Here is a 69005-nt window from a genome sequence, read left to right as displayed (position 1 = left end):
TTACTAATTTAATATATTATAAGTCTTAGTATATAGTATATAGTAAAAAAGGGTAGACTATAAATAAGCTAAGCCTTTATTAGCTATAGGAAATTTTTATTCCCTATACTTAGCTAGTATAGGCTAATTAAAAGTAGTTACTAGTCTTAAATAAATATAAGTCCTACCTAATAGATATTTTTTTTTTAATATATCTCTATAATAATATCTATATAGTTATAATCCCTATATATACCTTATATATCCTCTAACTACTTAATATTACTATTTATAGCCTACTAAAGAGGTAATATTAAGGTAGCCTATTAAAGCTTAAGTTTAGCTAAATAAGCTTTCTAAATAGGAAATAGCTCTTCTTAGCTATATATATATAAGTATATAACTAAGCTTTTAGTACTAATAATATCTAATTAGGGTAGGCTACTATAGGTCTCTAGCTAATTAATTATATAATACCCCTAGTAAGCTACTTTATTATATAGGAAAAAGATAAAATTAGCTTACTTTTATATAGTAATAATATATAAGCTTTACTAGTAGATATAGTCCTTATAAAGGACTAGCTAATTAAAATTTAAATACCTATAAAAAGTAGGGATATCTAGTAGTAAGTAGTATATAACCTTACTATCTAATTTCTAAATTTAGAGACTTAGTAGCTCTTTAAAAAGATATTTAAAGCCTTTAGCTAATTAGAAGGCTTAAATTAAGGGCTAACTAAGAAGGTTTCTACTTTATCTAGCTAATTAGAGAAGGTCTCTAAACCTACCCTATATAGGAAGATTTAATAGGATAGTAATATAAGGTTTAATATACTTAAATAGCTTTATAAGTAGTAAAATCTATTACTATAATAAGCTATATATTTAATAATAAGATTAATTATTTAGAAAAGAAAAAAAATTACTAATAGCTTATTTAGTATATAAAGAATTTATTTATATTTTTTTTTATTTTTAGTATTTTTACTTAATTAACTATAATTATTCTTATTATATTATTATTTTTATATAGGGTAGAGTAGCAGATGTGGCTCAACTGCCTCCTAGCCATACTGATAAGCTAGTTCCTGGACCAGGGTGGTGGTTCCTGGAGGGGGTGGTTGGGTTAGTGGGGACGACACCAACGGGTTCCCTTTGCATTTAAAATACAAATTACGAAGCTGCCAATTGTCGACTATTCTACACGCGGGACATGATGGTAGACGTGACTGAGTCTTGGCGGCAAGCTGCCAAGATTGCTTGGGGCAATGGCACCTCTGTTCGTGGCTCGACTGTCCCTGCAGATGGCCGCATAGGAGAGGAATGCGCTGTTGTGGCTGTATTTTTAAGTACATACGAGTCAAGTGGTTTCAGAGATGGCCTAAAACGTCTCCCACTCCCGTTCAAATGGAGAAAAGAGGTGCAGATTTTTATCGTCGTTTTGTACCTTCTCCACTGGACGCGGGAGTGCCGGCTTACCCAAGCTCTGGTTGATGCGCAGACCCCGTCGGAAAATTGATCATCGGAAAGCATTGTTGTATGCGTGATAGTTTGGGGGGGCTGATCACTGCCTACTCACACCAAAGCGGCATGAAAAGGAACGATGGGCTATCTCATTCGCATGATTGTGAGCACAGCCTGATACTGCCGTGAGGCGGCCTTAAATTGAGCGCTTCGCATATTTTGGTTACTCTGGTTTAATGAGCCTTTTGTCTCTTTAACGGCGTGTGAACATTTGCCTTCATTTTAGCATCTCCACGTTTACTTTCTGCTTTCACTCGTTTCAATACCGCATGGTACTAAGTCATATAACTGGAGGTTCTGCCATCTTGGGCGGCTATACTCTGTATTACAGTGGGTGTATGTTGTATTAGTTATGTGCCAGACACGGGTACAAAGGTGTTAATTAGCGCCAGGTTTCCAGGGTTACAAGGAATCAATTTAGGCCGGAACTCCCTCCACTGTCAGAGAGATGACTTAGGCTATGTCTAATTGAACCGAGTATTATGCCATGTACAAATTACTGTTTCCCACTCACTCTAACCCTTCCCGAGTGGAAATAAATTCTCTTTCTCTGCTATGACTTAACCCATGTCAGAAATAGGTGGTAACTGACACAACCCTGAACGTCGACCTTATCCGCCGTTATATTATGAGTACGAGTTCTACAACAATTAATTCTGCACTAATAATAGTGCAAATAAAGACCGTTCCTAGATAGGTATATAAAGAAGCACGAGGAACGTAATTTTGTTCCGAACCAGCAAACATTCCCGCATCAATACCAAACCACTCCCATTTTTTTATTCCGTCTTTGTCACAACCTTGCAAGATGCAGTTTCTCTCTGTGCTTCTTCTTACCTCCCTGAGCAGCGTTGCATCAGCCGCCCCTGCGGGTATCTTCGATGTGGGTAGCCAATAATTGATTCATCACAGAGATTGATTGTCACTAACTCATCCAGAAATTCTGCTCCGCAACAAACGATAGCCCCGATTGCCTGGATACCAACCAAAATTGGGGTTTCGTCATTAAACCCGAGACGGATGTGGACGAAGAAGGCGATGGGAGCAGACCTATCAGCTTTGAACCCATTCATGCACCTACTAAACCGACCCAACCAGCTAAGCCGTCGACTGACCCGGCAGAGGCATGTTTTGATAAGTCGGATGACTTTTACGTCAACTGTCTGAATGTGGAGAGGAAGACTAAAGATGAATGCGGTACGGCAAGCGACAAGATTCTGGATGACTGCTTGAAGGCATAGGCTGCGGCTGCGTCTCTATTAACCACTGGCTTACAAGCGCGCCGGTTCCACTAGAAGAAGTACCTTGCAGGCAAAATCGTTTCAGACTTGTTCTCAACAACAATGTGAAGGATTACACAGAATCGGGATGTATAGCTCTATTATACTACCAACAGAATTTCAAAATAAATGGTTGACCAAATTAGAAGCAGACGATTACGTGTGGTGCGGACAGCCAGTCAGTCATTATACTGATGTAGCATATTCGTCCCTGATAAGTACCTCTGTCCAAGCGGGTCACGATAATTCTTCGACAGATTCTTCGACAGAGCTACACAAACGCTTGAGCAAATGATCTAATAGGTTATAGTAATAGCGCTTTCCTTCAATACCTAGTTATTACAGAGCCTTGTGGGTGGAATGTCCCTGTAGTCCCTCCGATATTCTGTACTGTAATAACGCTTCAGGCCTACCGGTCCTAAGGTGTAAACCTGTTCACAACAAGACTACGAGGAAAAAGAAAGAAGAAAAGAAAAAAGAAAAAATGTCCCTGAGCTATTGACCATCACAGTTTCGTAAGGCTACCTTACCCCAGAGTCGGCAATCCAGGTCGTACTTGAACACCTGCTACCCGGAGGATGGCAATGATGCGGGGTACAAGTGGGTAGCTATCGAGGGGGTATCTCACCTAAGGGTACCTTAGTAAGTTCGGCTAAGGGTGGCAACCCTTAGCTAAGGTAGCCCTACTAATTCTTAATATATACTATATATCTTAGTATAATAATATTCCTATTATAAGAATATTTCTTCTATATAATATTCTATTAGATTTATAAACTATTTTAAAACTAATTATTAATTAGTTTTAAATTTATTTATAATTAATTCTTTTCTTTTTTATAATAATAATAATAAAATACTAAAATATTATTTTATAAAGACTTTATTAAATATTATACTTATTATAATAATAATATTTATTTACTAAATATACTAGGTTATATAATATATAATAATTAAATAATTATTTATTTAAATAAAATTTATTATTAATTTTAATTAACTAATTCTATACTTTATTTTTATTTATATTTTATAAATTTATAATTAAATTTATAATATTATATTTAATATTATAATTTATAAATTTATTAACTAATTATAAAGATATTAATAATATAATAGTAAGTTAAGGCTATTAAATAGTATAATTAATTTCTTAATATAGCTTAAATTAATTAAGCTTAAGTATACTAATTAATTTAAAATTAATTTAAAATTAATTTAAAACTAATTTATTTATTATATAGGATATTAGTTAATTTATAAAAGTAATAATAAAGAAATCTTAAGTATATAAGCTAATTAGTTTTTAATTAATTCTAAACTAGTTTTAAACTAATTTATTTATTATATAGGCTATTAGCTAATCTACTAAGGCTATAATAAAGTAATTAGAATAATAAGACTTTATTATAAGTAAAAGTTTTATACCTTTTACTTTAAAAAAGTCTTAAATATAAAAAAAGAATAAAATATCTTAAAAGATCTTAATTCTATTAATTTATTTAGAATAGGTTAATAGAAAATAGTTAAAACTAATTAGTAATTTATTAAATATCTAATATAAATATTATTTTATTAAAAAATAATACTACTTATTAATATTATATAATAAGAATTATAAAATATAATAGAAATTTAAAGAACTAACTAGTTAGTTTTTTAATTATTCTATTTTTCCTTTATCTTAATTATTTAATTATTTATTCTTTCTATACTATTTAATATCCTCTTAATAGTTTATAGTATTATTAAAAGTAGTTAAGAATCTACTTAAGAATATTTAATTAATATATAAGGTTTAGTAGTTTATCTAATTAGTTTTAAACTAATTAAAAACCTATTTAAAAAGATAATACTTAAACTTTTATTATCTTAACTTCTTATTATTAGTTTAAAGTAAACTTAGTAATAGTATTATAACTTATAGTATTACTACCTATAGTATTACTATTTATAGTATTATTATCTATAGTATTATTACTTATAGTATTACTAATTATAGTATTATTATTTATAGTATTATTATTTATAGTATTATTTATAATTATTTTAAAATAGGCTAATTATAACTAGTTAAGAACTACTTCTAAATTAGTTTATAATTTATTATAAAGAAGATTTATACTAAGTATTTTAATTATACCTAAATATCTTAAAAGAGTTAATATATTATAATAGTATAAAGCCTATATTTTATTATCTTTACCTTTAAATAGAATATAATTAATAACTTATATAAGCTTAAGTAATAGTATAGGTTACTTAAGCTTAAAGATTATTTATATAGTATTAAAATACTATATTATAATAAATACTTTAATATTATATAGTTACTAATTATTTATTAAATAGTTAAAAACTAATTCTAAATTAGTTAAAATAAATAAAGTTAAATAAAATAAATACCTTTTTAAAGCCTTAAATAAGCTTATATAGGTATTACCCTAAATATAGAACTAGTTATAATTTAATTTAATATTATTTATTATTTATAGAATATTATTCTATAAGTACTTTAAGATATTTATAAAGGTAAAGTTAAGGCTTATAGTAATAATAGGATTTACTTTATACTCTACCTAGTATTATATTAAAGAGATCCTTAAAAAAATTAATTAGTAACTAGTTCCTAAGTAGTTTAAGACTTATTTATATTAAAAAGTATAAAGGATTATATAATACTTATTTTAAGATAAAGTATTTAAAATTAATATTATTTAATTATATATTAAATAGCCTTTTTTAAAATATTATTTAACTCTAGCTATAAAATAATATTAATAAAGTTAAATTATATAAGTAAAGTATTATTCCTAAGGCTAATACTTTAAGTTAAGTTTAAAGAGGGTATAAGCTAATCCTATAATATAATAAGTTTAAAACTAATTCTAAACTAATTAAGAATATACCTTAATAATAAGTAGTTTCTATATTATAAATAAGACTATAAAGACCTTTATTATAAATACTTTATTATTTTATTAAGGTATAAAAATATTATTTAAATAATATAAATACTTTAAAGTATATATATTTATAAGTAAGGATATTATTCTTATTAAAGAAGATATAAAGTAGTAGTATAATTATAATATAGTTAGTAAAATAGTAAATATAATAGATTAATTTAGAATTAGTTTTAAATAGGTTTACTTTAATTATAAGTTTTTAAATAAAATACCTAGATTAGTTAGTAGTTATTATTACTAACTAGTTATTTATAATTAGTATCTACCTTAATAGCTATATAATAGCCTTAAAAGATATTCTCTAATTAGTTATAATAAAAGTATATAATAATATAATAATTATTTAAATACTCTAGGTATTAAATATACTAAAAGGAGTAGAACTAGTTAATAACTAGTTTATAATTAGTTAAAGGATATTATTAATATAAATAATATACCTATTACTTAGTATTTATCTTTTAATAATAAAGTATAATTAAGGTAATAAAATTCTATTTAGATAGAAATTATAAAGCTTAAGACTTCTTAATAATTATAAATAGTTTTATATTATAATATAATAGAACTAAGTAAATTAATAAAGGTATTATAGCCTAATAAGTATATATTATTTAAATATACTTATTAGAAAATAATAAAACTAAAGGAAGTAATTAGTAATTAGTTCTAAATTAGTTCTAGACTTAATAAAAAGAAAATAATACCTAAAGATATTATAGTATTCTTAAAAGTTATAGCTAGATATTAGAATTATATTATAATATCTAAAAATAGTTTTAATAAAGGAATTAGTATATAAGAATATAATCTATATAATATTAAAATAATTATATTTACCTAGGCTAATTATAAGATAAAGAATATAAAAACTACTTTATATAAAAGATAAAATAGTATACTATTACTTATTAAGTAGTTCTAAACTAATTTATAATTAATTAAAATATAAATAATTAAAGACTATATTTATTATAATATTAATAATAAATTATATTTAAATAAATAAAATAGTATTACTTTTACTTTTTAATAGAATCTCTATAGAGAATTATAGAAATCTTATTTTAATATAATTAATAGTTTAAGTTATAATATATATAAAAATAAGACTTTTTAGGTAATTATTAGAAATTTAAGTAAAAGAAATACTTATAAGTATTTAATTATATAAATAACTAAGAACTAATTAATAATTAATTTAAAGTAATAATATACTAAAATACCTAGATAGGAAGTTATCTATATTATAATATATATATTAAATTAAATAGATTATATTATATTCCTTAATTAAATACTATAATAATAGAATAGGTAAAACTAGAGTATTAAGAAGTAAAAAAGATATATCTAATTAATTTAGAACTAGTTCTAAATAGGTTAGGACTTTATTTACCTTATAATATCTTAATATACCTACTTAATTATAAAGGTACTTTATTATTACTTCTTTACTAAGTCTTTAAATAACTTAAGTAATATAGAGTAATATAAATATTCTATTTAATTATATAATAAATAGACTTTACCCCCTATATACTTAAAAATATATTATATATAAAGACTAAATAAATAGGAAAATATTAACTTAAGTAGTTATTTATAGTAAAGGTAGTATTAAACCTAGGAATTAGTTAGTAAGTAATTAAGAACTAATTACTCCCTTTATTATATATATCTTTCTAAGGGGTTTAAAACTACTATATAAATAAGCTATAAATAATATAAGTAGTTCTAAATTACCTAAAGGCTAGGTATTTAGGTAATAATAAAGTTAAAATAACTTAGTAAATAGATAATATACCTTTTAGTAATCTAGAAGTATTAGTAATTAATTTATAACTAATATTCCTAGTAAGAGTATATAAGGTATAAATAGTATCTTTTATTATAAAAAGAAAATAAATAAGAAGTAGTTTAGAAAGTATTTATTACTTATTAGAAAAACTCTAAAAATTAGTTAGAAATATATTATAAATAAATTATAAGAACTTTTAAAATTACTTTAAGGTTTATAACTAAGTAAGAATATACTACCTTAAAAAAATAGAGAATTCTAAATACTTATTAATCTTAATATAGATAAAATAAAATAAAATAAAAAATAAAATAAAAAAGTAGATTAAAGTCTATTCTAATAAATTCTAAATTAATTTAAAATTACTTTTTAATACTATTTATATTTAATAAGTATATAGTTAATAACTAATATATAGATAGTTAAAAACTAATATATAAATAGTATATATAGTAAAGAAAATCTTATAAAATTAGAAAATAAACTAATTTTATAAAGAAAAGAGGAGGATTCTATTAAATATAAAGAGAAGAAAGCTTATAGTACTTTAGTATCTTACTTCTTCTATATTCTATTCTCTTAATACTTAAATTTAATAATAAAGTCTTTTTTAATATATTTAGAACTAATTTAAAACTAATTCCTAATAACTTCTATATAGTATTAACTTTCTAATATATTAATTAGTTAAAAATCCTACTTTAGTAAATAAGTTACTATTTTAATAAATAGCTAGCCTTTAGTAATATATTTATAGGCTAGTTACTTACTAGTTTTCTTAGTTTTAGTTAAGAATTTATTAACCCTAGTAGGTTAATATATTCTAGGTATTTTAGTTAGTTTATAACTTAGTTACTCTTAATACTATAGGTATTAGTATTTCTTATACTTTTATTAGCTAAAAAAAATTTCTTAGTAAGGTAATTATATATATAAATAATTTCTAATTAGTTCTAAATTACTATATAACTAGTTTAGAATTAATTCCTTTAACTTATATAATAATAATTTAATAGTCTATTTCCTACTAAATAATTAATTATAAATTAATTTATAATAAATTCTAATACTTTTAAAGCCTACTTTAATAGTAGGAAGTAGCTATTAATAAGCTATTTCCTACTACTATAATAGAATAAGGTAAGTAATTCTTAATTAATTATAAAATAGTTTTAAAATATATTCTAAACTAATTATAAATAAATTATAAAGTAACTATATAATCCTTACCCTAGGTAAGGTTTATTATTACTAGTATAAAGATAATAACTTATACCTTATAGTAAGTAATTAAGAATTAATTTAATATTTATAATTAATTTATAATTAATTAGAATATACTATTTTTAAACTATTCTAACCTTTACTACTACTATATAGAGGTATATAAGATATAGGTAAAGAAGTAGTACCCTAATACTAATAATTTAGCTAAAAAGACTAAATTAGTTAGTAAGTATTTCCTAATTAATTTTTAACTAGTTATATTAATCCTAATTAATTCTTAACTATATTCCTAATTAATTAAAAATTAGTTATAATAATCCTAATTAATTCTTAACTATATTCTAAATTAATTAAGAATTAGTTATACTAATCCTAATTAATTCCTATTATATTCTAAATTAATTAAGAATTACTTATACTAATCTAAATTAATTAAGAATTACTTATATTAATCCTAATTAATTCCTACTATATTCTAAATTAATTAAGAATTACTCCTACTAATCCTAATTAATTCCTACTATATTCCTAATTAATTAAGAATTATTCTTACTAATCCTAATTAATTCTTATTATATTCTTAATTAATTAAGAATTACTTATACTAATCTTAATTAGTTTAAAATTACTTACTAACCTATTTAGCTTTTTTTTAATTAATTATTAATAAGTCCTTACTACTTAATACCCTATATAAAGCTAAGGTAGCTAACCTTAGCTTTATTTCTTTACTTTAAATACTAGTATTTACCCTAGTAAGTAATTAATAATTACTTTATAATTTAGAATTAATTTTTAATTAATTATAATAGGCTAATAATAATTAGGAGGAGAAAAAGAAGCCTTTAAAAAATAAGATATATAAGAAACTAATTTTAAATTAATTAATAACTTAATATTAACTAATTCTATAAGCTAAAGATATAATAGTATTAAAGTAAGAATAATATAAGGTATATAGGAAAATAATTAGGAATTAATTAATAACTAAATACTAACTAATTCTATAGCCTAACTCCTTTACTAGTAAGGATACTTTTAAGACTTCTAGTAATAATAATAGTAATAATAACTAGGTATATAGTAAAATAATTAAGAATTAATTAATAACTAAATACTAACTAATTCTATAGAATATTAATAATAATAATAGTAAGTAGTATAAGGTATATAGGAAAATAATTATAAATTAATTAATAACTAAATACTAACTAATTCTTTAGAGTAATAATAATAATAATAATAATAATAATAATAATAATAATAATAATAATAATAATAATAATAATAATAATAATATAAATAAACTAATTCTTAATTAATTTCTAAAATAATTACTAATTAATTTACTAATAAACTATTAACCTAACTCTATTTATTATAACTACTTACTATAATAAGATAAACCCTTTAGTATATAACTAATTCTAAACTAATTCCTAATTACCTATTAATTTATTTAATAGGCCTTTACTACTTCCTACCCCCCCCCCTTTTACTATAAAGTAAGAGTAATATATTAGAATATTAATCCCTTTTTAACTAATTTATAATTAATTTCCTATCCTACTTTAACTAGATAAGAACCTAAGTTAGGTATATATATATTAAAATACTAGGCTTTTATTAATAACTAGCCTATACCCTAGTTACTATAAGATTAACTATAATATAAATTAATTCTTTATTTATTTCTAATTAATTACTAATTAATTATAACTTATTTTAGCTAATAGTATTATCTTTATTACTATATTTAGGCTATTTATAATAATAATATTATAGCTATTTAAGAATTAGTTATAAACTAATTCTTAATTAATTAAAATATAATTAGTTAAGAATTAATTCCTATTTAATATAAAGAATTAATTTAAAAGTAGTTTATAAATAAAAAAGGTATTAATTAAATAAAATAAATAAATTAAGAATAAATTCCCTTTTAAATTTTATAAAATAATTTCTAATATAGTATAATTAATTATAAAGTAATTCTTACTATAATATAATTAATTATAAAGTAATTCCTACTAAGTATAATTAATTATAAATTAATTTCTAGTATAATATACCTATATAATTAATTATATAGTAATTCCTATTATAGTATAATTAATTATAAACTAGTTACTTTAATATAAATATAGAATATTATTATACTAAGATATATAGTATATATATTAAGAATTAGTAGGGCTACCTTACCTAAGGGTTGCTACCCTTAGCTGAACTTACTGAGGTACCCTCAGGTGAGGTGTATCCACGTAGCTATCACGCCGCTTTATAAGCTCTGACTGATCGTATAGTCACCAATTGCCACAGACTCGCCTTTCTAAGTCCTGACTGATGGTTACCAAGGGGATCGATGCCGGTCGCCGGAGTCACATTGCCGACCGTACGACTCCAGATATATAACTAATCATATACGTGCCCAGCGCAACTCTATTACCCCGCATCCTTCTTCAGCTTCAAGCTACTTCCAGAGAAACGCGACCTTCATGACCTTTATTAAAGAAAGCCACGTTGATGTTCTCATCATCGGTGCCGGCCCGGCCGGTCTGATGATGGCTGCTTGGATGGCCAAGTGCGGCATCAACAGTCGCATCATCGACAAGCGCAACACCAAGGTCTTCAATGGGCAGGCTGACGGCCTCCAGTGCCGTACGCTAGAGATCATGGACTCGCTCGGCTTCGGTCACCGCGCATGGCGTGAGTCCAACCACATGCTCGAGGTCTGCATGTGGAACCCGGACGAGGCGGGCATTCTACGACGCAGTGACCGCATGGCTGACACGACGCCCGGTCTGAGCCGGTTCCAGCAGGCGGTGCTGCATCAAGGGCGCATTGAGCGCTTCTTTTTGGATGCAATAGAAGAGTGCAGCGATATCCGGGTTGAACGTGGTGTTCTCCCGACCAGTCTAACGATTGACGAGGTAGCTGTCGAGGACCAGGCAGCATATCCGGTTGCGGTGGAATTACGGCATCTGACAGAAGAAGAAGCTACTCCCAAACAAAGTGCTTCGGCAAGGAATGGTGAATGCATTCGGGACGGTTTATTCAGGAGTAACTTGGCCAGAGATGACACGGACGACCTCCTCGCCGCGGGCAAGTTGAACGAAAAAGCCAACACGGAAGAAATTGTACACGCAAAGTATGTCCTGGGCGCCGACGGCGCACACTCTTGGACACGACAGCAGATTGGTTTGACGCTGGAAGGCGAATCGACAGACTACATCTGGGGCGTGCTTGACATCGTTCCCATTACCGACTTTCCCGATATTCGCATGCGTTGCGCCATTCACTCTGCCAACTCGGGCAGCGTTATGATCATCCCACGCGAGAATAAGCTGGTGCGCGTATACGTGCAGCTCACTACGACGGCCAAAGTGGGTGACGAGGCAGGCAGTCGCGCGGATCGCTCCAAAATAAACCCCGACGCCATCATCGCCGAGGCGCAGAAGATTATGGCGCCGTACAAGATTTCGTACCGAACGTTGGACTGGTGGACGGCGTATCAGATTGGCCAGCGGGTCGGCACACAGTTCTCGGTTCATGACCGAGTCTTCCTAGCTGGCGATGCTGTTCACACTCACAGGTAGGTTGACCATGTATTCTGCGTATAGCTAAATAGACTAACGAGGGGTAGCCCAAAAGCTGGTCAGGGAATGAATGTGAGCATGCAGGATAGTAAGTACGCTATTTACTTCCCAAGCGACACCAGTCTAACGCCGCCGCAGCATTCAATCTTGGATGGAAAATTGCGAGTGTGGTCAAGGGGCTGGCCAGTCGATCTATTCTGAAAACATATCAGTCCGAACGAAGAAAGGTGGCGCAAGATCTGATTGCATTCGACCACAAGTTTTCGCGTCTTTTCTCTGGCCGTCCCTCCTTAGGCGACACAGATACAGAGGGTGTAAAAATGGCGGATTTCAAGGACGCTTTTACAAAAGGTAATTTGTTCGTGAGCGGAACCAATGTCGACTACGGGGCTAGCACTATTGTTGCTAAAGTTGGCGATGGGTCGGTCGAGGGAGACGGTACAGATATCGTTGCGGGTGGTGACAAGAATAGACCGACTTCAAATCAGGACTTGGCGCCTGGACTTCCGATCGGCATGCGCATCCCAAGCGTCAAGGTTCTCCGACAAGCCGACGCTCGCCCGTGGCACCTTCAGGAGCTGCTTCCCAGCAACGGTCGCTGGCGCGTGCTCGTCTTCCCGGGCAACGTCCAGGACAAGGAGCAAGCCGCTCAGCTCGCCTCGGTCGCTAGCAACTTTGACGCGAGTGACTCCTTTGTGGCGCGCTTCACGCCTACAGGCGGCCCTGTCGACACCGTGTTTGACATTCTTCTGGTGCACAAGGCGCCGCGCACCGTCGTCACCATTTTCGACTTTCCTTCTGTTTTCAGGCGATTTTCCGAGACCGAAGGGTACGACTATGACAAAATCTATGTCGATGACGTCTCCTACCACGAGGGGCATGGCAATCTCTATAAGAGATTTGGCATTTCGGAGAAGGGTTGTATCGTGATCGTGCGCCCAGATCAACACGTGTCGTATGTTGGGCCGCTGGGGGAGCCGGCCGCCGTGACACAGTTCTTCTCAAACTTTATGGTGCCGCAGATTGAATAGCCCTTGACTACTGAAATTGAAAACACCGTTGCCAGAAGGGTTTTAGACACATATCAACATCAATCGGGATCCTTCTGAGCGAGAAGGCAACTGCCACTGCTCTTCGCAAGGATTCAGGATGATGGAGAAACTGTGAGGTGCAAACCTCATCCGTGAAATCTGGGTACAAGACCCCTAGCCCACCGACGAACTATGGGATTCCCTCCCTGGTGGTACAGGCATCTAAATGCGCCAACTCTAACTTGCGAGCGGTAAAACAGCGAGTTCAATGCTCACATTTGTACGGGATAGCAAGAGCAATATTCATGCCACTCAGCCCGCAACAAAGTCGATCATCGCACACACTTGTTCACAACTGAACAAGCGCAGATTATCGTCGGGCGCATCATCTGCCGCTTTGAGGTTGGGTTCAACAAATTCGATAACGTGCTCCCAACTGAGAGCTCACAGACCACTGGGAGACTTTGGAGGAAATCGACAACCTGTTTGCAAAGTCGGAGTTGGTAGGTCGCGAAAGACGCCCCCAAGACCACTAGTCCATGGCGGCTCTATTGATGAGGAAACGCCAGAACTGGATCATGTCGCATAGACGAGTCGCCCTTTAAGAGCGGAACAGCACTGCATGAGGATCTCGCAGGTGGAAATAAATAGCGCTTTGTGGACCAATTAATAGCACTTTTTATGTGCTAATCATTGGGTATCTTCCCTTGATATTTTACCTTTGGTTACGCGAGCGCCTGTGTCGAGGTGTCGAGCCGTCTGCATAGCGGACGAGTATCGACACAACGACAACGGCAACTTAGAATAAACTATAAGACACGTCGTATTTATATTTAAATTTTATAGAAACTGTTAATGACAACCTCTGTCAATTTTCTCATTCGCGAGGAACATCAACTTGGTAATGCGTGCGTCCGAAGAGTACCCGGATGGCCAGCGGCCATCCGGGTATCCTTCAAAGGTGTAACAATTGGGAACACATAGAGAATAAAGGCAACTTCGAACTGCCAGTATAGCCATCAGGGTTCTAAGACACCTATATTATATAAGAACGGTAGTTGCGCCAACAGTAGTCAGCCCTGCTGCAAGTGTGGAAAAACTGTGAGCCATTGCTCAACTCTACAGCCACCCAAGGCCGCACTTAACACTGCGAAATGACTGGTCAGGATATTTACGACGTCGTCGTCGTCGGTGGTGGCGTCTGCGGCCTCGCCATGGCCGCTCGTCTGCGTGAGCAGACACCATCAGCCCTCTTCACCGACGAGGAGCATCGCCGTTTCCGATGGATTGGAAAGCACGGCAGCAAAGTCTCGGTCAAACAGACGAAGAGCGGCAAGATCAAGACCCGCCGACCGAGAGAAGGGCCTGGTTACAACATGATGGTCCTGGATGCTACTGCGGACAAGTGGCTGGCGCGCTGGCACTACCTTTTCCACACCTATGAGATTTCGCATCTTCGAAGCCCGATGCTATGGCACGCCGATCCTTTTGATCGGGATTCTCTACTTGCCTATGCATACGAAAACGGGCGTGAGAGTGAACTGGTCGAGATCCGAAATTGCGTCGGCAAGGAAGTCAGCAAGCATGGGCATAAGAAAGCAGCCGGTCGCCACTGCGGCGGCAAGTATGTGACAACCCTCCTAATCTGCTAACAAAACGCTAATGCCAAACAGGCAAGCCGCTAGAGTGGCGATTAACGTACGAGAAAAGAACGACTACTTCACGCCGTCAAGAGGAGTGTTCAAAGACCATTGTGCTTCAGTAACGGAACGCTACGAGCTCGAAACCGGTGTATTACAACAAGAGACTCTTCGGAATCTGGACTTTGGATTTGTGGACGCCTTGCCCGATGAGCCAGGGCAGCTCTTTACCATAGAAACGGACAAGGGGCTTCACTACGCACGAACTGTCGTCATGGCGGTAGGTGCCGCCAACGTTCCCAAGGTGCCATCTATTCCATCCATGCCCAACGCGACCAATGGTCAATATCCGCAGGTCTGCCATAGTCTGCAAGTAAAGGAGTTCCCGGATCCCTATCTTAAGCGCCGAATTCATGCTAAGCAGCAGACAAACGTCGTTGTGGTCGGCGGTGGTCTGACGTCTGCCCAACTTAGCGACCTCGCCATCCGCCGCGGCGTCACCAAGGTCTGGCACTTGATGCGGGGGCCATGCCGGGTGAAGCTGTTTGACCTGAGTCTCGAGTGGATGGGAAAGTACAAGAATACCGAGCAGGCCCGCTTCTGGCTTGCCGACTCTGACGAGGAGCGACTGGACATGATCAAGACGGCGCGCGGTGGCGGCAGCCTTACGCCGACCTATCACAAGATCCTGAAGAAGCACATTGCCGCCGGCAAGGTCCATCTCAGTACCAGAACCAGCATTGTCGATGCTCGTTTTGAACAGCAGCGCGAGGGCAAGGAGGGCGGCCAGTGGCACATCACAACGGAACCCCCCACCGACCTTCCGCCGATGGATTTCATGTACTTTGCGACCGGAATTCAGACAGACTTTACGTCGCTGCCATACATGCAGACAATTCTGCAGAAATACCCTGTCCAGGGCTTTGGGGGATTTCCGTGCCTCAATGACGACTTGATGTGGAACGAGGATGTGCCACTCTTCATGGTGGGAAGGCTGGCCGCATTGCGGCTCGGCCCTGGAGCGGCGAATATTGGTGGCGCCATGATTGGCGCGGAGCGAGTCTCGTGGGCGATTGAGGATAAACTGCGCCGATCGCGCCCAGAGGCGGAGAGCGACAGCCCTACCATGGAGGAGTACCTCAAGGGCCACACCAACATGTACAGCACCCTGGCGTGTGAGTAGTCATAGTTTGAAGAATGATGTTTCTGGTCAGGGGATTGTATTTGCCCGTCTGTTCTTTCGACAAAGGCATGAAATGTATATGCAGTGTGGTATTGATTGAGCATTCCAACAACAAGTTCTGGATGGTCCCTGGGAGTCGTCATTTCGCCGACCTGAGAGTCGACGTCGTATTCAGCTTCGGTAATTGAAGCTGATGGTCGACATCGCGCATTCGTGGCTTGGCACAAAGGAGATCGCTAAGGGTCATCTTTCGATGCTTTTTTCGCGAAGCGAAGATCCGCCAGCGTTGCCAGGCGATCTGTCTGGCTTCCATGTCCTATTTAATCACGTTGCCTGTTCAAGCTTTTGCTGCAGCATAGTTACCATTGAAGGGCCAGGCTGATAGAATCCAGGGCCTGGGAGGGCCGAGACCACTAAAAAAGTACCCTTGCAGCCTGCTTGACATTGCTAGTAAGCGCATTGCAGAACCGTCGTCACGTAGGAAACCACCAGTTTCCGCCAAGATATTGGGCTCGGCTTGTTCCCCCCGTGATGGCAACTGAACCTTGGATATTTCCTTCAGTACGAGTAAATCGTACCTAGTTGAGAAATAGCTAACTAGTTTGATGGAGAGCCCAAATTTGTGAGTCGATTCACTCGCAACCTTTTACGTTTACGTACTAGTGTTGTGGCGTTGTGGCTGTTCCAGAGGGGCAGAGAAAGCCTTGTCTTTCCAATTGCTTTTTGATTAGTTAGCTGATTCAAGTTGGGCTGACGCTGAATATTTATAATGGTACTGGTTCCCTCGATTCTGTGGACTGTCACCAACCCCTTTTCCCAGATTCTCGCTAGTCATTGCCATGCATCTCAAGGCTGCCATAGCCCTCGCCGCCGGGCTTGCTTCCGTGGTTTCCGCTGGCCCTACGACGCCGGCGGACCTCCAGATGCGCCAGGCCAGGCATAACGACTTTTCGTGCAAGCCCAGCGCCAACCATCCCAACCCCGTGGTGCTGCTTCACGGCTTGGGCGCCACCTACTACGAGGACATTAACCTGATCGAGGCCTTCCTCCAGGCTAGGGGGTTCTGCACCTTTTCCCTGACGTACGGTGCCTATGACGGCTTCCCCTTTGTCGGGGGTCTCAAGCCCATCGACGAGTCGTCGCATGAAATCTCCGACCTGATACTTGACGTGCACGCCAAGACGGGTGCCAGCAAGATCGACATTGTCGGCCACTCCGAGGGCGGCTTCCAGGCGCTGTACGTGCCCAAGTTCCGCGAGGGCGTCGCTGCCGTCGTTGAGCACATTGTCGCCATTGCTCCGCCCACGCATGGCACAAGCTTTGCCAACTTATGGAAGCTCGCGCCGCTTTTCGGCCAGGACGCGCGCAAGGATATTGGCGCCATCTTGGAAAAGGTAGGCTGCGCACCATGCGACGAGATCTCGGTCAACGGACCCAGCATCGCCAAGCTCAACGCCGGCCCGATTGTCCAGCCCGGCAACAAGGTCACCATCATCATCTCCAAATACGACGAGCTCGTCACGCCCCCCACGACGGCTTTCGTCCATGAGGACGGCGTCAACAACATTTACGTCCAGGACTACTGCCCATACGATTTCGTCGGTCATATTGGCGAGGCGTATGACTGTAATGTCTGGAACCTGATTCTCAATTCGCTCGAGAACCAGGTGGGTCGCAAATTCGTCTGTCTTGCTGGTTCACCGGGGAAATAAGGAGCTGGTCCGCGCTCACATGTCACGTATAAATATATAACTCACAATAATAGCATAGGTACTGAATCTAATTCACATCCCACTTCCCCGGTTTTGATGCCAAGAAAGCATATTACCTGATTAGCTCCCTGCAGATGGGTGCTTTAATCCGTCATCTGCCACTGAGGGATGGCCGGCAAGGCGACGGGGAATATTTACATGAATCAGTGGGCAGCTTACTACTCAGTTATACGTTAGCTTCTTGGTGCATTGCTCGTCTTGTCCGTGGTAGCACGGCTCCCTCGGAAAAATCTGCCCATTATGCGTGTGGGATGACCTTGCGCATAGTTATTAGTTGCATTGTTTCTGGGTGCCTGCCCTTTGCAGCAAAGCTTCGCTGACAGGACTTATACGATCCAAGTGTATAAAACCTCTGCAGACGTCCCGTCTCAAAGGGGTCACTCAACCGTTCCTCTCTGTCTTTACTATTCTGTGTCTGTCCAGCTGTCTCTCAAACATCCATCATGAAGTTTTCTGGAGTAGCGTTGGCTGTCCTGGCCGCACTCGTGCCCGGCACGGAGAGCGCCGGCGGCGCCTGTGCTGGCAACAAGACGCTCACCGTCGAGACGGCGCCCGATTTTGTGCGTCCGTATGTACTGCCACGCTTCCACGGCAAGGCCATCATGCTCACCAAGACGCAAACCATTACCTTTTCCATCACCGCCAACTCCTCCGGCGGGGCCTTTTCCCTGGTGCAGCACAACGGCAAGGTGACCACGTGGCTGAATGCGCGTCCCCACGTGCACAAGACGTACCACGAGCACTTTTACTGCTCCCGCGGTCGCGTCGAGCTGTGGACCAAGCGAAACACGACGGCCGGTAACGAGGACGAGGCCCGCGTCGCGAGCTTCGGCGATTATGGCAATGTCCCGCCCGGCACTATCCACACCTTCCAGCTCGTCGACCCTGACTCGCAGCTCACGCACGCCTTTCACCCGGCCGGTTTCGAGAAGCTGTTCGACGACGTCTCGTCCGGACGCTTCTCGTCCGAGGCGCACGCACCGTACGTTCCGGACCCGGTCGATGAGCAGCCGTATGGGCCCATGACGCCCGAGCTGACGGCCCAGCTTGAGCCGCTGGACCTCTTTGCCGTGCCTGATGACGAGTATGTCCCACGTCGCGACTTTGTCAATGGCACGGCAAGCTCCGCGGGCTTGAACTGGCACAATGGTACCAACGAGCTGCCCACGGATCCTACTAAGCCGTACTTTATCGCCAACAACTACGGTCCCAAGTTCCTCAACTCAGATAACGGCTACAAAGTCATTCAGCCTATCTCGACAGTCGACAACTCGCACAACCACAACTTTACCATGGGCACCATTATCATGTCCAAGAGGTGAGCGACGAGACTGAGTCCCGCGTCACACTACCCAACCACCTGGGTATCCAGCTGGACGATGGCCAGCTCATGCTCTCGGTTGAAGGCTACAAGAAGACCTATCTTCTGCAGGGTGATGTTGCCTTTATTCCCGCCGGCACGCCGTTTAGCTATCAGGCGATGGTGCCACTTACCAAGTTCTTGTATCTCAATGCGGGCCCGCATGGTCTCGAGTACGAGCTACTGAAGCGCAGCGTGTCGTGGGGATTCCCGTCGTACCCTGTTGAGGCCGGGTTCAAGGCTGTGCCTTGAAGTTGGGTCGTGGGAAAAAGGAGGCTGCGCCTTAAAAGTTGGGTCATGGACCGAAGGAGGCTGGGCCTTGCAAGTTGGGTCCTAGACAAAAAGGCGAGTCAGAAAGCTGAAAGGAATGCTTCCGTACATATATGCACGCTGCCTTGAAGCACTTTGTAGTTTTATCGGGATAGAAATCAGTTCATAGGCGCCAAGCCTAGTTGGCAAATTGATTTTTAAATGTATGCCATGGATATACAACAAAGTAGGTATGCAACGCCTGCGCTGAATGTATGCACCGTCTAAAACAACCAGTTGAGCACCTTTTTGGTCCTCGATTGCCAGGCAGGTGCCAGATTTTCTTCCTCGGGTTCGTCGTGATACACGTCCGTCTCGAGGTCCATCTCCTCTGCTTTGACAAATTTGGTGCGCTTGTAAAACTTCCAACCCAAGAACATGATCAGCATGACGGGCAGCTCGACGTATAGACTGACAAAGTCGACAGCGTGGAACCCGTCTTTGAATGAGGTCCAACCCTGCACCAGAACCAGAAAGCTGTTCAGAATGACGGAGAACCAAGGCCCCCACGGGTATGTCCAATTCTTAAAAGTCAAGAGATGTGTTTTCCCTTGGGCTGCCAGACCGCTACGGAAACGGATGGAAGCGATGCCGATGGCGATCCAGCTGAGCTGGTTCGAGACACCCACAATGCTGTCCCTGTCAGTCGACGCTCTACAAATAAAGAATTCGTCACTTACTTTTGAAGCCACGCCCAGAGCTGACCGGCTCCGATAAAGCTGGAGGCAAAACACAATCCGGCGATGAAACTGGTGGCGAGGACGGCAACCCACGGGACTTGGCCTCTATTCAATCGCGCAAATACGCGTGGCGCATGGCCCTGCAACGCCAGCGTGTACAACAAGCGAGATCCGGCAAACAAGGCATGGTTTCCGGCCGACAGCACACTGGTCATGACGACGGCATTGATGATGCTGCCCGCCACTTCTGCGCCGGCCATCTGGAAGACGAGGGTAAAGGGCGACGTGCGCGAGTCCTTGTTCTTGAGGCCATCGCTAGTATACGGCACGTTGAGGCCGATGAGGAGGATGGACAGGATGTAGAAGAGCAGGATGCGCCAAAAGACATTCTTGACGACGCGCGGCATGTTGCGGCGCGGGTCCTTGGTCTCGCCCGCGGTAATGGCAATGGACTCTGTGCCACCGTAGGCAAAGCTCGCCGTCACGAAGACGGACGCGAAGCCGCCGATGCCGCCGACAAAGGGCGCGCCGGGGATGTGCCAGTTGGAGCCGCCAATGTACCGGTGCTCCGTGTTGCCGCCGGCGTTGACGGCGATGCCGACAAAGATGAAGGCGATGATGGTGAGGATCTTGAGCAGCGACAGCCAGTACTCGAGCTCGCCGTAGGCGCGCACCGTGATGATGTTGGCGGCGATGAGCACGACCCAGAAGATGAGGCTGAAGGCGACGCCAGGGAAGTTGGTGTGCCAGTAGTCGAGGAGCAGCTGCAGGGCGACGAGGTCGGTGGCCGTGGATACGGCGTCGTTGAACCAGTAGTTCCAGGTGAGGGCGAATCCGAAGGCGTCGTCGACAAAGCGGCTAAGACGTGTGTCAGTGCCGATTTCCCTTTTCTTTGCTTCTTCTATTCTTGGCGTGCCGTTCTTGCCAAGACGGGAGGCGCCGTGGCGCCCATTTGGTCACATACCTTGCAAAGGTGCAGAAACTGCCGGCGACGGGGATAAAGGCCGACATCTCGCCCAGAGACAGCATCGTCACAAAGACAATGGCGCCGACAATGGCGTAGCAGAGGAGCATCGAGGCCGGCCCGCCCGTCGCCAGCGACTTGCCGGTGCCCAGGAACAGCCCGGTGCCAATGGTGCCGCCAATGGCAATCATCTGCACCTGTCGCGCCGACAGGGCGCGCCGTAGGCGGTCCTGCTGGATGTGGCCCTCGGCGACGGAGCCCGCATCGCGAGGACTGAGGCCCTCGACGTCGGCGTCGGGGCTGAACTTGCCGCTGCTGTCCTTTTCGGTCACCGGATCGCCCAGCCCAGTAGTGGTGGAGGTGGCGTTGATGGGCTTCATCGTTTCGCCCGTGTTATATGTACTACGGCGCGGGGACGACGGCGGAGGCGGAGGCGTGGGGGTCAGCGAGGATGGATGCTCGCGTGCGTTAGCCCGGAGAGAAAGAAGACGCTGGCGCAAGCTGGGCGCGAGAGCTGGACGTCGGAGACTCAAGACTCAAGAAGCAGCAAAAGATATAAACAAGTCGAACTAAGGATCAGCACGCGACAGCTGAGAGGAAAGGTAGCGCCCGCTCGTCCAGCTGACGACGAATGACAGGCCCAGTCCGGCCAGGACCGATGCGGAGGGCATGGCCGGGGGGTTAAGCGGAGACGAGTGGACAAGCCAGTGATGGCGTGCTCGCAGAGATTTGCAACAGCAGAGTGCTCTGGCCCAGCAAATAGGGTTTCTGCGCCCATATCCTTTCTTCGTTCTAGAATAATGCCGCCAGTCCTGACTCGAGAGGCTGGACATGTCATTCGCTGCACTTATGGTAACATCAATGCAGTGGAACGCGCCGGCTTATCCTCTGACTTCGAATCCAAGTGCGCAACTACTGGCAATGGCGGTGGCTGACTGCCTAGTACATACATCATACATCTCGTGATAAATCCAAAGGCAACTTGATTCACTGTGCTGTATCAAATGGCCCAAGCTTGCCTCTGAAGTTCCTGAATTTGCCACCCGTGCCTAGCAGCGCGCCGAACCCCAAGCCCGAAATTCCGCCGCAGCGCCGTCAGCGCCGCTCTCCACTGTTACCCGCCCGTCGGTCCATGGCCTTGTAAGTGCAAATAGGACATTTCGGTGGCATATTCGGTCATGATGTGTTTCATCATTTGGGGACTAATTCACTGCTGGGGGCACAGTCTGTCGGTTCCTACAACTCTGTTCATGAATCACTCACTATTGGCCATCGGACCCATCTGCTATGTCATCTTCCAAAGGATAATAACTACAGACTTTTTTTGCACAACCTAGAAAAATGGGATTCCGGTCCAGGATACCGACACATATTCTTTCATGACGATTAATCCATCTTCGAAGAGCCCTTGGCTGACCTGCTGCATACAACACCCAAATGCACAGCAGTCATCGCTAGTAAGCCGCCGTGGTAAGCACAAGAGCTACCAGGAGAAGATTGATCCCATCTCATTAGTGCATCACAAAAGTACTGACGACTAAATGCTAGATCTTTCGGCTACTCGCGTAGCTAATTGTTCGTTTCTATCCGCTCATTCATGGATATAATGAGCAAAAGCGTTGCTTTGATCCGATAAAGAGGCGTGTTGGCTTGCTACCCTACAACCGACTATCCCCCCCAGGGCCATAAGGTTAGACAGTCTAACAAGACTCTTATGTCCCATTGACATGGCGATTCTCAGCGTCGGCTTTCAGACCATGACGATTCTCTGGCCTTTTATCATGACCGTTGGCAGAGAAGCCGGCGTGCAGAAAAAAATGCCGATGTCCGTCCCAAATTAAATCATTATGTGCACTCGGCCTACTCTAACGTGAGTCCCCTCTTGAAAGCGCGCTATCCATCTGCGATTCCGATTTTCCTCCTCTTTCAACCTCCCAGATCAAATTCTAGCAGAATGGCAAAAGTCGTCTTCCTCATGGCAGACTATGCACGACCCTTCTGGTGAGCTGTCTACAGGCAATTCCCTTGCTCGCCCGCTGATCTCCTCGTACAGAGGCGGCCGTGCCCTTTACCGCGTTCAAGGAAGCTGGATTTCGCATTACATTCGCCACCGAAACTGGAAACGTTCCACAATGCGACACCAAGATGCTCGAGGGCATTACCCAAGCTATTCTCGTGCGTCGCCCCCCCCCCCAACAAGACAGCGGTACTTACATCAAACGCAGGGCGCCAAAAGGTCCGTCATCGCGCAGTACAAGACCATGGCCGCGTCCGCCGAGTGGACCTCCCCCGCATCTTGGTCCGACCCCGCCTTCACCCTCTCCGCGTATGACCTCGTCTTCCTCCCCGGCGGGCACGACAAGGGCGTGCGGCAAGTCATCGACGCAGACGCGGTGCACGCCCTCCTCGCCACGTACTTTCCGCAGACCAAGAAGCCGAGCAAAACGGCCGTCGGCGCCGTCTGCCACGGCGTCATGGTCCTGTCCGAAACGAAGTCGAGCGACGGCACATCCGTCCTGCACGGCGTCACGACGACGGCGCTGCCCACCCGCTTCGAGCAGCTCGCCTTCTGGGGTACCCGCCTGTTTCTCGGGGACTACTACAAGACGTACGGCGCGGGTAGCGACAACGTGGAGGAGAGTGTGACCAAGGTGCTGGAGAAGCCACAAGACTTCAAAAAGAGCTTGGCGCCCGCGCCGTTTGTGGTTGAAGACGACAAGTATAATTACATCAGTGCGAGGTTTCCCGGCGACGTCGATTTGCTAGGCGAAAAGCTGGTAGCTCTGGTCAAGAGTAACACGGCTTAGCACCACTCTCTCTCTTTGTCACAACACGGAGAATGGTAGCCATGACGAATAAATTGACACATGGTAATACATGGACACACTTTAATCTACACACTTTACTAAATTGACACATTTTAAATCATGGGCACATTTCAATAAACAGACACTTTTAAACAAATTGACACGGTTTAATAGCCCAATCTATACAAGTATGACAAAACGGGCTCGTCAGAACGGAAATCGCCAAAGTCATGTTCCTGGAATGACAATATTTATAGTTTAACAGTGTTTAAAAAAAGGAGAAAAAGAAGGGAATTAACGTGTACCCAAACCATGCAAATGCAATGCATACCTTTAAACGCCTGGCCAAATTAGAGTACAGATGCTATGATTAACAGAAAAAAAAGGACTTCGCTTGTCGTACGTGTCTTGTGTTTGATCAAGAAGGAATATCAGGACGCGTCGTAGCGCCAGCGCCGAGCATTATCGTCCACCCACCAACGAGAAACAAAAGCTGCTTCTTCAACCCACATGGCAACATCCTCGCCAAAGGCATCTTGCACCTTTTTCAAGAATTCTGGATAGCCAAAATCCACAATCGGCTCATCCTCGTGCTTGTCCTCTTTTGTGTTGGTGAAGCGCCACTCAATGTCCGCGACAATCGGGACGACGACGCGCCAGTCTGGATGGCGAGCATCGCGCACCGAGAGCGTTGCGCGACCCGGGTTCATGACGGTGAATTGCCAGCCTCCCACATCGGCGGGCTCACCATGGCTGCGTAGAGGACGAATCAGCGATTGGCCCTCATAGTTCTTGACCAAGTCCCGCGCAGCCTTGGTGTCGCTGGCACCAAGAGAACCGGTTTCGATCAGAAGATCGAGGATTGTGGGGAGAATCATGTTCGAATTGGCAACGTCATTGACATCAATAGGTGGCAAAGACGGGTGCGAGAGGACAAGTGGAACGTGGAAGTTGCCGATGTTGGGCTGGTAGTAGGGCGTGACGGCGGCGTTTTCAGCAATAGACAGCCCGTGGTCACCAACATAGACAATCAAGGTCTCGTTGGCGGCACCAGTCTCTTCCAGAATGTCAAAAATCTGCCCCAGCCAGCGGTCGACAAAGCCGGCGGCGTTGGTGTACCCCGAAAGGTCTTGCAGGCCGGAATCTTCGCTGAGACTGACGTAGGGCTCACCCTTGGGGAGTGCGAAGGGATGGTGAGAGGTAGACGTGAGGTGAGTGAGGAAGACGCGCTCGTTGTTCTTCTTGGCCGAAGCAAAGGCATCCTTGACGTACTCTGCAATGGCGTTTTCTGGCATGCCGTAGTAGTTGATGTCTTCGATATCGCTCTTGCCAAATTTCGCATTGTCGGAACGCAGGTATTCGGAGTCGATGAAGCGGCCGTCTGGATAGCCCATGACGGGCATGAGCTTGTCCTGCTTGTCAAAAGAGTGGGTGACAGACTGCATGAACATGGAATTCCACTTGTACGACTTGAAACCGTCACTTTTGCGGTCTGACGAATGGTCAATGGCGTTGAAGGCATCAAAGATCTGGGCGAGACAGGGTTGGTAGACGTGACTTTGGTATTCTTGGTTCATGTCGGCTACTAGAGGGGTAATGCCGCAGAGTGTGCCGGGCAGACTCTTGAGGGTGTATGTGCCGGTGGTGTGGCAGTTGTTGGCGTTGATGCCGCCACGGCGACGTCGCTCGTCGTGGTCGAAGCCGTCATCGTAGTCACCAGTGATGTAGTTGGCATTCGGAGTCAAGGTAGCGAGGCGCTGCTGGGCTGCTTCGGGCAGTGTGCCGTTCTCAAACGACTTTTCAAACTTGTTCCAGATGAAGCCGCCCTTTTTGATAGGAAACACATCCTTGCGAGTGCTCTCAAGCTTGATGAGGATAATGTTGCGGATGGAAACGTCCTTAAGAACGCCGTGGAGTGGTTCGAGAAGGGGATCCTTGAGATTAGATATTTTGATGGGGTCGGCCTCGGCGTTGTAGTGTTCCCTGTGATCATGCCAGTCCTCAAACCCGGGCAGCTTGACGTCCTTGGGGAGCCAGGGGAGAGGAACGGGGTGGGTCAGAGCTGTCAGGTTGTCAAAATGGAAATTCTGACCATGGTATGTGAGCAGGTTGGCTAGGTTTGGGGCGGCATGAGCAAAGTCCATGAAGGGAACAAGGGGTAGGGTCCACGACATGAAAGTGACCGAGGTTTGGTCAGGACGGGCGACGTAGGAAACAAGCTGGGCGAGCAGACCGAAGCCAATGCCGAGGTTGAGGGCGATACCAAAGAGAGTACTGCGGCGTCGGGGAGGCTGGGTCATCTTGGGCTCGGAGGAGGGATCGATCTCGTCGTCGGTATAGCGATGCTCGAGGGCGTTTTCGGCGTCGTTTTGGGGCACATTTGTATATTGAGTGGCAGATGAACGGCGACGATTGCCTATGAGGCGCGAGTAAACGAAGGTGAAGGGAAACTTGAGAATATCGAGTGCAATAGTGGCGACGATGTAGCAGATATCTTGCAAGAGCCAGCTTGCGAGGAGGATTGCTGTGAGGGTGACACCAAGGGAGAAGAGGCCGGTGAGGAGGGTACTCCAAGAAGAGGAGTCACCGGCGAGAGCAACATTGCGCCAATGTAGTTCGTTGCCAGCGACGGCGAAGAAGGAGATGTTGATGGAGGCGAGGGCGAGGCAGACGAGGACGAGGATGGAAGAGAGCGTGGTTCCGATGGCGGCGGCCCAGGGACCTTGGGCAAAGAGCATGGCGCGAATTGCCAGGAGCAGTATACTGTCCTGGAAGAAGAAGGATGGGCCCCATTGCACCATGTCGGTCGGGGAGAGCGCTTTGAGATGGGCGTCGATATGTACGGCCTTGGCGGCGACGACGCTGACTACAGCGACTGCGAAGACATAGCGGCGGTTGGCGAACCGAGCGGCTATGGTGCCAAGGAGACGGCGTAAGCGGTCCATGGCGGAAGGTTTTAGAGTCGTCGATAGTAAACGGGATAGTTGTCGACAGGAAACGGGAGACGGTCAGTGGCCGTTTGCAGCCCAGACTGCCGAATGTTTGTGTGCGTGGCCGGGTGGGCGAGCCCGATGCTTGGCGAAGAACAGAGCAAGCAAGCAGCGAAACGAAGACAAGAAGAAGAAAAGAAGGTAGACAGAAGATAGTTAATCTGTAGAGGCGCACGAGAGAAGAAAAAAGAGTGTGAAGCCAGGTGCGCTAGGAGGAGGAGCAGGAGGGGGTGGAGGATGGGGGTCAAGATGAGAAGGGCCAAGACGTTTTTTCTATATTAATGCTCCGCAACAAGGCTGGCAAGAGCAGCCATTCCAGGATTAAACTACCCATGTACCTAGCCGTTGGATTGGCCGGTAGGCCGACGGTACCTTGGCAGATGAGTTAGTTATAGCCCCCGTAAAAAAAATTCGACATGATGCTGCAGGGCATTGAGCACTGGCAACAAAGATACAAAACGGGATCCAACTGAAGGAGGTTTCCTGAAGCAATTCGTGCCTTCATACGGAGTAATGCGCTGAGTCTACGAATTACAGCCGCAATTTATTTGCTGGAACAGTTGAAGTAGTATATTAGACTTCGTACTCCAAGTTTGGCAGGGTCCGTCCCATGTTGGGCGACTAGCATGTCCAGTGTCGCGTGATGGTCAGGGCGGGACCGCGCACAAAGGGGTTCTTGTTGGTGGCTGCCAGTCTGGAGCCATGGAGCCCGAGCCCGAGCCCCGACCTATTAGCAAGGTGCAGGGGCCACGGCTGTAATACAAAGGGCATCACGGTTCTCGTTCTCATGACAGCAGTGTAAGCATAAAGAAATCTGCAACCTGTCTTATTAGAGCAAAACAAGGGCTTCCATCTTCCCTTTTCCAGCTCCCCTCTTTGTCTACTCGTTCCAGTGGCTCTTTTGCATACTGCAGGTTGCGTGACTCGATGCCTCTTACGGACTGGCTGAAAGTGGAGAAGCCGGCGCCACACTGTTGTGGCAAACGGTGCCTGCCGTCCCCTGACAAACTTTTCTTCGGATAACAAAGCCCTAAAATCGACACTAGTGATGGTCTCGTATTATTATTATTATTATTACAAAGAGCCGTAGACAATTTGTTTTATCAATCGCAAGTCGCTAGTGTACAAAAGCACCAGTTGCATCCTCAGTGTCGCGTGCTTGGACAGCCTTGTGGAGATGGTGCGCACCACACAGACAAACCCATAATATTAATAAGTACCCAATTTATTATCAAGGGTGGGATGGGCCGCTCAAACAGCCAAAAAACTCTGACAGCCGCAGCGGTCATTTATTGTTAATTAATTCGTGTGAATCAATTCGTACTGGTATATGCAGAGCTGTGCTTCATTCTCCTGTCTTGTCTCTTTTTATAATTTGTACCTATTCCCTGTTGCATCCCGTTTCCCGCATGCCCGTGTCTCGTATGCACATCAACCCCTGTCCGGATGAAACCCTGCAACTACATTCTCCTCTGCGCGGCTATCCGTATCATGCCAATATTCTTGAATTTGAGCCTGCGCCCGTCTCACTGCTGCTCCGCTCAGCCTTGACCCAACTAGGCAGTCGCTCGACGACACCAGCATTAGCCTCCTGTACCCCATCTGCCCCCAAACATTGATTTCAACGTTATTAATAAATTGGACAACGGAGGGCCAGGGTTGGGCAACAGAAAGGGGCAACTTCACCCTGCCAGCCAATTGTTTCCTTGTCCGTGTCCACTGTGCTGCATTTCTTGTGCACATCGCGATCCTGTAACACACACCCTAAAGGCTCAGCTTCCTGTTTCTGCCAATCAACACCAGGTATTGCAACCCATACAGAATGACTGAATCTCTTCTCACACTTGAGGTTTGGGCTGTCTTTCCCACGTACAAATTACAGCATACCGTCACGCCTTTCGATCGCCGGTCTAGTTTCACCCGTTAAAAATTACAATCTTGTCCACTCGTGCAGCACCAGTACGTCTATTTTCATATTCTGTCCGTATCATGCGCTCATAACGGGGCTGCTTGTGTATCACGCATCTTCCGTTTTCGTTGACCGAAGTGCCCCCACGCATAGACAGCCCATAATACGTTATTGTAACGGCTACTACAATGCAAGTGTTGTCGGCCAACCGAATTGCAAGTAGCCAACGGGATGCATAAAAAATACCGGATAATGGATCAATATATATAGAATATTCACGTAGAATCCATCACATATCTGCCATCATACAGTCTTTGCTGGAGCATCAACTCTTCAACCAATCGTCTGCGCCACTGTCCAAATCTTCAAGTATCATGGCGGCACCCTTTTCTGCAATGGCATAGACCGTGGAATATGAGCGCTTATCTGTAAAGGCATTATACTGGCGTCAATAACACGCAGACTTCTGACACCGTACACCTGCAACCTCTCGTTGACGACACCGCCAGAAATGCCCGCACGGCCGCCCATGGCACATGTCCCAACCGGATGCCAGTCTGTCATAGTATTTTGCGCGATCCAATGACGCATTCTCTCGCCATCTTTGACATCCTCGGCCGGAGCCACACGGCAGCGAATAATGTTTGCTAACGGCTTTGTCGTAACAATCTTCTCGAGGAAATGGAAGGCCTGCTGCATGACCTCGACGTCCAGCTTGCCGTGCTCACCATGATAATATCTTGGGTCGATGTGAAGCTCTGTCGCCGGGCTCTCATCATCATCGCGGCTGCCATCCGGCCTGATGTGAATAGATCCTACCGAAAAGGGGTACTGAAGTATTTGAAGCATTGTGCCATACTTTTTGCCTGCTTCGCCTTTGAACGAGGGGCTCCAGTTCCCCAGATCGAAGATGTACTCTACATGACCGAGATTCGTGTCGTTTCCAAGACGATTCACAACGATGGCGCTTTTCGCAGCGCTGAATGCAGAGTGAGCCTGCGCGCGTTTCTTCAAGTCGGCAAGCACCGCCTGGGGTACAAATTCCTTGAGCGGGACGTAGCAGAGGGCGCAAGGGAGGACTGTACATGGTCCAGATTGCCTTGTCTCGTATTCCTGTCGCGCTTTTGTCGCGTAAATATTGTCGACCAAGAGATCATCCGGATTGGGGAGCAAAGGATCTACTTCGAAAATAGTGGCAAGCACTGTATGTGGTGAGAAATTATCCCCGATTCGCGGCTGACTGGTGCATTCAAGAGAAACGTACTGATATGGTCCTGCAAATTTTCTCCAACCATGGGACTTTTGACATGGACTTTGACGCCTGCATCCCCTAATATATCAGGATTTCCTATGCCTGACAGCTCGAGTATCTGGGGGGATTGAACACTGCCAGCCGAAAGAACAATCTCTCGCGATGCCAATGCCTCGAATTCGAGCCCTCCACACTGAAAAACAACCCCGTTTGCAGTACACTTGGCTCCATCGCTTTGCAAAATGATGCGTTTGACCTGTGCGTCTGTGAGGATATGAAGGTTGGGTGCGTGCGACCCGGAATCAAGGTAACTCGTCGCGTACGACCTCGTTGCCGTCCTTGGGTCGACGCTGCTGATGTTGGTCCATACGCCAACGTTTGAACCTGCCGTATGAGCGACGTTGGTAGGAATGCCAACGCTATTCAGCGTTTGATGCCAAAGGCAGTGCGACGCCGAGTACTCTTCATTGTAGGAGATATGTATAGGGCCGCCTGTTCCAAGAGAGCTCGCATCATGTCTCACGTCAAAGTTGGTGGCGAGAGTCTCACTCGGTGGGTGGAACGTTTCTGACTTTTTGAAAAAGGGCCTGCGCACATGACGATATTAGCTCGTCGAGCGGCCACCTAGTTGACGCATCGCGGCTTGAGCGAGACGCAAAACTCACAGCAGGCTGTCCCACCCCCAGCCTCGATTACCTAGTGCTTCCCATGCATCGTAGTCTTGGCGACTTGCACGCACCCAGGCCATGAAATTTATCGAGCTTGTCCCCCCCAGCGCCTTCCCGCGCGGCCACAGGAGTTTTCTGCCGCCGAGGCCAGCCTGCGGAATCGTCTGGTGACACCAATCAATCTCCCCACTGATCGAACGACCGTAGATTGCTGGGACGTTTACATTTTCGTCGTTGCCGATTGACCTGCCAGCTTCAATCAGTCCGATCTGCAAGTGTTTGCGCTCAGCCAAGCGGCACGCAACGGCGATCCCGGCTGTGCCTCCTCCGATGACAATGTAGTCAAAGGGTTGCTTGACAAAGGCATCTGGTGATACTTGACGGGGCAAAGGCATATCAAAGACCATGTATATGTGCGAGAGAGAGACCTGTAGTCATGCATATTTGTGACGACGTATGTTTATCGGTATATTCGTGAGGGGCGTGCGGGGGTAATGACGGGTGGCTTGAAGATTGCCGAGGACTGTGGGAGCGAGCGAAATGTACTAGTAGTTAGTTAGTGCAGCCTTGGGCGAAGCAATCTACCAACGCTGGTCCCTCATTATCAATGTGACGTATATAGTATTATTCCAGCTGTGAAATCTAGACACTTGCTTTATTTTTGACAGTTATTCTAGACATCTCCTAGCTGTTCCACCACTCCCTCCTTGCCCTTACTGGTAACCTCGTACTGCTACTTCATTTCCAGGCCTGTGTTTTTCTCCGCTCTGTTTGTGATAAATTAGTATGTAAATCTACGCCACTAAATTTAAGTCTCCGATTCGCCCTCTCTCGCAGCCTATTTATTAGCCGTTATATTAAAGCGGTTGTCAATCATGTTATAGTCACTTTTTTTTCCTTATCTGCTTTTCTAAACAGTAATGGCCGTTTCTGCTGCTAGAGACGCCTGGTAGCATGTCGGCCCTTCGAAACCATGATTCCGCGAGCGCTTCTCTCAGGTTCGCGGAGACACAGTCACCAAACACGACGAAAGCGGAGAGTCACGGCCCACGATTCGCCTCGCAACTACAGCGATGGAGCGCTTGGGTGGAAGGACTCGCGGGCTTCGAATCGCGCGGGATTCGGCGCGTGGCCCCTGAGGAGCGCCACGCCCCGTCGCTTTCCAACCATGTGCAAGTCTTTTTGCTTTGGCTGAGCGCCAACCTGTCACTCAACAACCTTGGGGCTGGCCTTTTGGGGCCCTTGCTCCTCGGGCTCGGTTTCCGCGATGCCGCCGTTTGCGCGGTGTCGGGGGCCTTTTTCGGCAGCCTCTCTACAGCATACATGTGCACTTGGGGACCACAAAGCGGTAATCGCACCATGGTACGTGCTGCGGGTGCGGCGCGATACGTACTGGATGGGCCGTCTGGCGAAATGACTGACGCTCTTGTTTGAACGCCAGGTAGCTTTACGGTTTTTCATGGGATACTGGCCGGCAAAAATCCCATGTCTTCTCAACATCATCCTCATGATTGGGTACTGCACAATCGACGCCATCATCGCTGGCCAGGTACTCTCGGCCGTTAGCGGCGGCGGTATGAGCATTGCAGTAGGTGTTGTGGTGATTAGTGCTGTTTGCTGGGTCATTGCAACGTTTGGCATGTATCCCTTTCAGATTTATGAGCGGTAAGGGCACACCTCGCCACCAGCTGGTCCAGCAGCCTCTGGGGCCAAACGCACGGTGACTTGCTTCTAATTGCTGACTTGATCATGGCAGATATGCCTGGCTTCCCCAAGTCATTGTTCTCTCGATTCTCATTGGATGTGCAGGACCATATTTTGATACCGCAGCACCGAACACCGTCTTTGGCGCGCAACTAGCAGCGGCTCGTCTGACGTATTTTAGTCTATGCTCGTACGTGCCAAACTCATGGGCCGCCGCCGCCGCCGATTTCTACGTCTACTACCCCGAAAAGACGTCACGTAGGAGCATCTTTTGCCTCACGCTGGCCGGACTCTGGACTGCCTTCAGCTTGGTCTACCTAGTTGCCATCGGACTGGCCACGGGCATAGCGCATCGCCCTGCTTGGGCGGAAGCCAACGCGGTCAGCGCAGGTGCGTTGATCGTGGCAGCATTTGCGCCACTGCAAGGGTTCGGCAAGGCGTGCGCTGTGGTCATGTCTCTCGGCGTGATTGCCAACAGCGTGCCTGGAACTTATTCCAGCAGCCTCGGATGCCAGACACTGGGGCGCTACGGCAAAATGGTGCCGCGATGGATTTGGTCTTGCATCCTGGTTCTCATCCAGCTGGTCTTGGGCCTGGCCGGCCGCCAGAACCTCTTCGCCATCTACTCCAATTTCGTCGCTCTGATGGGCTACTGGATCGAGTTCATGGTGTGCATCTGCCTGGAAGAACAGCTGATTTTCCATCGCAACCGGGGGTGGGATTGGGCTCAATGGGAGAATAAAAAGTACCTTCCGCAAGGGTGGGCAGCACTACTTGGCTTTCTTGTTGGCTGGGTTGGAGCTGTTCTAGGCATGTCGCAGGCCTGGTACGTCGGCTCATTGTCGAAGCTGGCCTCTGGTGCTGATCTGGGCATGTGGATTGGATTCGCCATGACAATGCTCACGTTTGCGCCACTGCGATATCTCGAGCTGAGATTTGTTGGCAGGTGAATAACTTCATCACCCCTGTGTGAATACCATAAGCATTAAGACGTTATTGGCTACACAATTATGTGGTCAATTAATAGGTAAGGAACTTGATCGATCATCACGCAGTTATATTAGTTGGTAGTGGCTATTTTGGCGGGCTTCCATCCACTAGGTACCTATTAATAGGTTGGCGGCCGCGGCCGCGCGTATAGCAGCCTGGCCCGTTATGATACAAATTTGACGTCACAAGCTAGAAGCGATAGCTTCCTTCTTCGAACACGTCTTTGCTACATGTGTTCTAGTCCGACACCGTTTTAAGCGTTGCGGGTGCAAACGTCATGTACGCAAGTAAGCGTCATGGTCTCGTCAGGACGCTGAACTATAGCGACCGTGGGGAGGATGATAACTAGACCGTCTGCTGCCGATTGCGGTTTTCATGGCAACAGTTCATTCACTGGATTCTGAAGTTATCTGAAATCTACACCTTAAACATGGCTCTCGCCCAAGCAGCAAACGTAGTCGAGAAGATTGTTGGGCACGACAACAGTGCCATCACCCAACAAGATGTATCCTCATTTCCTTCCGGGGGTGAAGATGATACGATGAAGGCCCTGGTGTGGATGGGCAAGAACCAAGTAAAAATTGGTACATCCTCACTCCCTTACACTCGAAACGCAGTCATGGACTAACAACGCCATGGGTAGTCGACACCCCCAAGCCCAAGCTCGTCGAGGACCGCGACGTCATCCTCAAAGTAACGGGCAGCACTGTGTGCGGCTCCGACCTGCACCTCCTGCACGGCGCCATTATCGAGATGCAGAAAGGCGACATTCTCGGTCACGAATTCTGCGGCGAGGCCGCCGTCGTGGGCCGCGCCGTCCACAACGTCCAGGTCGGCAAGCGCTACGTCGCGTCCTTTCAGATCGCCTGCGGCGACTGCTGGTACTGCGAGCGCAAGCTGTCGTCGCAATGCGCCAAGACTAACGCCAACACGCTGGAGAAGACAATGTATGGCGGCCAGACGGCGGCCATGTTTGGCTACGCGCACTTTACGGGCGGGTTCGCGGGGGGGCAGGCTGAGTACGTGCGCGTGCCGATGGGGGATGTCAACTTGCTCGAGATTCCTGAGCACGTTCCTGATGAAAAAGGTAAGGAATCTGTTCCCATGACGGAGTCCATGACATGAGTTTGCATGGCATACTAACCGCAGAACAGCACTGTTCTTGTCAGACGTACTGGCCACCTCGTACCATTGCGTCGTCGACACGGGCGTCGAAAAAGATGACAGCGTCGCCATCTTTGGCGCCGGACCCATTGGTCAAATGGCCGGCGTCTTCGCCCTCGAGCAGGGCGCCAAAAAGATCATCTTTGTCGACACGGAGCCGCGTCTGTCCATTATCAAATCCAGGTTCCCCACGGACAAGCTCGAACTCGTCGACTACAAGAAGCTGTCCAACGGGCTGACCAGCAAGAACACCGTCGTCACCCGGCTCAAGGAACTCTGCGACGGCCGCGGGCCCGACGTGGCGCTCGAGTGCGCGGCGGGCGAGTACGCCAAGAGCTGGCTGCACTGGCTGGAGATGACGACGGGCCTGGAGACGGACACGAGCGAGCTCATCAACGAGATGATTGAGAGCGTGCGGTCGTTTGGTCGCTGCGGCGTGACCGGTATTTACACTGGATTTGTGAGTCGATGGCATATTCCCAGCTTCAAGAGGAGAAAAGCTAATAAAGAGCAGACGAACCACTTCAACATTGGATCGCTCATGCAGCGCGGCATCCGCCTCATCGGCAACGGCCAAGCACCCGTCCACCTGTACTGGAAGGACCTGCTCCAGGCCATTGAAAAGGGTACGCTGGATCCCATGCAGATGGTGTCGCACCGCGTGCGCCTGGAGGATCTCGACAAGGTCTACTATGCGTTTGACAAGAAGCAGGACGGCATGCAAAAGGTGTTTGTCGAGACCAAGTTTTCGTATCCTGCGAGCAAGGACAGTCCGGCCCTGACGAGGTTCTGAGGCAAGTTGGTAGAAGGAGGGCGCTTTTTAAAGAAGCTGGGGTATGCATTATGAATACCTGTCAAGGACATGACTGTCACTGAAGCAAGTACGTTAGCAACCTTGTTCAGTGGGCCGCGATGCCAAGTCCGCCAAGATGCTCTATAGAGCGATGCCTAAACGAATATGCAGGTAAATCCCTCTAAAAATAAACCAACAAGACAAACTAGTTTCCACTCTGTTTGCAAGCTCCTAATCGAGAGCGCAGCCATGACTGGTCAGCAATGCCAAGCCACCCGCTTCCCCCGTCCGATCAGATGTCATGTGTCCCACCTCAACAACTTCAGCCTTGTCCCGACAAACCCTCCCCTTTTCCTCTTTCCAAACTCGCACAAAGACAAAACACGAGCTGCCGTGTAGCCATAGAGCACAATGGGTTGGTTCAGCAGCAGCAAAAAGAAACGGCACGACTCGTCGCCGTCGTGGAACGTCTTTGACCCGCCAACCGCCTACACCAGGCCGCCGCCGCCGCAGCCGCCGCCAACCCAGCACTACCTCCCATCACCACCACTACATTCCCCTCTTCCTCCTCCTCAGCCGTATCCGGCACCGCAGCGACATCGGCCGCGATACCCCCAGCCTTACCCCCAGTCGTATCCCCCAACCGGCCACCCCCAGCACACCACCACCACCCACCATCCCCCGCCATGGCAGGCCGCGGCTGCGTCGTCGTCGTCGTCCCCTCCGGCGGCCGGCATGAGCCGCTGGGCCGACTCCGTCATGGTCCTTGCCGACTCGGCCGTGCGCGACGTCTACGATGACATGTCGACGCGCCTCGACGACGTCATGACGCGCATCGACCGGGAGACGGTGTCCGCCGCCGAAGCCGGCCGCCTTATGCGCCGCCATGACGACGACGACGAGCAGGACCTGCTGGCCTACACGGATCGCTCTCTCGGCACCTCGTCCTTGCGCAAGAGTAGCCGCTTCGCCAAGGTCGAGCTGTACGCCAACTCCAAGCTGCCGCTCGACCTGCCCCCGCTGGCGCTGTACATGCCCACGTGGCCGCTGCTGTGCCTCGCCGCCCAGCACTCCTCGGACGTGTACAAGCCGTCGTCGTCGTCATCCGAGGAGTCCTACTCGGCCTCGGACTGGCGCGCCGGCACAAAGGCCATGTGCATCAAGTCGGTCCCCATGGACCACGCCTCCACCATTATCTTTGCCATCCGCGGCACGTCCTCCTTCATGGACTGGGCCGTCAATCTCTCCACCGAGCCCTCCTCCCCGGACGGCTTCCTCGACGACCCCGGCAACCTCTGCCACGCGGGCTTCCTCGCCGTCGCGCGCAACATGGTGCGCCCCGTGGCCGCGCGCCTCCGCCGCCTGCTCGCCGAGAGCCCCGGCCGCGCCGCCTACAGCCTGCTCATCACCGGGCACTCGGCCGGCGGCGCCATCGCGGCGCTGCTCTACATGCACATGCTGGCCACCGCCCCGGGCACCGGCAGCGAGCTCAACCTGCTCGCCGGCTTCTTCAAGCGCATCCACTGCGTCACCTTTGGCGCCCCGCCCGTCACGCTGCTGCCGCTGCAGAAGCCGAGCCCCGGCGGGGCCAACCCGCGCCGCCTGACCAAGTGCCTGTTTCTCGCCTTTGTCAACGAGGGCGACCCCGTCGCCCGCGCCGACACCGCCTACGTCAGGAGCCTGCTGGAGCTGCTCACCAAGCCGCCGCCGGAGCGGGAGCTGCTGCCCGACCGCCCGGCGCTGGGCGAGCGCACGAGGTGGCGCAGCGACGGCACCCCCCGGCTGCCGCGACGTCGCTATCAGCAGGTGCACTGGCCGGTGCCCGCGTGCACGCTGAGCAACGCCGGTCGCATCGTCGTGCTGCGCAGCGGTGATCCGATGGCGTCGCCGGGGCCGGGCGAGCGCACCGTCGAGGACCGCCTGGCGGAGGGCGTCCGTGCCCAAACATGCGACGAGGCGGTGCTGAGGGGCGTCATATGGGGCGATCCTGTCGCCCACATGATGGGCCTGTACGCGGCAAGGATCGAGACGCTGGCCGTGGCTGCCGTCAAAGGCCAGAGGTAAGTCGGGGACGGAGATGAAGAGGTAAGTCGGGAGATGGAGATGGAGATGGGAAGGGTAGTGGAAAAGGAACATGGTCATGGTATGACAAGGTTGGCCCAGGGGGGAAGTAGGTGACGGACGGATATACCACGCTGTGGAACAGCAACAGAGCATGAATGGATTTTGATCGGAAAAGCGACGGAGCATGGACGTGATTCTGTTCGAAACAGCGACAGAGCACGGATTTGATACTATTTCAGTATATACGAGTACATGATGACTGAGAGGAATGACAGCACAGAGGAATAACTCCCGGAGGATTGATTGCAGAGTAATGACAATGATCAAATACACAAGCATCCATCTGGTAGTTCCCCGTTTGTCTTGTTGGGGGTTATGATTCAACATTGGCACAAGGTTTCACAGAAGAGGAGAGAGAGGTAATAATAACAGTCTTGACTTCTAACAACTATGTACATAAAGAAATCGTCTCAAAAATAATACTGTTGAAATAAATTTTTGAAAAGAGGCCATGTCTTGCAAAGAAATCAGGCACGCTCCGCTGGAAATAAAAAAACACCAACCCGTTGCAGTGGTTCAACTCGCAAAAACGCTGGGGTCGACGCCCCGATGCGACAAAGGAGAGGGAAAGGCCAAGGTAAACTCTTGCGACAGAAGAAAAGTGTCTGCACCAAGGTGAGACGAGAATGGAAGAATGCTAGTTCGTACACGCTCTCGTGTGCTGGACCAAGCTGGAGCTATGGCTAGGGCGGAGAGTCTTTATAGTATTGTCCTGGGAATAGTTTATCCTTGGTCACCTTAGTGAGTTAAAGTCGAGCTCGGCCGGTATCGCGTGATACTCGTTGCTCTGCATAAAGCTGCCCTGGCGGGGGAGAACCATGCTGTTCATGGGTATGCCCTGGCGCAAGTGCATGTGTTGGGGCGAGGGTCCTACTGGACTGACCATTTCCTGTATGGAATTGACACCAAAGGTGTTGATGGGAAGGTTGTTGCCGTGAGAGTACTCCATGCCGGGTGACATGATGCTGGGGGAGGCGACAAATGAGTTGCTCATGTCGGAGCCGGAACCGGGCGTGGTGTGGCTGGCATGCGAGTTGGACTCGGTGTCGCGGTTGTTCATCTCGAGGGCGTACTTGCTCTCGACGTAGTCGGTGTCCATCATCTGCAATGGGGGTTGGGCCATGCCGGCATTTCCAAAGCCGTCGAAAATGTCGACCGAGGCCATGTTGACGTTGTCAGGTGCATTCTGCAACATGGGGTTGACGGTGCGGGGTAGAATCTCGGACAGCTTGCTCATGAGCAGGGGCAGGAAGCGATGCTCGCCGGAGCGGGCGAGGGCAACAGAGGTCAGAATCTGGCTGAGGTACTCTCGGGGGCCAGTGGCAAAGGGGTCCCGCGAAGCAGGCTGGATGGCGAGGAACTCGGTCAGGGAAAAGGAGATCTCAATGAGCTTCTCGATGAGGCCAGTGTTGACGACATCCATGCCGCGATTGGGAAAGGACGTGGCCATGCTGAGTAGCAGCTCACGCGCCATGTCGCCATTATAGAACGAGTTGTCTTCAGGTCTCCCATTGCTGCCGTTGGTCAGCTGCCAGACGGTATTCTTGAGCCACTGTTGGTTTGTGCGGAAGTCGGCAAAGTTGGGGTCCTGGCACGCATAATTTTGGGACAGATCATTTTGCTGCTTCTGCAGGCCGCTAATGTAAGGGGTGGAGAGGTGATTGCGCGTCTTGTTCCAGACGGTGACAAAGGAGTCGTCAAAGGGACGGTAGAGGTTGACGAGCATGATGAAAGCGTGGAGCTGGTGAGCCAGGGGGTCCGAGGGATCGTCGGCCAGAGTGGGCAGGTTGATGGTGGCCTTGAGGGTGAGGGGACGACCGCGGGCGAGGGCGTAGGCGCGCTCGACCGAGTAAAAGAGCCAGTAGAGGCGGCGACGGCGCGACGACTCGACGGCGTCAAACTGGAGGTAGTGTTCCTCCTTATCCATGCCGGTCATGGCCATCATGGTGGTGGCCTCGCGGAGGTAATACCAAGCCTTGTCGTGCATTTCCTGGCCGTAGTAGCAGGCGAAGAAGAAGAAATTGGTGGCGAGGGCGTTGAGGGTGACGGAGTCGAGATAGTCGTAACCCTTGCGGACCTTGTGGGCTTCCTCGAGGAGCAGCTGGGAGGAGATGATGTTGGCACCGGGCACCATGTCGAGGTTGTAGGGATCGCCGGGGGGCATGGCCATGCCTGGCTGGAGTAGGACAAAGGCGCACATGGCGGTCATGAGGCAGTAGGCATCGCGGTTCTGCTCCATGTAGAGCAGCTGCTGGTCGACCTGGCGGCGGTCGAGGATGGGTGCCTGAGAATACATGTGGTCGAAGAAGAAGGAGGCACAGTCCTTGACGAGATCCGAGGTGACCATGCCGGGGGTCGGGGCGAGGGTGACGGAATGGGGGCAGGCGATGCCATTCATGCGGTTCTGGACCTTGGCAGAGAGCGAAGTAAGGCGCTGCGTCTCGCGGAGTTCAGAGATGACTTTGGCGCGGGAGCCCTTGGGGCCTTTCTTTTGAGGGATGGCATTGTATGTGCAGGAAAGCTGGGCGGAAGAGCAATTGCGGCAGGGGTTGATGCCGTCACATTTGACCTTGCGACGATGACAGGCATCGCAGGCTCGCTTGACGGCCTGGGACATGGTGGGAGTTGAGAAATCGATGATGGCGGTTGTGGGTGGTTGTTGAGGAACAAGAGTCGAGTTGTGGCGGACTAGTGGGTGAAGGATTTTCGAGGGGCGGTCGGGTGACGCGGACCAAGCCTTTGTTGGGGCGGTCAGCGACAGTCAAAGCAGACAATGGGCGAGCGTTGATGATTCTCCCGACAATGCGAATGTCAGCGAGAAGAGCGTTGAAAAAAAGCCGGTCGGAAATCGTGAGGCGTATCCGGGGTTGCGGGGATGAAGAAGACGGGGAGTTGGTGGTGAATGGTGAGTGGTAAGTCGAAGAGTCGAGTGTGGGTGGTTGCAGGTTTTATTCGGGCCTTTGCGGCGGGCCAAAACGCGGGGGGACGACTGGGGTGGAGTGACTTTTGCTGAGCTGGGCGCAAGAGGCGTTGGAAGGGATGAATAGAGGCACGGCTGTGCCGCTGCCGTGGGAATACTGAATACTTGGTAACCACTACGAGGGCGATATAATTTGGAAAGAACAGTTGCAGATGCGCCGGCATGGAATTGTCGCGAAATGCAGATGCGCAGTGCTCGGTTGTGAGGGGACAGGGACTGGGATCATGACTCTGCTGAGGCAGGGACGCACGCCTGGGACAAGAGGTACGGAGCAGTCATGTTACAATACGGGGTACGGAAGACTCGGTAGCCCGCGGGCAGATGAGCCAAGTATCTTGCTTGAATTACGGGGGAAGGATGCTGAATGCTATGCCTCCATCGATGCCCCTGTTCGGCATCGCCTAGTGGACAGTGTGTCGCAAAAAGTGGTGCCTCATCGATGCTAGATGATGTTTTGGCAGCGACAGCGACAAAGTGTATCTGTAGTTACCTACTGCGTACAAAGTGTGGTGTGAGAACATGGGCACACGAGACAGGAGACAAGCGACCTGGCTGGGGAGGAATGGGAGCATGAAGAATTGGGTGCACGCAGGAGAAGAATAAAATAAGAAGGAAGAAAAGCGGAGTCGCAGCATCCACCAGTGGGAAAAAAGGGACAAAGTTATCGTCAATGGAGTTTAGCTTATTTTCTGGGGCTGATGCGGGCTTGCAGCTGGCGCAAAATCACTAAACGAGGCGCTTTGGACCCATTCAAACCGGCAGCGTGAGTGGGCAAGGGTCATCAGCCACCGGATGAAAATGGACAAGAAAAAAAGAATTAAAAAAGAAAAAAACGGACAAACGGAGAAGGCGGCGCCCGTTCCCTTGTTGGACACGGTGCATCCCCAGGCTGTACGCACTGTGTGCCGACACCGGAAAGCGACCGGATGCACAGTGCATACAGCAATTCAGCATTCAGCACCAAGACATTGTTTGACTGCTTGTCACGTCAGTGGCTGCGCGCTCGCCTTGCTGTCTTGGCGCCATCTCTCCATCCTGTCTAACGATTGCCGGTCATACTATTGAATACTTTCTCTAGTTAGGGTCTGGAGAAGAGTAATATTGTACAGAGTATTACAGAGTAGTTCAGAGTAGTTATCGAGTCCGCATCCTTGTATCCAGATACCACTCACTCTGTTCTTTCTACCTGCCTTGCCGCCCGCTTTCTTTCTTCATTCGTCACCCCACTCTTCCACACTCCGCCCAACAAATCATGCCATCTTCTGCAAATCCCCTTCCTTTCTCATGACAGGCTGAAGCATCCCAGAAACCAAAATCGTTTACTCCCGTCGCTTCCTCCGGGAAGGAATAAATCACTGCCATCGCTTTATGGGTTTTTCTGGACAGCGAATCATCGCCCATTCATCGCGCCCTGTGCACTCTGCTTCCGCTGCAACGTCACCTCCCAACGAACAAGTGCTGACAGCCAAGCCCGACCTCACCCACCAATCACTCACCAGTCAGTGGCTGTCACCAGCATCATTCGTTACGCAGCTTGCCAGCTTGACCTAACCGACCTTGAACTCTTGCACCGACGCTACTGCACCAACGGACCCCTGACCACTCTATACCTAAGTTACAATGATCACCTGTCCCCTAAAGTTAACCCGCTCAACTAGTTATCATTAAAGTCCATCGGAATTATTTAGTTAGTACGGCAGCACTAGTAGCTTCATCGGATCCTCGATGCCCTCTAGTCTGTGGGCACCGACTGCCGGCCCTAAACTTCACTGCCACTGAACTGACTGTCCGGTCATGATCGCCAGCATCGTCGCTATTCATAGTTCTATAATCTTGAACAACCGATAAGAAAGACTCTGCGATTAGTTGTGTTTGTCCTTTTCTTTCAGTGTTGCGCTGCTCACACCAAGTAATACAGCCTGCCGTCATGCTCTTCCGCACCCCGCAATCGCCACGCTGTGCACTGAAGCACTGAAAGGAGCTCTATCAGTCATACTACATGCCGATATCATGTAAAAGATAATACAACCACATTCCGTCATTGTCCATGTCCAGCTGAACCTCGCGTGGTAGTCATCGTCCTCGAATAACTCGCTGAGACATCCCTGGATTGCCGCCCTCACACCAACCGTAATTCCAGGGTCAGTTCCAGAAGAGGTTCAGAAGACTTGCCACTGAAGAAGAACTGCTCTCATACAGTACATCTGCCGCCCTTCCTCTCTTCTCCCACAACTTGGCAAATGCCATCCTCGAGTCTCACTAATTCACGCAGGTAAGGACAGACTGCGTCTAGATGCCCTAGACTCACTCATACATGACTATCGGTATGTGCACAATAACCCGAATGTCCTTTCTGTATGGAGGACTTGAGCCCGAAGAATAGAGCAGCACGTTCAGATACTCAGCTCTCCATGGCAAACATATCCCGCCATCAATATGACACGTCAAATATAATACAGCATCTTGTTATACCTGTCTTTTCTTCCTGTGTACCAAGATTGCTTCTTGCGACTGCAACGTACAAAGTACTATCTATAGGGCTCATCCTGCTCATCCGACCTCACACCATCCAACCTCTAGTTACCAGTGCCTGCCAGTACCGCACCCACCGTTACACTGCATTTTTCCTCATTACCGACAACTCACGAGCCTTCCAAAAAAAAGCAAATATGCCCTCTTTTCTGCCCTGTCCACATATTACGGATACATTCCGCCCATCTCGTCTTCGCTAGCGATTTCACATTCATGTGTCTCTGTGCAACACCACGTACCCAATCGAATTCCGCTGTCATGAGCCTGCCGAGGTTTGCTGCCCGTTTCGATGTCTTGTGCCTTGAAACTGCTGCCTATGGCCCTGAGACATGCACATATCTGACTGCCACCACCCGCGACTCCGACCAGTGACCGTATGACACGGCGCTCTGTCCTTTACATGGGGTTATTGAACGAAAAACCCCATCGACGGCCCCATGTCTGCCATCCTTGCTGCCTTAGGACGCCCGTCTAACCACATCGCCACTTGTTCATAGAGTAGCATCGCTCTCACCGTAGCCCGAATTATGCCTTGCTTGACCTTTTTGTATGGTCAGCCACATTTCTCACCGAATACACCTCGTGATGTTCTCACGCGGCTTCCTTGACCAAGGCTGCTGATTCCTCCTTGAGCCGATCTCTACCTCTCCGTTACACATGCGGCTTTCATAAGGAAAAATAAGTCGGGCAAGCAGGCGGGAGAAGAACATCCGCACACATGAACGTGACGCGAGGGGAAGTCAAGTCAAGTATCGACATCTTCTTTCGTAGCTACCTTTACAATGCAGAGGAGCTGAACAGATGTAGCCCGTACGAGCAAAGGTTATCTGCATAATGGGCTTGTCATACTCCTTGCCTTTCTGCGTTTCGTCTCGCCACAGCAGTCTCGTCAAGCAACCGCACCCCAACGATTAGCGCACTTGGCCTGAATTTGATGATATTTTATTGTCGACGTTCTTTGCTTGTGTTCTATTGCTCTAGATCAACATTGAGCTGTATGTGGGATGGTTCTGGCTGGACCAGCCACTATTCCCAAGAGCGGCTGCCCGCCATGAAGCTCAGCGCAGCAAAATCCCTGCTTATCGCGGGTAGACTCCTTGGAATCTACTGTTTTGTTTTATATTTATGATGAAACCTAGGTACAAGCATGGCTAAGCAGGATTGCTTCACAAATTACATAGCATAGCATGATATCGTGATCAGGAACGCAGATCAGATGTTAGTGCATGTTCATTGAGTAATTAAAATATCGCATAATACTGCGAGGACTGTTGGAGTTGAATTTGGCATCCAATGGTGTTGTGTTGGTCATACGTGAGGCGTAATTGGAAATAGCATGGCGAGAACAAGCGGGACAAGACAGGGCTTCCTTCGCGCAGTAGACACTGGAAGAGCAGGCAAAATAAATGCCACAAGTCGGTAGAATAAGAGTGTAAAAATTGTAGAATCTAAAAATGAGCATCCCAATGCGGCCACCGTTAAGACCAGTACCAATGCAGCCACCGTTAAAGCTAGTACGCCACCACCACCAACAACGCCATGGCACCACGTATCATATTATCATTTTACTCGCGCCGCACACCACACCATCCTCACTCTTTGCGCCAGTCTCGCCCGGCGCCGCCGCCGCCGCCGTTGTTTCCCCCCCTTTTGGCTCTCCTAGTCCTGCGGCTCCAGGCTCAAAAACAGCTCCAGCGTCGCGCGCTCCCTGTCCCGCGTCACTCTATCCCTGGGCTCACCGCTCCGAAACGTCAGCGGCGCCAGCAGCTCCGCGTAGCGCCGTCGCCTCTTGGCCGCGGCGCCGCCACCGTTCGTCTCGCCGCCGCCGCCGCCGCCGCTCTTGCGAAAACTCAGCCGCCGCTGCTGGCCCTCGGCGCGAGACGCGGTCGTAGCAGGGGGCGTCAGCTCGCGGGCCACGCGCGCTACGGTCGACGTCAAAAAGACAAAGGCAATGTTGTGGTTGGGCGCCGCAGACAGCACGTCGAGAATCTGCACCTTGGTGTCTGGCCACGCGCTCGGCGGGAGCGTGGCCAGGGGCGGGATGGTGGTGGACAGGCGCGCGCACATTTGCGCCGTCACGAGGCCGTCGGTCAGGGACGCGAGGAAGAGGAGCAGCACCGAAGATACGAGTTCGAGCTTGTGCGGCGACGACAGCTCAATAGGTAGCACCTCGGCAATGGCGCCATCCGTGTCCAGCGCGGCAATGACGCACGACTGCACGGCTTGCTTTTCGTGGCTCCCGAGAGCGCACGTCCCAGCGTCAAAGGGCCAGCCGGCGTCGGATGGTAGCGACATGTCCTCCAGGATGCTGGCGTCGGCGGCGCAGCGCTCGGCCAGCGTCTGGATAAGTTCGGTGAGCTTGAACAGCTCGCGCGGCGCTGAGCAGTGGACATCGGAGTCGTAGGGGATCGCTCCGTGTATCTTCTTGTCTTGCAAGAACCTACGGATGCCGCCCTCGGGTACGCGAATGAGCTCATCGATCGACCGTCCAAAGCAGCTTGGTAGCCATTGGCCGCGCACGGTAATAAAGTGGTCTCGGCCATTATCGACACGGAGGACAAGGACCTCTTCAAGCGATGCATGCCCGTTGTTGAGGGCCCGTAGAAATGGCATCGACGACACCTGGCCGTCGAGAACCACCGTCACAGTTTCTCCTGGTTCAAGCATGACGCTTGGCCCAACAGCCTCACCACTGTCGTCGGACTTGACGAATGTCGTTGTAAGCCAGTCGTGCGACTGTAGGCCGCTGTCAGAGTTGTCCATGGATGGTCTGTCCATGAAAGAAAAGCTCGCTGGTACACCGCCCGTGTTGGCAATTGTAAGGGAATTGCTCTTCGTTGCCAAGAAACTGAGGTCTCCCAGCTCTACAATGTTGGCGTCTTGTGTCGCATCTCCCTCGAGTACGAGAGTAATGACAGGGCGTCCTTCGTTCTCAGCGCGATCAAGTTGGCGCGCGACTTCGGCATGGACCTTGGCCTTCTCCTCCGGGGCCACGCAGTCACAAGTGAGCATGAATATCGACGACAGTGGCTTGTGGTCGGATGAAGTGATTCGTTGATAGGAGGTATATAGTTCCAGGTTGACCCGGTCTGTAGCCACGCTTCCAGGCTCTGGTTGGTCGTCGTCGTCGTCGTATTCGTCATACTGGTAGCCTCTGTTGGTAGATGTTCCTGGTTCTTGCTCTTCCTTATCGTCCTCTGGGTCGTAGCTAAACAGTACGTCCTCGTCTGCGTCCATTCCGCGAGACTTCATTTCGTCATCCTTCTTCCTCGCCGCCTCTTCATCCACGACCTTTTTCTCGAATGCTTGCTTGTACTCTCGGGTCCGGTACAGTATGCGATCGCACCAGCTGGGAGCCCGTCGCTTTTCACTGGAATCAAACAGCGCCACACTGCCGACATCATATTTATATGTAGGTAGAAACGTGATTGGGCCTTCCTTCCATCCGTCATGAAAAGCCTTGCGACTCGCAATGACTTGGCGCAGCTGATCATGAGGCAACAATGAATCTAGTGTTGCCTGTAACGAAGCCGGGTCTTGGCTAGGGTCCTCTGGAAAGTCGTCTGGGTCGGGTAGCGATGTTTCTGAATCAAGGCTCTGCTCCGTGTTGAAGCTGATGGAGGAAGTTGTTGTGGTCTCGCCGTCGCTTTCCGAATCCCTCATAACAATAACAGGTTCGCCGTCAAGAGGCTCTGGAGGCTTGTTGCTGCCGACGTCGTATTCGCCACGCGTATGTAGCGTCAATATCCTTCGGATGTCGTCGCCGGGGAGGCTCCCGAGGCGAAAGTTCAAGTCACCAAACCAAAATGTAAAGTCCTCGTCGCCGAACTGATCGCCAGCATCGTCAAGGACACCGTTGTTCACCAGCGGATCAAACTGCATCTTGGAAGCGATTTGCGCCACGTCCCAGCAGCGACGGTCAAGGTAGCTCGGGCCTGCACCACTAGCCAGGTGAGAGTTGACAAAGACCATGCGCGTGGTTTCTCCGATGACAATCCGGGTCGCCACGGCACCTTTATTACCAAAATAGCCTAGCAGTCCCGTGCCGATTTGCTGGGTACTGACATTGGAGATGTGCTTGACAATGTCACTCGAAGCATAGACAAGCGTCAACAGCCCGACCATTTGCTCGGCCGAGACAAACTCGTAGCCGCTGGGGATGGCCGCTTCTACAGCCGACCTCCACTTTGTGATTTGGTTATTGCTCTCGGTATAGACTCGACTGACGTATTCCTTGGTGGTGTTCAAGTCAACGACCTCTTGGAGGCCAAGAACGTAGAGGTCGATGGCGGCGGCATGTTTTGGCTCATTTGGTTTGGGGGAGACTTGTAGCCGGTCAAGAGGATGCGTGAGGCCCTCGTCACGAAAGAACCAGCTGCCGACATCCTTGTCCGTGCCAGTACAGCCTGCGGTATTCCATGAGCCGATCTTGACCCGGAGCTTGCGCTGGCCCATGTACTCGGATCGTCGGAGGGTGAGCGCGTGGGCGAGTGATTGCGGCGTGGAGAGGTGCCCATCGCCCCCATCAGAGGGCTCTGAGCGAACAGAGCTGTTGCGCGCCGTCTGCATCGTGTGGTAACTGCAGGAAGACCGTTGTGATCGGTGGCGGCGGCGGAAGTCGAAGTCGGCGGATCGTTGCTTGACGTGCTATATCATGACGCAGGTCCGGGAGTGGCGGGTGGGGTGTTAAATGTATAGGGCGACAAGACCAAGCCAGATAGTCTGGAGTTTGAATAAATCGGGTATAGATAAACCAGCACGCGGGCTTGCTCAAGAAGCAGGGCGCGCTCGGTAGTGGTGCCTGGGGAAGCGTCCCTCGTCCCCCACAGTGACGTGACGACCACATTTAGGCGCATGACAAGCCCCACCAAATCAAGCCGCCATTCTTGTCGAGATTTGGTGTCTGGCGGCCAGATCAGGCTTCAATACCTTCCTCCCAATTGTTTTGCCATCTACTTTACATGCACGAATCTCTGCGCAAACAGACTCTCCAGACACAGATATTTCTCGAAATAACTCCAAAAACTCGTCATTATCATCGTTTCCGTCTCCTCATAGTCTGAGGCCTCTACGGCTTCTCCTCATCCGCCATCCACCATCACACATCATACACCAGACATCATGAGCATCGCAACACCACGCAAAGCTCGCGGCCACAAGCGCCATCCCTCCAATCTCGTCCCCGCCATCTCCGACTACGAGTCCGACGCCGCCATGGCTGCCCAGCATCCATACCAGGCGCCGCCCCCGCGCACCAACACCGAGCTCAACCTCGCCGTCCTCCAGCGCTACGTGCCCTCCATCTTCAACATCCTGAGCATCGCCGCCAACGCCGTCATATACACCTTTGACAGCGCGACCGAGGCGTGGGACAAGGCCGGCGTCGAGGGCACCCTCTTTGTCTGCACCCAGTCCCCCAGCGACCCCAACAACACCCCGCGCGCGTGCGTCTTTGTGCTGAACCGCCGAGGCCTCCACAACCTCATTGTCGACCTTGCCCTAGTCAGCGACGTCGAGATTGCCGGGGATCTAATCATCTTGCGTATTGAGGGTGCTTGGGAAGGAGGTGATAGGGTGCTCGGCTTCTGGATACACAACGACCGTGAGGAGACGCGGCAGATCAACGCCGCCACCATCCAGGAGTGCTGGGGGATTGTGCGGTCGGTGGGCGCTGTGGATGATCAGCGCCAAGAGGCCGGCCCGGCCATGCAGGCTATTGGAAGGCCTCTTACGATGAATGACCTTTTTGGAAGTCAGGCAGTAAGCCAAGGACAGTAGTTTTTAAGCCGGGGAAACAGTAGGGATGCACTTTAGCAGGGGCCCACGTTCACAGCACAAATTAGTTAGTAGGGACAAAGGCCTGCGAGAAAGAATTTGCATTGGGGTCATAGTCAATGGCGCATTATTACCATCAATATGTTTCTTTATTAAAGAGAGCTCACATGGCGCTTTGCCATCAGAACTTGGACAGAATAGCACAGATTACAAAAGTGCAAACCTCACTTTTTTTTCGGAGACCCGTTGGCTTGGCAGGCTATCATCTGTATAAAAACCAAGAAATCACATATACGCCGCAAACCAGAATGCATGACTCCACGAGCTACCCAACCGTTTCCGTATTCCATTATACCGTCCCACTTATGCTCAGTTCCCGAATCTCATTGAGCACCTCCTCTACTCTGGCATCCAGCTGCCCGTCGGCGTACAGATCACGCGTGTCGGCATCCAGGTACTGCTGGACCTGTGCCATGCGCGAGTACGCCTCGGCGCAGAAGCGCAGCTGGATCTTGACAAGAGCCTCAAAGGTGGGGTCTAGGTACGGCACGCGCAGTTCAATCAGCTGGGGCAGCTCGGTGCTGAGCTGCTCGTTCAGCTGCTCATACAGCTGCTTGGCCATGTCCAGCTCTTTTTCGGTGCGCGGCAGCTTTGTGGCGTCCTTGTCGGGCTTGTCAACCAAGCGCTTGACTTTAGCGCGCAGCGCGTCGTAGTCAAGCAGCTTGTGTGCGCGCTTCTTAATGCACTCGTTGACGTCCGGGAAGTAGGCACAGAATCGCGAGATGGGCTCCAGCACCGTTGTCTGGTACGGGCCGTCGAGAGCTTTGATGGTTTCGGCGTCGAGGTCCTCGACGGCTTGCTTGTAACTGCGACTGACGCCATCGCTCGCTCCGGAATCGCCGTAGAAGGCGTCGATTGTCTCGGCGATTCGCATTTGTGACGCCGTCATTGCTGCACTCGTTAGCTTTGTCGAGCAATTCGAGAGCGGGAGACCTACCTCTGAGTGAATCTAAGTAGCCTTTGGATTCTTTCTGCAATCGTAGTGAGGCGGCCTCCATAGTTCGGAAGCGTCTACCCAGGTTAGCTGATGTATCTTGGCGGGAAATCGCGGCCGTACCTCTCCTCCACCTCGTAATCGCGATCATTCGTTTTCTCGACATGTCCTGTGGTTCGTTAGCAGTGTCCTGACTTAAAACCTCGTCTGCAAATCCTACCCGTCTTCATCATCACCTGCGTCGTCGCGCGGTTTACATTCTTCTTGAACCCTGCCTCACATTAGCCCCTCATCTCTATGAACCTCCCAGAGATCGCGTACCCGCCCACGACATGATGTCGAATTTCGTCGAGTTTCTGGATATTCAATATAGTATCCGAATGGTTCCAAGTATGGGGTTTCGCGGTCCAAGAGTTCACAATGGTGTAAGATGTCGTGTAAGAAGGAGAACGTCTGACAAAGGTTGACGACTACTCTGCGCAGCCACACTTAGGCGCTTGATGGGGCTCATCGACGTCAGAGCCGAGCCACTTCCACAATCCCCGGCTACAGCGATGCACGTGACTTCGCGCCAATTCGCGCTGTGAGTGAGCCAGACTACGACTTGATTGTCCCAATACAACAGAAGAGGGGACGATTCATTTGATTTAATCACTTTTACCGTTTTGCGTTGATTGAGCTGGGGAGTGCGCAGGAGTGAGTGCCAGGCATCGTGGCTCTAACCTGGGTGCCCCTATTCGAGGCTCAGGGACTTCTACCCGCCACATACACCCGAGTTTGAGAGCTGACAATTCTTCATCGTCTGTGCCATTACTCTGCGGGCAAGAGAGGTAGATCACAAGGCAGTGCAGTGCAATCGCCCAGAATGTCAAAATTTAATCCCAAATTTCTCGTCGTCAGTCTCGGCAACCCCCTTCCCGAGTACTCCAGCCTACACTCGGCCGGCCACTTTGCCCTCAGCGGGCTCCCCAAAACGTTGCGACAGTCCAGTCTTCATAGCGGCAAACTCGGCAAGCTCTCGTGCCTCGTCTCCCAGGGCCCCAAGTACACCCTCGTCCAGTCGCCCACGTTTATGAACGTTAGCGGGCCTTTTGTCGCCAAGGCGTGGCAGGAGATGCTCAAGCAGCACGACGCGGCCTCGCTCAGTCTCGTCGTTCTGCACGACGAGCTCGAGAAGGCGCTGGGACGCGCGGCGCTGGTGCCGTGGGACCGCAGCCCGCGCGGCCACAACGGCATCAAGAGCGTCAAAAAGGCCCTGCGCGAGGATAAGTACCCGCAGTCGCCGCTGGTGAGGATCGCCGTCGGCATCGATCGGCCACAGGGCCGCGACCCGGAGACCGTGGCGAGCTATGTGCTGGACCCGATTCCTGCGGCCAAGCAGAGGGTCCTGGAGGAGGAGGTGCCCTGGGAGGTCAAGACGTTACTGGAAGAGTTGGAAGCAGAGTGGAAAGGCCAAGTGGAGAGTTAGCAAAAATCGGGCGAATGACACCGAGGTTATTGTGAGCAAGCCGTCTTACCACCGGATCGGCACATCGGCCATAGGGCAACCAGCAATTGAGCGCACCAGATTCTCAGCGACATCGGCCACCAGGAAACCAGAGAAGCGACTTTCCCCTTTTGTACATTAATGACACGAATTCTCCCTCTCGAAAAAATCGCTCTCCAAGACCATCCAAGATAGCGGCCAATGGATAACGTTTACTCTGTTATCTGGTTGGTGGCGTTGTGGTGGTTTGGTGGCGTCGCGCCAACCTGACAAGGCTTGAGTCTCTGCCACTCTGGGGCAGCCAAGAGATAAGCTCCACCCCAGTCATGACAACTCCTTTCAAAAACGGCTCAGATAAGCTGTGCACGACTTGGGTGAGGACGAGGCTGTTTGGGGCGCGCGGGCCGTCCGAATGTCGCAGCTGAGGCTCGAAGCTTATTGTCTGCGCCCGTCTAGTGAGCGTTGGGGGACATTTCCGGGGCAGCGAATCGATCGCTGTATCGGTCAAAGGCTGCAGTGCAGCTTTTCTTTCTTGATGGAACACGAGTGTGCTGGATGTCAGCTCAATATCCTCTGCATGCAGTCAGGCTTCTCGCTTATAACAGCCCAAGCCGCGCCGGCGCTTGGCAGCCACACGTAGGGACCTTATCGTCCGATACCACCCGACAACCAACACTCTGATAAGAAGCTCAATACCATTCCCTTTCTCGCCAAGGGCAGGGTCCCGTGCTTCATCGCCCCCCCAGTCGTCCGTTATCTCGACGCCCTGTACGCCTCGTCTTCTCAGCTTCTTATCGCGCGAGCGACAAGATGAACTGGCCTTATCGATTCTCACCCAACGGGGTCAATAGCGCGAGCAAACCAGCTTGTGATTGCTGCCCTCCGGGAGCCGGCTCTCACGTATACTTCGGCACATGAGATTGGCTGCCACTTGGCGCCATACGCTGCACCCGAGTCAAATCATATATCTTTTTGACGACCCCCGCTTCCTCCCCTCGCCAGCTTCATCTAGACACATCTCGAGTGAAACACACAGCAGACCTATACATTGCCATCATGAGTGCTTCCGTCGAGTACAATGGCACGACCGGCACCGCCGACGCGGGCTACTCTACCCATGCCGATGATCTCAACGTCTTTTACGATGTACGCTCCCATCCTCGTCCTCCTCATCACCCACCCACTCTAACAACTTAGACCGGCCACATGACTTTCATCGTCATCTCCTCCGTCTTGGTGCTCCTCATGATTCCCGGTGTCGGCTTCTTCTACAGCGGCCTCGCCCGGCGCAAGTCGGCCCTGCAGCTGGTGCTTCTCTCCATGCTGTCCGTTGCTGTCATTGGTTTCCAGTGGTTCTTCTGGGGCTACTCGCTCACCTTTTCGCGCACCGGCAACGCCTTCCTCGGCGACCTGTCCCAGTTTGGCCTGATGAAGACGCTTGCCCAGCCCAACGGCGGCGCCGACACGCCGGATATCCTATTTTGCCTGTACCAGGGCATGTTTGCCGCCATTACGTGCGTCCCCCCTTACCGCCCACTCCTTCTTCAGCAATCACCGGCTAACAAACAGGCTGTAGTCCCGCCCTTGCCATCGGTGCCGTCGCCGACCGCGGCCGTATGCTTCCCGCCGTCGTCTTCATGTTCGTCTGGTCGACCATCGTTTACGACCCCATCGCGTACTGGACCTGGAACGCCAACGGCTGGCTCATGAAGCTTCCTTCCTATGACTTTGCCGGCGGCGGCCCCGTGCACGTCGCCTCGGGCGCCTGCGCCCTCGCCTACAGCCTCATGCTCGGCAAGCGTTCCGGCTACACCACCACCCAAGGCCTGCCGTACCGCCCCCACAGCGTCACCAACGTCCTCCTTGGCACCGTCTTCCTCTGGGTCGGCTGGTTCGGCTTCAACGGCGGCTCCGCCCTCGCCATGAACATTCGCGCCATCATGGCCTGCTACGTCACCCACCTCGCCGCCTCCTGCGCCGGCATCACCTGGGTCCTCCTCGACTACCGCCTCGAGCGCAAGTGGAGCACCATCGGCTTCTGCTCCGGTGCCATTTCCGGCCTCGTCGCGATTACCCCCGCCGCAGGCTTCGTGCCCAGCTGGGCCGCCGTCATCATCGGCGTCGTCGGCGCCATCTGCTGCAACTTTGCCACCAAGCTCAAGTTCCTCATTGGCGTTGACGATGCGCTGGACATCTTTGCCGTCCACGGCATCGGCGGCATGGTTGGCAATATCCTCACTGGCATCTTCGGAGCGTACGTCCTCTATTTTTTTCTGCACATCTCTGGAGACCAAACTAACATGCATCAGATCATACATTGCCAACCTCGACGGTAGCTCCCACGCGCCCATTGGCTGGATCGAGGGCAACTGGATCCAGCTCGGCTACCAGCTGGCAGGCACCTGTGCCGCCTTTGGCTGGTCCTTTGGCCTGTCCTGCATCATCCTCTTCCTCATGAACCTCGTGCCCGGCCTGTCGCTGCGCGTCAGCGCCGCCGACGAGGACGTCGGCATCGATGACGCGCAGCTCGGCGAGTTTGCGTACGACTACGTCGAGCTCAAGCGCAACTTCAACGATGCGGGGCTGGCGACGGGGGACGATTCGGCGTCGAGCAGCACGGAAAAGGTGGCGACGGCCGTCTAACGGCATTTGTTTCGGGATTCCCCTTGTTTTCAATAATAGTTCCATGAAAAGGGACCAAGTTATAAAAGATACCAGTTTGAATTGAATCTTGTGCAGTTGGCTTGACTCGGAAACTGCCATGTATCTAACGGAGCAATTGCTTCGTATTGGACAAGAGCAGCCCGCCGCTTTAAAATATAAATAATAGCACAACCAAATATTTATTCACCGACCCAAGTACCAGTTCCAGAAGGACATGCATCAGCCTGCTGAGTTCTCCGAGATTCCCCACAATCAATCGATAAGAGCCTCTCTTCCTGTGAAGACTGCGGTACTATCTTACATGGGCTGACGCTGCGTAGACAAGTCCCGACCTAGGCTGCCATGCCTAGTCTCGGGGTACTACTTTCAAGATAGACAAATTTGAGGTTGTGGGTTACAATAATGTCAGTATTCTTGCTTTCCTTGCCCCCAACAATGCTTCCAGCTGAATCTCTAGGGCCTGCCGCGACCAGCTGTTCCTTCACCTTGTCTGAAATAATCTTGAAACTGAAACAACAATAAGAAAAAAAGTGCCGCTTCTCGCCTCGTCATGCATAACCGCTGTACTTGAAGAAAAGAAAAAGTGCAAAACTCCGTATCCCCGGCGCCGTAAGAATGTCGTGTTGAAATATGATGCGTCAAACCCATGCTAAAGCCGTTAAAGAAGGAACCCCTAGCCCGTCATGTTTTCTTGGTCCTCGATTTCTGCTTGATAATGCATTTGAGCGGTACTGGCTTCGGTAGCAGTCGCCACGCTAGCTGTGCTGGCTTGTCCCGAAATAGTAAACGCGGGGCCGGCCACACTAGCTTGTGAGACGCCAAAGGCGCTCATGTTCATGGGAGCATGTGCGAATGTCCCTTGATGCCCTATCAGTGATGATAGTGTCGGTAGCGGAATTTGCTGAGTTTGATATCCTTGCGTATTGTGTTGAGCGGCAAAGCCGCCTTGCTGGGCATGGAGCCCATGAATGTGCTGCTGAGTGGCAAAGGTCCCGGGATGGAATGCGGCTCCGCCAACAGCCAATGAGTGAGGCAAGTCCCAAGGTAAAGCGTCTATGCCTGGTAGAGTGGGTAGGCTGTGAGCCATCGATGGCAAGTTGCTTTGCCCTTGAAAGCCAGTGCCTGCAAAACCATTGTTAGGCTGGGCATTGGACAGGAGATCGCTGGGATACGTGCCCTCAAAATCGTCATTGTCGTCGCCCATTTCGTCATCATACGTCTCTTCGAAAGCCGTCGGCAAGGCGGTTGCCGTGGCGGTCTGTATTTGGCTTGATACTTGGCGAGCGCGGCCATGGCGGCGAGGCGAAAGGCTATCGCGTAACTCGTCGAACTGAGGGGCGCTGTTCAAAAAGTCGCGGAATCTTGAGACCTGGCTGCCAGAGAATACACAAAAGACGTTACGTTGATGATTGGTAAATTCTATGACGTTAGCAAGACAGATATGTTCAGGGTTGTGAGACATACCAGGTGGTGCTTCTCTGCAGAATGGTGAAAAGTCATCTCCTTGGAAGGCGGGCACACCCGTAAGGCTCAGATGCGATAAGCGTGGGCAAGAGTTCAGAAGTTTGAGGATGCTCTATATGGGGTTAGAAATATTTTACGTGATGAGATGACCAAGTGACATGCCTTGAGAGTTAAGTTGACGCAGTAGCTCAGATGAATACGCTCCAGATTTGACGTGTAATACTCGCCTCCAATGAAGAGGCCGTTGGCATCACGCCTAACGCGAGGGCGAGTGGCGATCTCGGCCAGAGTGTAGATTGATTCGTCTGTTATCGAGTTGCACTTAACAAGGCCAATTCGTTTAAGTTTGGGCAGAACAGCAAGGCGCTTCACAGACTCATCCGTGAGGTTGACGCAGCAGCCAAGATCGATGTAGCGGATTCGATTACAGTGAGTGACGAGCGTCTTAACGCCCTCATCTGTGATGTTTGCGCAGTGGCCAAGGTGAAGGTAGTGCAGATTCTTGCCCAGTTTGGCAATATAGTTGAGAGAACTATCGGTGATGAGACGACACTTGGCAAGGACAAGATTTCGTAGGCGGGGAGCAACGTCAATGATCTTTTTAACGCCCACGTCGGTGAGTCGAGTACAGCAGGTGAGGTCGAGAATGCGTAAGTGTTCAAACATCTGAGCAGGCGGGAGAGCCAGGAAGGCATAGTCATCAACTAGGGAGCAGAATGCAAGCCGGAATTCGCGCAAGCAAGTTCCCTTGGCCATGAGGGCAGTAACGGCGCCGTTGCCGACATGCCCACACTGGTTGAGATCGATTTCGAGAATATTAGGGCAGTTTTCAGCAAAGGCGAGGACGGCATTATCTCGGATCTGAACGCAATCGTTGAGTTTGAGCTACAAGACTAGTTAGCAAGTGAATAAAGGGGAGCGCGAGGTGAGGCATACTCTTTTAATGTATTTGCAGCTCTTGGCAAGCACCTGCATGCTGTCATTGGAGACGCCGTCACATCCTGAAATATTCAGGCCCTGGAGACGCTTGCAGTGCTCGGCAATGGTATAGATGGACTGATCGGTAATATTTTTGTCGTTGGATACGTCAAGGGCGAGCAGGTTGGTGTTGTTCTCGACAAGGCCAATGATGCCAGCGTCGGTGAGGCCGCGGCAGTTTGTGAGGGTGAGGCGCTCGATCCTGGTGCAAACGTAAAGCGATGTGACACTGCCATCGCTTATTCTGTCAGCCAGGGCGGCGAGGTTGAGGCGTTTGATGAAGTCGCGATAGTTAAAGAAGGGCTTGGGGGCCTCTAGGGTCTGGCAAATGTTGTGGTGGCTCTTCCAAGTGGTGCAGGCTGGGCGATGCCAGAGCAGATCGACGGCGTTTCGAGTCCAGCGCTTGGAGACGAGCATGCAGCTGAAGAGGTCAGCGGGTGTGCCGAGCTTGGCGAAAATGCCGATCAGAATCTCGTTGGGCAGACGGTGGACGGGGGGCCAGCAGCGGTCCTCGACCTGCATATCCTGGAAGTTGACGACGCCGATGGATGACTGGGAGTCATTCGCGCCGAGGAAGAAGTCCGACTCCTCGTTGTCTGCAGGGGCGGGCGAGTCACTGGAGGATGAGCGGGAGTCGTCCTGATCCGAAGATATGGCCGAACGGGACGCCTCAGTTTGGAGAGCTGGTACCACGGCAGGACGCATCGTGGCGACAGGTTCGGTAGACTAGACGAGCGGCGTTGGAGAGAGCACGCTCCGGGGCGAGCGGTCAAGACGGGGCGTAAAGGCTCGAGAGGAGGAGGGCAGGTCGGTGTCGAATGGGCGTGGCGCCCCGACAAAGCGAGGTGGAAGAAGAAACGTTTGTTAGGTGGTCGGCGATGAAACAGCGACGAGGGCACGGTCTCAGCTGGAGGAGCAACTGGGCGAGACAGTTGGAGGGTAGGGGACTGCGGGCAGTAAACAAGTCGGTTCAGGAGCGGAAGAGCGGGCGATATCGAGGTATGCGAATAAGAAGAGGATGGAGGCGACTATACAGTCCAGTAGACAAGAGCAAGAGACGGAGACTGTCCGTGTAACATTAGCATCAGGACGGCTATGTACGGTGTGTGTTTGTGTCGTGATGCTTTTGGGCAGTCAGCAGGGAAGCGGAGCAACGACCAGTGGCGGGATGAGTGCAGGAATATTGTTAGCGCGCTAGCGGCCAATTGCTCCTGACTCTCCCTGACTTACCTTTAAGTAAGTACCTGGTCCTACCAAAGTCCCTATACAGTTAATTTAGCAACTCCAGAGATGTTCACAGTGCTATGTACATACATCACTAGTGCCAGCGGGTATATTTTTAGACTTTGCGAATGACAGGCGCTTGCTCAGAATGACAGCTTCTCCCATCAATATACTGAGTACCTATTCAGGAAATATAGCTGGTGTTTTTAGTACTGATCAAGGGGGGCCTCCCCGTGCCTTGTCCTGGTGAGCCCTCATCCCGCGCGACAGCCTCGTCCGCCACGTGATTCCTACCTCTGTTCGTTTGTACCTATTAGAGACCCAAGTACGAGGCACCTCCCCGAATCACAGCACATGGCCACTGCACGCTGCACTATTCACAAGCTCTGATTATCACGGCCTCTAAATAGGTACATAATCACCACTCCAATTTATCATCACTCGTCAAATTATTCGCTAGTCTCCAGGCTACCCTCGCCACGGTTTCCTTCTGTCTTTCTATAACGCTAGCAAAGCCTCCCGCCCCATTGCCACTCACAGCCAACACCAGCGCTCCTGTTAGAAGCTTTCCCCGCATCAGCTACTCCTTTGCGAGCATCACCACCCGACTTTGGTAGTCGCCCTCAAACGTATACTGCAGTCCGAACCGCATCAGCGTCGACCCCGACAGCGTCATGTTGCCGTCCACCTGGTAGGTGGCCTGCGGGTCCAGCCCTTGCAACTTGACCGTCGGGAACAGGTTGTTAAAGTGCGCCTTGAGTTGGAAGTAAAAGAGCACCGCCTGCTCGCCGTCCTCGGAGATGAAGAGCGTCGCCGGCCAGTTCGACTCGTCGGGCAGGTTGAGCCGCCACATGTCACCCTGCACCACGATGGGGTTGATCTTCTCTTGTAACGCCACGATGCCGGGGATCATCTTACGGTCCTCCTCCTCCAGGTGCGCCGGGTCCAGCTCGAACCCAAACGAGCCCGCCATCATGGCCACGTGCGCCCGGAATCTCAACGGCGTCGTGCGTTTCGTGAGATCGTTGGGCACTGCCGCGACGTGCGCCGCCATGGCTGACGGCGGGTACACCAGTGATGTGCCTGTCTGAATGGTGATGCGTTCCACTGCGTCTGTATCATCAGACGTCCATATCTGTGGGAAGTACTGGAGAATACCCGGGTCAAAACGAGCGCCACCAGAGGCACAGCCCTCCCAGATAACATCCGGGAACGCAGTCGTGAGCCTATCATACACTTGATAGACGCCCAACATGTACTGGTGATCCGTAAACGGATGGGGCATTTCGTGAATACCTCGATTGTTATCCCACTTGACGTAGCTGATGGGTCCACTGTTGAGGATCTTGGAGACGGCGTCGACAATGTAGTTCTGTACCTCGGGAAGCGCCAGGTTGAGAACCAGCTGTTTGCGCGTGAGTGTGCGCGGGTAGTTGCCCGCGTGCAAGGCCCAGTCCGGGTGGTCCACGTACAAGGTCGAGTTCGGGTTTACCATCTCCGGTTCAAACCACAGACCAAATTTGAGGTTCTGCGACGAGTTACTTGTCTTCAGGTTCGTAATATTGCTAATCAGTTTGTCAAAGCCAGACGGGAATCGAGCTGGGTTTGGCACCCAATCGCCCAGCCCAGCATTGTCCGATACGCGCGGGTACTTGTCGCCAAACCAGCCGTCGTCGAGCACAAACATGCGCACGCCCAGCTCCGCCGTCTGCCGGGCCAGTCGCGCAATAGTTGTCTCGTTGTAGTCAAAATACAGACCCTCCCAGCTGTTGAGCAGCGCAGGCCGGGTCTCGGTCGCAAATTTGCTCTTGATCAGGTGCTTGCGGTACAGGCGGTGGAACTTGCGCGACATGCCGCCCAGCCCTTGGTCCGAGTAGACAGCGACAACCTCGGGCGAGGTAAACGTCTCACCGGGCGCCACCGGCCAGGAAAAAGACAGCGGGTTGACACCCACCAAGGCACGCGTCAGGCCCTCGGAGCCCTTTTCGACCTCAAACGAATGCGAGCCCGTGTAGACGAGGGAGAAGCCCCAAGCCTGGCCCTGCGACTCGGTGGCGCTGGGGTCGACGAGGGCCATGAGAGGGTTGTGCTGCGCGGATGAGTAGCCCGCGTTGCTAGCGAACCTGTAGTTATAAATCGGCTGCATTTCTATGTAGAACATCTTGTACATACCCCTGCGAGCCATATTCTACGTGGCGGCGCACCTTGTGAGCCTCGCGGTACCAGTCACCATTGAGATGGACCAAGTCGTAGTCGGCATACGGCAAGTCGACGCTGAAGCTCGACAGCTTGTTCAGGGTGATGGTTGCATTACCCTTGTTGGTCAAGTTGACGCTGCGCACAATGGCGTCATATTTGGGAAAGATGCTATACATGAGATCCACCGCGATAGCGCTGTAGTTGTCATACATGTGCACCACGACCGTTGACACATCCTCGTCGCCGCCAAACGTCGCTGGCAGGCCCTTTAGCGCCAGCTTGCCGCTTACCATCTCGTGCGACTGGTACCGCAGCTCGCTCACTGTCGTGCCAGACGCCTGCTGGATCTAGTACGCGGGCGAACGAAAGTCGCCCCGGCCCAGGTCCGGGAACTCGCGCTGCTGCCGGCCGACGAGCGTCACCCAGCCCTGGATGTTGTCAATGGGTTGTATCAGCCCATTTTCAGGGACTAGCCCGCCAAAGTGGTCACCGAGCAGGTCGCCCGTGGCATTATCGACATGGAACCGATACGACACGCCCTCGCCGTTGAGGGCAAAGGAGGTACCGTCGACGGCGATAGCTGCGACAATGTCAGTGATGCTAGACGATCATCATTGGCGGTGCGCAAGACAAGTTGGTCTCGTACTTTGGACTTTGGATGTAGCGGCGAGGACGGTTGGGAAGAGGCCCGCCGCCACCAAAGCTAGGCCGTGGGGAAGAGATGGAGGGTGCATGGTGGCGTCCGTGTAAGTGAGGTTCTCTCCGTTCAATGGGTGGCTGGGATTCACCACAGAGCAGGGAATGAAGAGAACAAGCAGGGGCGGAAAATGAGAGAGCACATAATAGTAGACGGCACTGGGCTGCAGGAGATATTTATTAACCTCGTTTGGCTATTGCTCTGGATTGAATGGCTAATTGGGCTAATGCGACGCTGCTAGTTCGTTGGTTCGGTTGAGTAGCGGTATACTGATCCTCGTTCTTTACTCCAACTTTTTTCCGAGTTGTTCAGCCCCTCGCACGGAGTATTCCCCGCGCGGGGGTGTCGATTGCCGCCATGCCTGGGTCTTTATTCCCCGGTGGCTTTCTCGGTCGCATTTTCCTGTTTTTGTGCGACTGGTGGAGGTGACAGAGGAGACAAAGATGGAGCACCAGGGCTTCATCATGCTCGGAACGGCGTCTGTCTTGGATAGCGATTACCGGTGGCAAGAATTCGGTTATACAATGAAATAATTCAGAGTAGAGGAATAAAATCGGCGTATGCATTGCCGGCGTGGGCTGCTCAGTCTGAACAAGACAGTCCATGACGTATAATAACCGTCGATGAGTCCCCCACGCTCACCTCCAAAACAATTGGCCGACTGTTGAATCAAAGTTTGACTTGCGGGGAACTTTTCGGAAGCCATTTCGCTCTGATGATCACTGGATCACCTTGGTTGTGGTATTGTGACTCGGGACTATCTATACCTAGTAGTAGTTACTCCACGAATTACGGAGTACTACATAGAACCGTCTGCCCGAGCAACTTCCTTATCGAAGAATCCTGGAGACAGGCCGGAATAGAACCGCATCAAAAATAGCCTTATTAGCCTCGCAGTTAAAGTATTTTCTCATCCAAGATACACCCCACATCAAATTTCAGCTGCAGAATAATCATGCAGAATTTCTCTAGTTCCTCTCTCGCAAATCAAGCTCCGACACAATCAAGTCACGTGAAGCAGCTCTCTCTTATGAATTATATAAGTAGGCTAATATAGACATTAGATAACTAATCATAACTAAGAGTAATTTTATATAATAGAGTTAAAGAATAATATATATTAAAACTTATAGCTATTTTTACCTTATTCTTTCTTAACTAGAAAAAGAAATTCCTCCCTTCTTATATCTATTTTCTAGCCTAACTAATTAACCTAATTATACTCCTTTAATATATCTTTTTATTACCTAATTTTATTAGTAATTAAGATTAATTTCTTTAAACTTAATTTCTTTATTTATATATTACTATTTTTTTTTAGCTTTTTATTATAAATAGGTTTTTAGTTAATTATATATACTATAATCTTTACTTAAATTATAATATACCTTTTAAGTAAATTCTTTCTTTTTTTACTTATATTATTTTAAAGAAGTATTTTAAAATTTAATTAAAAATAGTATTTTTTAATAAATTAATCCTTTATAACTACTTTTATTAAATTAAAAAATATTTAAATTTTTTATATATATAATTCTTTTTAATTTTATTATAATTACTTTATTTTCTTTTTCTTTCTATATTTACTAACTTACTTATATTATTTTCTTAAATTATTTAAAAATAAAATAATAATAACTTTAATAATATATTACTTTCTAATAATATAATCTTATTATAATATATAAAATAAAATATTTTTAATAATTATATAAGAGTATTTAAACTACTTTTAATTCTTTAAAAGGCTAGTTTCTTTTTTTTTTTTATTATTTTTAATTATACTTTATTTTTATTCTTTTTCTACTTATAAAGAAACCTTTAATCTTAATAATATTATTAACTTTAAATATATTATCTTTATTTTAAAGTATTTATAGGGTATTAATAACTTAAATCTAGTAAAGTAGTCTTAACTTTTAACTTCTATAAAGGTTTAAAAGGTTAATAGTATATTTATTATATTTAATTTTAAAAGTATATACTATTTTTTTTAATTATTTTATTTTTTATTAACTTTTAATCTTAATAATATAGACTTAAATAATATTATTATATTATTTTTTACCTTTTTAGGTTTAAATAATATTAATAACTATTTCTTTACCCTTAGTTTAATTAAGAAGGATACTTAAGTATTCTTAAAAACTTAAAAAAAGTTTATAATTATAACTTAAACTACTATATATATTTTTAATAGTCTTTATAAAGTCTTATATATAATATATATATATTCCTTTATAGAAAACCCTTAAAGTTATAAATATTAATATTATAACCTTAATTAATATTACTTCTCTTTATTATAATAAGCTAATAAGTTACTATTTTAAATATTATATAAAAGGAACTTAGTATTAGGCTATTAAGTTTATACTCTTTTTTTATCCTTTTATTTTTAATTATATTCTAATTAAGTCTTTTAAAAATCCTTTCTTTTTATATATTCTACCTTAACTTCTAACTATAAAAATCAACTTTCTAGATAATTTTAAGGCTATTAGTTTTTTAATTATTAATAAAATAAATTCCTTTACTTCTATATTATTAAAAATTATAAAAAAGCTTATAATTAAGGCTCTTTTTACTAAATAATATTAGACTTTAATAGGTCTTAAAGCTTATAAAAAGGAATAGAATTCTATTTAAACCTTTTTTAAGATAATAGTAACTATAAGTAAGTATAAGTCTTTTAACTTATTTTATAAATATAAAATTATATTTAATATTTATTTAATTAAATTAAAATAATATAAAGCTATTATAGATTATTTAGTAAAAAATCTTATTAATAAATAATAAGATTATTTTATACCTTTTCTATATTTTTTATTCCCTTTTTTTCTATTAATATCTAAAGATACTATTACTAGGTTTTAGTCTAAATTAAACTCTTATTACTTTTAAACTTTATAATCCTAATTAAATCTTAAAAATAAATAAATAATTATAATAATAGGTTCTTTATAAATCTATTTACTAATATATCTTTTATTAAAAAATATAATATCTTAAATAATCTATATTAATATTTTTATTAAAATTATAAATAATAAATATTAATATATTATAATTTAGTATTAATTCTTTAATTTCTAGTTATAACTAAATAAATTATTTATTAATTATTATAGAAAATTTTATAGGGTAGTCTAGGAATAATATCTATTTCCTAAAAAAGATATTTAAGTATAATTATTTCTTTTATAATATTCTAAAAAGCTAATAACTTAGCTTTTATAGTAGAAGTTATTATTATACTTTAATATAATACTTTCTAGGCTATAATTCCTTTAAAAAGGATTATAATAAATCCTTAACTAGATCTCCTTATATCTAAATTATTAGTATATAAGGTATTATTTACTATTTATAAAATAATTACCTCTTTATTCTTATTATATATAATATAATAATCTTTAGTATTAAAAAGATATTAAATAATATAAATAGCTATATTAAAATATATTTAAGATAGGTTTATTAAATAATAAGATAGTATTAATATTATAAATATAATATCTACTTTTATTATAATTAATATATATAGGATTAACTTAATAATCTCTTAATATCTCTTTACTTCTTTTAGTATTATTTATTCTATTCTTTTAATAAATTACTATTATAGTAAAGAAGTTTAGACTTAATTAAGACTAATTACCTTAAACTTAGCTATAATCTTTTTTATATATACTTTATAAGAGAGTTATACTATTTTCTTCTTTTAGTTATAAATAATCTTAACTCCTAAGAATTATAATACCTTTTTTTAATTATATATTCTATATTTTTAAAATAGCTTATAAGTAAATTTATTCCTTTTCTTTATAGCTTCTTTTTTATTTAGAATAATAATATTATTAATAAAGAAAATAATATATATTAACCTCTCTTTATTAAAAAAGAGGTATAATTCTTCTTTATATTATATAAGCCCTAGCTCTATTAATATACTAGTAAATTCTAAATACTAAAGGAATAGTAAGTCTTATAACCTATAAAGTATTTAATTTAGTAGGATATTATAGTTTACTTCTTTAAAATCTACTAGTAAATTTATTATTTCTTAGAATCCTAATAATAGCCTATATAGAACTTTATTTAATAAGTCCTATCTACTAGTATATAAATATTAAGACTAATAGAGTATATATAGGGTAAGAGGTAAGGTTATTATATTATATATTTTCTATCTAGTTATATAGTATAGGTAAGTACTAAATATACTAGGTAATAAGAGATTATTCTTCTAGCTTTAAAGCTACCTATTATTATTCTTACTTAATTTATATTAACTAAGAAAAATAACTAGAAATAACTATAAGGAATAAAATAATAACTATAAAGAATAAAATAATAATTATAAGGAAAAGTAATAACTACTATAGCTACTATAATATACTATAATAGTAGCCTAATTCTCCTACTTACTAATAGGTATAATAGTATTTATTAGTATACTTAAGTTACCTTTTTCTTTTAAGTATAGGGTAGTTTATAGTTATACTAAATATAAGGTAGCTTATAGTTATATTAAGTATAGGGTAGCTTACTATTATATAGGGGGCTTTATTATTATATAAGGGGCTTTATAATTATTATATTTTCTACTTTTTACTTATAAGGTAATTTAACTTAAAAACCTATATAAATAAATTTTATAGAAAATAAAAATTATACTATAAACTATATTTAATAAAGATACCTTATCTTAAAGGCTATAGAATATAAAAAAGACTACTAGCTAAATTATACTAAATACTATACTAATACTAAGTATATTATAATAGTACTATACTAGTACTAAGTATATTATACTAATACTATACTAATACTATATTAATACTAAGTATACTATACTAGTACTATACTAATACTAAGTATACTAATTAACTATAATAGTCTTAAGAGTAATAAAATAATAATAAACTTATAAAGGTTTAGGCTTTTATAAGATTATAGTTATAAAAAAGCCTTAATAGCTATAAGACCTATAAAGCCTTATAACTTATAGTTATAAAAGGCTTATTATAATACCTTTAAAAGGTAATACCTTAAAGGCTTAGTATTAGTTAGCCTATAATAGTCTTAAAAATAATAAAATAATAATAAACTATAAAGAAGCCTTAATAGCTATAAAACTTATAAAGCTTTATAACTTATAATTATAAAAGGCTTACTATAATACCTTTAAAGAATAATACCTTAAAAGCTTAGTATTAGTTAGCCTATAATAATCTTAAAAGTAATAATATAGTAGTAAACTATAAGGAAAGCCTTAATAATTATAAGACTTATAAAGCTTTATAACTTATAACTATAAAAGACTTATTATAATACCTTTAAAAGGTAATACCTTAAAGGCTTAGTACTAGTTAGCCTATAATAATTTTAAAAGTAAAGAAATAGTAGTAAATAAAGAGCTTATTAGCTTTTAAAGGATAATACCTTAAAGGCTAGTATTAATAAAGGTATTAATAAAGAGTTAGCTAGCCTTTAGTAAGTAATACCTTAAAGGCTAATACTAATAAAAGTATTAATAAAAAGCTAGCTAACCTTTAGTAAGTAATACCTTAAAAGCTAATATTAATAATACTAATAAAAAGCCTATTATAGTATTTATAAAAGGTAATACTTTAAAGGTATAAAACTAATTAACTATAATACTTATAGAATAGCTTTAATAGGTAATATCTTAAAGACTAAAGGCCTTAGGAGTATAATACTTTTAGAATAGACCTTTAAAAAATTATAGCTTAGGAGGTACTTAGTATAGTCCTAGGTAGTACCTATACTTATAAAAGGCTAACTTTAATAGTAGCTTAATTATAATATTAGTAGTATTCTTAATATTTAGAATTTAATTAAAGCTTAATTAGTATAGTATATTTTTATATAACTAATAATATTAAATATCTATATACTTTATATAAAGGTATTTTTAAATACTAAAAGCTTAGATAATAATACTAGAGTTATTAGCCTAGATAGTAGTCTTAATATAAATAGGCTTTTCTTTAAGGGTTTTTATAATAATATAGTAAAGCTATTAAATCTAGATAGCTTCTTAGGCTATATTATATTAAGAAATATACTTTACTTTAATAGTTAAGTATATAATAATATTCTATAGCTTTAAATACTAAAATATAATATTACTTTTTAAGGTAATAATAAAGCTATTAATAGATTTATATATTTATTAATAGCTAGTATAATTAATATTATAATAGATTTAAGGTTTTTTATTAAGTCTTATAAAAATAAGTTTATAGTTAATAGTACCTTTAATATATTATAAAAACTATTTTAAGCTAGTAATATATTCTACTAGTAGGGTAGTTATAAATCTATAATAATAGCTAATAATAAAGTAAATATTAAGCCTAGAGTAGTTAAAAAGATAAATTAGGCCTTTATAGGTTTTAATATACTAGCTATTTTTAATAGTTAGCTATTATTTAATACTTTTAATAGTAAGACTTATTAATAGGTTATAAGGTTTATAGTTAAAAAGGCTAATTTCTTTTAAAAGGGTTTTAGTATATTTACTTTAAAAAAGTATAAAGGTTTTTATATATTAGTCTTAGTAAATATTAATACTAAGATAGTAGCTAATAAGGCCTATATCTATTATCTTATAAGTATTTAATAAGGCTTTCTTAATCTTTATAATAATAACCTTATTTTTATTAATAATAAAAAGATTATTAATATAAACTATAATAATTAAGCTATCTTTATAGATAAATAGGGAATAATTAAGCTATATAGACTTAAAGCTAAGACTTTAAAGTATTTTATAAAAGGTTATATACTAGATTTATAAGGCTTACTTTAGCCTATATAGGGACTTTAGTAGCTTTTATACTTTCTTAAGGTATTCTTCTTAATATCTTTTAGGTATTTTAATATAGACTTTAGTATCTATAAGACTATAAAGAAAGGTAGTCTTAATATCTATTTACTTAACTTTAAGGTCTAAGGTAGCTATAATTACTAATAGTAGGTATAATATTAAAATTTTTAGTATATTTATAAATATTTTATAGTAATTAAGTCTTTTATATTAATTAAAACCTTTTACTATATACTAGGATTTCTAGTAAATAACCTTATTATTAGTACCTCTTTTAAGTTTATATACCTACTTACTTAGGAGGATAGTCTTATTTTTAGGCCTATTAACTATAATTATAATATAGTTCTTTACTAAAGAGTTATACTTATTTACTATTAAGCCTTTCTACTTTTATAAGTTAGGGTAGAGGATAACCTATTTATATATTATAGGTTCTTTATTATAAATAAGGTTATTAAATATAGTAAGGTTTATTATATTATTAAGATTAGAGTAAAGTATATATTAATAGTTTTAGGATACTAGGACTAATCTAATTAGAATTTTAATTTATATTATAGGTCTTTCTTCTTACTTAATAGTACTAATAATAGGCAGCTCTAAAGCTAGAAGAACAATCTCCTATTACCTAGTATATCTAGTATTTACCTATACTATATAACTAGATAGAAGTTATATAATATAATAACTTTACCTTTTACCCTATATATACCCTATTAGTTATAATAGGTTATAAGCCTAGTAGTGTTTATATTATAAAAGCTACTAATAAAATAAAGGAAAGTATTAATTTCTTACTAAATTTACTTACTATCTATATAAGCTAATATTTACTATAAAACTTAAGAAATTTATAACTCCTTATATATAAGAAAAGGAAAGACCTTAAACTCTAGCTAATCTAAAGTATATTTAATAAGTCTATTTATTATAAAAATTCTATATAAAAAAAAAGAAATTCTACTACTATACCTTACCTAGTAATTTATATATAGACTCTATATACTTATTTTATATATATTATAATATAAATTTACTTAGTATAGTTATAGCCTTTAAATAGATATACCTATTAGATTACTTACTATAATCTATAGTCTTAAATATACCTACTAGATTACTTACTATAATCTATAGTCTTAACTACTATAAAAGGTATATAGTAACTACTTATTTAGTAAGAAGAATTCTTTATTATTTACTTAAATACTTCTTACTTTTAAATAAATATAAAGTACTTAGTTTAAAAAGAGAGACTATATACTTAGCCTATTATCCTCCTTATTATCTTAGAGTTCTACTTTCTTAGTAGGTAATACTATTAGTAACTTAACTCCTATATATAAGCTAAGATCTTTTTATAGCCTTATTATCTATTTTATTATTTAATATTATATTCTTAATATTAAAAAAGGTACTA

At 45.7% G+C, this 69005-nt stretch overlaps 18 protein-coding genes across 18 annotated transcripts; 10 read left to right on the top strand and 8 right to left on the bottom strand.

The window, feature by feature from the left end:
• Positions 1 to 11286: 11286 nt before the first annotated feature.
• Positions 11287 to 13418, top strand: CCM_09091 (FAD monooxygenase; the record flags this gene model as incomplete). The annotated part of the gene is made up of 3 exons (XM_006674225.1): positions 11287 to 12383; positions 12435 to 12475; positions 12526 to 13418. The coding sequence occupies 3 exons, from the start codon at positions 11287 to 11289 to the stop codon at positions 13416 to 13418; spliced, it is 2031 nt and encodes a 676-aa protein (XP_006674288.1).
• Positions 13419 to 14572: 1154 nt separating this feature from the next.
• CCM_09090 (FAD binding domain protein) lies at positions 14573 to 16241 on the top strand (the record flags this gene model as incomplete). Its single annotated transcript, XM_006674224.1, has 2 exons — positions 14573 to 15042; positions 15092 to 16241. 2 exons carry the CDS (start codon positions 14573 to 14575, stop codon positions 16239 to 16241), a joined length of 1620 nt encoding a protein of 539 aa, XP_006674287.1.
• An 839-nt stretch (positions 16242 to 17080) lies between these two features.
• CCM_09089 (Lipase, class 2) lies at positions 17081 to 17953 on the top strand (the record flags this gene model as incomplete). The annotated part of the gene is made up of 1 exon (XM_006674223.1): positions 17081 to 17953. One exon carries the CDS (start codon positions 17081 to 17083, stop codon positions 17951 to 17953), a length of 873 nt encoding a protein of 290 aa, XP_006674286.1.
• Positions 17954 to 18456: 503 nt separating this feature from the next.
• On the top strand, positions 18457 to 19625 carry CCM_09088 (RmlC-like jelly roll fold domain containing protein; the record flags this gene model as incomplete). Its single annotated transcript, XM_006674222.1, has 2 exons — positions 18457 to 19275; positions 19332 to 19625. The coding sequence occupies 2 exons, from the start codon at positions 18457 to 18459 to the stop codon at positions 19623 to 19625; spliced, it is 1113 nt and encodes a 370-aa protein (XP_006674285.1).
• A 281-nt stretch (positions 19626 to 19906) lies between these two features.
• On the bottom strand, positions 19907 to 21997 carry CCM_09087 (amino acid permease, putative; the record flags this gene model as incomplete). Its single annotated transcript, XM_006674221.1, has 4 exons — positions 19907 to 20321; positions 20363 to 21268; positions 21327 to 21827; positions 21897 to 21997. The coding sequence occupies 4 exons, from the start codon at positions 21995 to 21997 to the stop codon at positions 19907 to 19909; spliced, it is 1923 nt and encodes a 640-aa protein (XP_006674284.1).
• A 1314-nt stretch (positions 21998 to 23311) lies between these two features.
• On the top strand, positions 23312 to 24133 carry CCM_09086 (ThiJ/PfpI family protein; the record flags this gene model as incomplete). Its single annotated transcript, XM_006674220.1, has 3 exons — positions 23312 to 23327; positions 23380 to 23501; positions 23552 to 24133. 3 exons carry the CDS (start codon positions 23312 to 23314, stop codon positions 24131 to 24133), a joined length of 720 nt encoding a protein of 239 aa, XP_006674283.1.
• A 431-nt stretch (positions 24134 to 24564) lies between these two features.
• On the bottom strand, positions 24565 to 27078 carry CCM_09085 (sulfatase domain protein; the record flags this gene model as incomplete). The annotated part of the gene is made up of 1 exon (XM_006674219.1): positions 24565 to 27078. One exon carries the CDS (start codon positions 27076 to 27078, stop codon positions 24565 to 24567), a length of 2514 nt encoding a protein of 837 aa, XP_006674282.1.
• A 2279-nt stretch (positions 27079 to 29357) lies between these two features.
• On the bottom strand, positions 29358 to 31359 carry CCM_09084 (choline dehydrogenase, putative; the record flags this gene model as incomplete). Its single annotated transcript, XM_006674218.1, is given in 4 exon segments — positions 29358 to 29458; positions 29476 to 30234; positions 30297 to 30871; positions 30950 to 31359. 4 exon segments carry the CDS (start codon positions 31357 to 31359, stop codon positions 29358 to 29360), a joined length of 1845 nt encoding a protein of 614 aa, XP_006674281.1.
• A 547-nt stretch (positions 31360 to 31906) lies between these two features.
• CCM_09083 (nucleoside transporter, putative) lies at positions 31907 to 33606 on the top strand (the record flags this gene model as incomplete). The annotated part of the gene is made up of 3 exons (XM_006674217.1): positions 31907 to 32314; positions 32394 to 32617; positions 32709 to 33606. The coding sequence occupies 3 exons, from the start codon at positions 31907 to 31909 to the stop codon at positions 33604 to 33606; spliced, it is 1530 nt and encodes a 509-aa protein (XP_006674280.1).
• Positions 33607 to 34076: 470 nt separating this feature from the next.
• CCM_09082 (S-(hydroxymethyl)glutathione dehydrogenase) lies at positions 34077 to 35603 on the top strand (the record flags this gene model as incomplete). Its single annotated transcript, XM_006674216.1, has 4 exons — positions 34077 to 34230; positions 34290 to 34733; positions 34816 to 35270; positions 35325 to 35603. 4 exons carry the CDS (start codon positions 34077 to 34079, stop codon positions 35601 to 35603), a joined length of 1332 nt encoding a protein of 443 aa, XP_006674279.1.
• Positions 35604 to 36014: 411 nt separating this feature from the next.
• CCM_09081 (Lipase, class 3) lies at positions 36015 to 37667 on the top strand (the record flags this gene model as incomplete). Its single annotated transcript, XM_006674215.1, has 2 exons — positions 36015 to 36071; positions 36297 to 37667. The coding sequence occupies 2 exons, from the start codon at positions 36015 to 36017 to the stop codon at positions 37665 to 37667; spliced, it is 1428 nt and encodes a 475-aa protein (XP_006674278.1).
• An 806-nt stretch (positions 37668 to 38473) lies between these two features.
• On the bottom strand, positions 38474 to 40344 carry CCM_09080 (C6 zinc finger domain containing protein; the record flags this gene model as incomplete). Its single annotated transcript, XM_006674214.1, has 2 exons — positions 38474 to 38548; positions 38611 to 40344. The coding sequence occupies 2 exons, from the start codon at positions 40342 to 40344 to the stop codon at positions 38474 to 38476; spliced, it is 1809 nt and encodes a 602-aa protein (XP_006674277.1).
• Positions 40345 to 44898: 4554 nt separating this feature from the next.
• CCM_09079 (phosphatase family protein) lies at positions 44899 to 47808 on the bottom strand (the record flags this gene model as incomplete). Its single annotated transcript, XM_006674213.1, has 1 exon — positions 44899 to 47808. The coding sequence occupies one exon, from the start codon at positions 47806 to 47808 to the stop codon at positions 44899 to 44901; it is 2910 nt and encodes a 969-aa protein (XP_006674276.1).
• A 552-nt stretch (positions 47809 to 48360) lies between these two features.
• CCM_09078 (Dcp1-like decapping) lies at positions 48361 to 49017 on the top strand (the record flags this gene model as incomplete). The annotated part of the gene is made up of 1 exon (XM_006674212.1): positions 48361 to 49017. The coding sequence occupies one exon, from the start codon at positions 48361 to 48363 to the stop codon at positions 49015 to 49017; it is 657 nt and encodes a 218-aa protein (XP_006674275.1).
• A 346-nt stretch (positions 49018 to 49363) lies between these two features.
• Positions 49364 to 50342, bottom strand: CCM_09077 (protein hob3; the record flags this gene model as incomplete). Its single annotated transcript, XM_006674211.1, has 5 exons — positions 49364 to 49965; positions 50012 to 50085; positions 50132 to 50177; positions 50229 to 50279; positions 50330 to 50342. The coding sequence occupies 5 exons, from the start codon at positions 50340 to 50342 to the stop codon at positions 49364 to 49366; spliced, it is 786 nt and encodes a 261-aa protein (XP_006674274.1).
• Positions 50343 to 52304: 1962 nt separating this feature from the next.
• On the top strand, positions 52305 to 54137 carry CCM_09076 (ammonium transporter MEP2; the record flags this gene model as incomplete). Its single annotated transcript, XM_006674210.1, has 5 exons — positions 52305 to 52394; positions 52497 to 52640; positions 52692 to 53008; positions 53071 to 53748; positions 53804 to 54137. 5 exons carry the CDS (start codon positions 52305 to 52307, stop codon positions 54135 to 54137), a joined length of 1563 nt encoding a protein of 520 aa, XP_006674273.1.
• A 694-nt stretch (positions 54138 to 54831) lies between these two features.
• Positions 54832 to 57305, bottom strand: CCM_09075 (Cyclin-like F-box; the record flags this gene model as incomplete). The annotated part of the gene is made up of 4 exons (XM_006674209.1): positions 54832 to 55577; positions 55623 to 55734; positions 55803 to 56507; positions 56559 to 57305. The coding sequence occupies 4 exons, from the start codon at positions 57303 to 57305 to the stop codon at positions 54832 to 54834; spliced, it is 2310 nt and encodes a 769-aa protein (XP_006674272.1).
• Positions 57306 to 58404: 1099 nt separating this feature from the next.
• CCM_09074 (Glycoside hydrolase, family 36) lies at positions 58405 to 60757 on the bottom strand (the record flags this gene model as incomplete). Its single annotated transcript, XM_006674208.1, has 4 exons — positions 58405 to 59938; positions 59997 to 60345; positions 60388 to 60603; positions 60670 to 60757. 4 exons carry the CDS (start codon positions 60755 to 60757, stop codon positions 58405 to 58407), a joined length of 2187 nt encoding a protein of 728 aa, XP_006674271.1.
• Positions 60758 to 69005: the final 8248 nt, after the last annotated feature.

The sequence above is a fragment of the Cordyceps militaris genome (genome assembly GCF_000225605.1).
Source record: "Cordyceps militaris CM01 unplaced genomic scaffold CCM_S00007, whole genome shotgun sequence".
Taxonomy (NCBI): domain Eukaryota; kingdom Fungi; phylum Ascomycota; class Sordariomycetes; order Hypocreales; family Cordycipitaceae; genus Cordyceps; species Cordyceps militaris.
This window is presented reverse-complemented; position numbering and strand designations above follow the sequence as displayed.